The following is a 72,089-nucleotide window of genomic DNA, read 5'->3' on the forward strand; positions in this document are numbered from 1 at the left end:
TGTAAATGTGCGCTATATACTGTGTTCCATGGTTAAAATATTTTTTTAAAGTATTTTGTTGTTGTAATATTTTTGTTTCAATATCAATTTTCTGCTTGTTTTATGGTAGTTCACTAAAGTTTGACTTATTTCAGGTTTATTTAACTTTTTGCTGATATTTTGAAAAAAGGAGTTTTATAGTTTACTTGTTGTTCTGGGCTTTAAGTTGAAGGTTGTTTTGAAATTTGAAGGCTGACTATGAAATGGTTCTTGAAATAGATCAGTTGTTAGTAAGAGTGTGTGATATGGGCTTTGTTTAGATTTGTGTTAAAGCCCATGTTTGATCCATTTTATGAGTTAGATCTAGTAAGTTTATGTTTGTATACTTGTTAGCCCTTGTATTGGGAAATGTCCTTTTTAACCCTTATTTTCTTCAAAATAGAATAATACCCTCCTTTTTTTTTTTTTTTTTTTTTGGTTTTACCACCGGTGCCCGGTACCCACTTTGGAGCCTGACTATATCCGGATTCGCACCGCGTAGGCCCCCATTAGAGGGAAGCGTTCCCTACCAAGGATTTTTCCATACTGGGGCTCGAACCCGAGACATCTGGTTAAGGAAAGAGTAGTCTCAGCCGCTGCACCACATCCTTTGGTGGTAATACCCTCCGTGTTGCCTTAGGAGCTGTTTAGAAATAGTTTTTTTTCTTCCTTTTTTCCGAAAAATATTTTCAAACCAGTTTTTGGTGATATATTTAACTTAATTTTTGAAGATGAGTTTCAAAAAAATTTGAAAATGAGTTTTAATTTTGAAAAAGTGATTTTTGCCTCTTTTTCAAGTAAACAATGTTTTTCTCTCACAAAACTGCATGTCCAAACACAACTTCAATTTTCAAATACTTTTTCAACTGGACTTAAAATACTATTTTTTTTCCAAATCTCACCTTTTTTTATTTTTATTTTTTATGTCCAAACGCCTACTTAGTAGGGGTATTACTAGTAGAAATAGCGTCTATTGACCACTTTTCGCCTTTTCGGCATTGTCTTAGAAAAATAGCCATTGTCTTGGAGTTTAAAATTTTATTAGTGGAACTCCATGATTACACTTGTGGAATTTGAAACTGTAGGACAGTGGATATTTTTCAATTATAGGAGCTAAAAGTTGGCTATTTGTGAAAATTTCCCAGTATTACTACTATTAAACTTTGAGTCAGCTTAGTTTAGGGACGAGTCGGGCCGGGCTGGCCCTAATGGAGTTAAGTTTGGTCCCTCCAGGTGTGCCAATGGACAGGATGAGTTCGAGCCAGGCCGGGCCTTGGAGTTAAGTTTGGTCCCTCCAAGGTGTGCCAATGGACAGTATTCTTCAGCTCTGAGGAGCTAATTTCATGCATTTTGTTGGCTAAAGTTTTGGGCCTCCTGTTCTATTAGTCCAAAGAGTGAATACTATGCCTGCTCTGCAGTGATGAAGTTGCAGCCTAGTAGTTGTAACTCCACGATGCATTCGTTAGGTGCAGGATTAAAATCTTACCAATGACCATAGGCTGCAATACCATACTGAATCTCTTGGTTGAAAGATTCAAATACTGCGTAAAGCATAATCAACGGTTAGAAATATTTACTGGGTGTACTTTAGCAAGTATAAGTGTTTACTTGGGAGTATGCTAGTTGAAGTGTCAGTTGTGTATTAAAAACGAAAAAAAGAAAAATATTTAAGTTTCCTGTTTCTCATTAATCTGAACATGCTCATAGTAAAAGTTGATTACTTTTGTAGCGCTTTTGAATGGATGTGATTGGTTCTCATTTTTTTTTTTGGTTGATATTTTTGTAGCCCTATAATGGCCACTATAAGAATTACCCTTCTTCCACAAGTTCTCAGGTGACGCACACCACATACCACAGTCAAAGAGATCTTGAATTCCATAACTAGCAATGTTATATGACCCATCAGTATATCCATATTGATTCTTCTAGTACAAACGAATCTTAGTTTCGTTAGACTTATCACAGAAAATGTACACACACATGTAACTATGCCCTTTGTAACTTTTCATCTTCTTGATGTTTTTTATAATGAAACACCTTACTTCTTCAAAAAGAAAATATATGTAGATGTACACACACGTATAGCTACCTTCAGGCTTTTTTATTTTATTTTTTTATTCGCACTTCTTTTTCTTCAGTTCTGCTATGCGTATGATTTTCTTTTTCTTTCTCCCTTTTTATCATTATATTATACAGATAATTGATAATTGTTTTGCTTCCTATAGCCTTGAGTTTCTGGTCTCTGATGGCGACACCAGAAACCCCTGTTACACCAGCAACCCCCACTGAGAATCATGAGATCGTGCTGAAAAATGAGATTGTACATGAACATAGCAATGAGATGGTGCCGGACGATGAGATGATACATGAACATAGTCATGAGATGGTGCCGGAAAATGAGATGATACATGAACATAGTCATGAGGTGGTGCCGGAAAATGAGATGATACATGGACATAATCATGAGTTGGTGCCGGTAAATGAGATGATGCATGAACATAATCATGAGATGGTGCAGGAACATGAGATGACACATGAACATCACATAGTGCTTGGCAATGAGATAGTCCCTGGTGATGAAATGGTTCCAGACAATGAGATGATCCCACTAAATGAGATGGTCCTTGCGGAACAACCCAACTATATCGAAACACCTCCAAACGATCTAGAAACACAACCCAGCAAGCGTAGGAAAAAGAAGTCAATAGTTTGGGAACACTTCACCATTGAAAACGTTGGTGCTGGAACTAGAAGGGCATGCTGTAAGCAGTGCAAGCAATCATTTGCATATAGTACAGGTTCAAAAGTAGCAGGCACTAGTCACCTGAAACGCCATATTGCAAAAGGAGCCTGTCCAGTTGTCCTACGTAACCAACAGAATAATCAATCCAGCCCATATAATACACCTTCTAAGATGAGTGGATATGGGGGTAGTAACGATGCACCAAAACGACGTTATCGGACTGCTTCTTCTCCTTACCTTGCTTTTGATCCAGACCGGTGCCGCCAGGAGATCTCTAGGATGATCATCATGCACGACTATCCTCTTCACATGGTTGAGCATCCAGGCTTTCTTACTTTTGTCCAGCATCTTCAACCTCGTTTTGATATGGTGAGCTTCAACACCGTGCAAGGAGATTGTGTGGCAACTTATCTTAGAGAGAAGCAAGCCATTCAGAAAGTGATTGGGGGAGTGCCTGGGCGAATCTGCTTAACACTTGATATGTGGTCCTCCTGCTACACTGTCGGCTATGTGTTCATAACTGGGCAGTATATTGACAGTGAGTGGAAAATTCACAGGAAAATACTCAATGTCATCATGGAACCATATCCAGATTCTGACACGGCTTTCAGCCACGCTGTTGCCGCTTGCCTTTCTGACTGGAGTATGGAGGGGAAGTTATTTTCTGTCACTATTAATCAACCAATCGGTGATGCAGCTGTTGATAATCTTAGAGCTTTACTCTCAGTGAAGAACCCTCTTGTGCTCAATGGCCAGTTGTTGGTCGGAAATTGTCTTGCTCGAACTTTGAGCAGCATTGCGCAAGATGCGTTTCATTTTTTGCATGGAACTGTTAAGAAAGTAAGAGATAGCATAAAGTATGTGAAAACATCAGAATCTCATGAGGAAAAGTTTATTGAACTCAAACAGCAGCTTCAGGTGCCAAGCACAAAGACGTTGGTGCTTGATGACCGAACACAATGGAACACAACATATGAGATGTTGTTGGCTGCGTCAGAGCTAAAGGAAGTATTTTCGTGCTTGGATACATCTGACCCTGATTACAAGGATGCCCCATCTGTTGAAGATTGGAAGCAAGTTGAGATTCTGTGTACTTACTTGAAAATCCTCTTCGACACTGCCAATCTTCTGACCGCACCAACAATTCCAACAACCAATACATTCTTCCATGAAGCGTGGAAGATTCAATTGGAACTGGCTCGTGCTGCAGCAAGTGAAGATCCATCCATCAGCAGCCTTACCAAAACGATGCAAGAGAAGTTTGATAAATACTGGAAGAGTTGTTGTCTGATGTTAGCGATTTCCGTAGTAATGGATCCACGCTTCAAAATGAAACTCGTTGAATTCAGTTTTACGAAAATATACGGGGAAGAAGCTGCTACCTATGTGAAGATTGTTGAAGAGGGAATCCACGAGCTCTTTCTTGAATATGTGGCACTTCCTCTGCCTCTGACCCCAACTTATGCTGAAGAGGCAAATGGCGGGGATATAAAGCAGGAGAACGCCCAAGACCTCGGTGCCTCTAGTAATGGGGCCGGACTTACAGATTTTGATGCCTACATTATGGAGACAACAAGCCAGCAGTCAAGGTCAGAACTTGATCAATATTTGGAAGAATCCTTATTGCCTCGTGTTCACGAGTTTGATGTTGTGGGGTGGTGGAAACTGAACAGAATGAAGTACCCTACTCTATCGAAAATGGCTCGTGATATCTTATCAGTTCCAGTTTCAACCGTAACAGCTGATTCTGTATTTTGCACGGTAGGCAAAGAGATGGATCAGTACAGGTGTTCCTTGCGACCTGAAACCGTGGAGGCCCTCATCTGTGCCAAGGACTGGCTTCAGAATGCATCAGTAGATACTTTACACGCGCCAATTAAAATGGAAGTCCCGATTTAGGTTGTTGCTGTAATGTTTGAGTAGATGTCTAGAATGGTATTTCGTAGCTGACTTCATTTTCCTTTTAGATTGTAAAATTTTTCTTTTTTCTGTCGCCTGAGGATTGACTTTCTTTTATCATCATTCGGAACCATTAAGCTCTTTATGTGAGAAATTTATTCGAGATGTTGCAATCTCCTTGTTCATTTCATTGGTATATGAATGCATGAAGCTGTACAGAAAACAGGAATGCCTTATGTTTTGTGTTGTTCTTCATTGTTAACTTGGCTGGCTGGTTTAGTTGTTCCAAATTTAATACGACACTATAAGAATATAGCCAATCTCGCCGAAAATAATGAAACAATGTGAAATATCAAGGGGTAGGAATAGTAAAATACAAGACCGGTACTAATACTACTGGGAAGACTAGACGAAACACCCTAAAGAATAAGAACTAGAGCTTCGTCTAATCAACAAAAGCCCTATGAAAGTCCAATGAATACTGCAAATCGAAATGTCAAATTAATCAATCAGCCTCCTATCTTATACTAATAGAAATACTGCAAATCGTAAAATTTTATATTCATCCCCCCTTCAACCATTTTCACAAAACAATTCTTTAACCTGCATTCAAATTAGTAAGTATTATTTTACTTGAAATACTCTTCGAACAAAGTTTTCAATATTTTATCAGTCTTTCAAAAGTGAAGTTCGAAATTCGCAAATACTAATGGTCAATATTGAGAAATATTATTTGTAGCCGAATTATGTCGTTAAATTCTGACGGATACCCGATATCATAGAGTGCATAAGTATATATATGTATAAAAATGATATCCACATCTTTGCCGTGTATGATTCTTTTGTGGGGAAAGTGCTCTTCATCAAGAGTTTTTTCACTCTTAGGTTCAAACTCGAGATATCTTATTAAAGATAGAGTAATATCATTCATCCCATCACACTCTTTATGTCAGTTTTTAATTAAATTATCAAGTAGATAAAGGAGGAGATTTACAGTTGGCTGGTTGAATAAAACTTTAGTTGAGCTTAAATAAGACAATGATGATTTATACAACCGATCTCAATTTGATTGGATTGAGCGTAATTGTTATTATACTAAATGGATATTTTTTTAATGTAGAGTATATAATTATTTATATAAAATGTTTTATTCTTTTTGTTCCAATCCTATAAAGTCTTTGTGAACCAAAAATACAAGACTTAAAGTCCATCTGCTTGGTGACAAGACCTGAGCCAGTAATAGTTGGATCAGATGAAATCCCTTTTGATTCAAAATCGAAACCTTGCCCCCGCCATAATGGGCTAATTTGAAAAGAATTTTTACCCAAATAGCTGATCGAATTAACTATTTATTTTTCTAGGCATATACATAAAATATATGATAACGATATAAGATTATACACATATTATATATAAAATATACATATAGTGCTAAAGCAAGTTTTTCTAAATGAGGATATCAAGTTTCAACATCCAATAAAGACTTGCTAACATAATAAATTGGAGATTGTTTACCTTTGTCTTCTCAAATTAACACTGCACTTACCGGCATTTATGACACAACGAGATAGATGAGTAGCCTTTCTCCATCCTTCGATTTGGCCAACAACGATGGATTTGATAAGTACGTTTTTAGATTTTTGAATGCTTGTTGGCATTCTTAGTCCACTCAAATTGGCTTTGATTTTTTAACACTGAAAAGAACTTAAAACTTTTCTCCGAAGATTTAGAAATAAACCTTCCTTATGTTGCTATCCTACCTGTCAACCTCTGCACCTTTTTTTTACTCGTGAGTATATAAGTTATTTCTTCTATGACTTTAATCTGTGCTGGATTTACTTCAATTCCTTGGTTAGAAACAAGGAAACCCAAAAACTTACCTGAAGACACGCTAAATAAACACTTTTCGGGATTTAACTTCATATTGAATTTGCAGAGAATTTGAAATGTATTTGACAAATGTTGGATGTGATCCCCCGCCTGTGTTTACTTGACTAGCATGTCATCGATATAGACTTTAATACTTTTTTCCAGATGCTCTTGAAACATCTTCGTTACTAACCTATGGTACGTTGCTCCAGCATTCTTTAAGCTAAAAGGCATGACTTTATAACAGTAAGTCCTCCTGTCTGTAATAAAGGAAGTTTTTCCTCATCTAAAGGATCCATTTTTATATGATTATATCCTGAATAGGCATCTAAAAAACTCAACAATTCATGTCCTTCAGTAGCATCAATTAGTTGATCTATGTGCGATAAAGGAAAAGAATCTTTAGGGCAAGCTTTATTCAAGTCAGTATAGTCTATACAAACTCACCATTTACCATTCCTTTTGGGGACTACTATAGTATTAGCTAGCCAATTAGGATATTTTACCTCTCGGATAGACCTGATTTTTAAAAGCTTTTGTATCTCATCCTGAATTACCTGGTTTTTTAAGGATCCTTGCTTCATTTTCTTCTGTTTAACAGGTGGATACGTTGGATATTCATTAAGCTTATGGGTCATCACCTCCGGTGGTATACTTGTCATATCTGAATGCAACCAAGCAAAGTAGTCTGCGTTAGCTTTTAAGAATTCAATTAACTTATCTTTTATCTCTGGGCTTAGGTTGGTTCCGATGTAAACTTTTCTGTCCGACCAATGTATAAACAACACTACCACTTCGAGTTCTTCAATTGTTGTTTTGATGATTTCGTTCTCTTCTGGCTCTTGAATAGTATCAGGCCTTGAGTCTACATTCGTTTTTCCATCTCCTGTTGAGGTTTGTGTTGTTAAATCCTCAACTGAATTCTGTAATTGCTATTTTTCTTCTGCGACGTCGTTTTTATGCTTGAATTCGCCACTGAGCTGATGCTTCTAGAAGCCTGTTGATCACCACGGATTTGTCTAATTCCCCATTGCGAAGGGAACTTAATAACCTGATGTAGAGTAGACGGAACAACATCTATCTCGTGAATCCAAGGTCCATCGAGAATCATATTGTATGTCATGTCCATATCTATCACTTGAAATTTCGTATCTTTGACTACTCCTTCTGCGAATATGGTGAGTACTATCTCTCCTTTTATAACAATGCTTGAATTGTCAAATCTAGATAAGGTACATGCTTTGGGTATAAATTTATCATCAGCTTGCATCTCGTTTACCACTCTTAAAAGAATGATATTTACAGAGCTACCTGGATCAATCAAAACTCGTTTCACATTAGTATCATGTACAAGTAAAGGTATTACCAGTGCATGATTATGTGGGATCATCACACCATCTGCATTTGCATCATCAAACGCTATACTGTCTTCTTCCAGAACTTGTGAACTCCCTTTCCGTGGGTAACTGTGACTTTTGCCATCTTTTTTGCAGCCGTATATGTCACACCGTTGACCTCCTCTCCTCCGCTTATCATGTTAACCGTTCTTTTTGGTAATGGAGGTTTTGGTGACTTTTGTCTATTCTTCATATATGCTTGCTTACCCTTCTCACTAACATATCGGTTAAATAGACTTGGTTTAACAAGTGCTCTACTTCACCTTGTAGCAATCTTCAATCTGCTGTTTTATGACTGTGATCATTATGAAACTCGCATCAGAAATCTGGGTTTCTTCTGCTGGGGTTCGATCTCATTTCTTTTGGTCACCGCACCTTATCTCCCATACTCCTTAAAACAGCTACCAACTCAGATGTGATAACATTGAAACTGTAATCACCAATCTTTGCCTTTGTACTAATGTTGTTGTCCCGCATATCTCGCTCCTTTCCAAACTTGGATGGCGAACCCGCATCTCTATCCCTTGATTTAGAAGCGTACCTCGGGTTCTTGTGTTTAGAACGTGAATCGCTTCCTGCTGGTCCCATGTAAGGTTTGTACCTGTTCTTATTGGACCTTTTTTCAGTTTCTGGTCGCCTCGAACTTGTTCTTTCATCTCCCCGTGACTGAGTGATAGTATCTTCTTCTATCTGCATCTTCAAGCTATATCTGTTGTAAACATCATTCCAAGTTGTTGGAGGGAATTCTCGTAAGCTTTCTTTGAGTCTCCTCGTGGCTTCTGAGCTTTATTCATTTAAGTTACTTGCAAACTCCATGACCGCCTAATTATCCGATACACGAGGTAACATCATCCTTTCACGCTGAAATCTATCAACAAATTCCCTGAGTAGCTCCATATCTCCTTGTTTTATTTTGAAGATGTCTTCCATCCTCTTTTCAACTTTTTGATCTCCCGAGTGTGCTTTTAAAAATGAATCTGCAAGCTCAGCAAAAGAATCAATAAAATTTTCTGGTAAAGAGAATACCATGTTAGTGCTCCTTTTATGAGTGTTTCGCCAAATTTTTTGACCAGCACTGACTCAATTTCTTGCTTCATCAAGTCGGTACCTTTTACGCCAGTTGTAAATGTAGTTACATGATCTCGTGGGTCGGTTGTCCCATCATACTTTGGAATATCGGGCATCTTAAACTTTTTTGGAATTGGCAAGGGAGCGACACTTGGCTTCTAGGGCTGTTGAGAATATTTAGCAATATCCACTCCTTTAATCACGGGTGGCACACCAGGTATCTGATTTATGCGATCGTTCTGCACCTTGAGTTGTTTCTGCAAAGTTAGTACTAAACTTTGTAAATAAGAATTATTTGGAGTACCTGACCTTCCATCGCAAGATTCGCTGGGAGTTCCTCTACTGCCAGAATTAGCAAGTCCCGAGCGTAGGTTCTCTATGGTTGCGGTGTTATTTGGAGGTGTTGGTAATACAGTTGGCAATCCACTAACAAAAGCTTGGAGAGCATTGTTGACGTGTTTTGCAATTAGTTGCTTCAATGCATCTTCAGTAGTTTGATCGTCCCCTTATTGGTTATTCACATATGATGTTGATCTTTTAGGTGACCCTTCTCAAGAGTGTTGAGGAGAATTTAAGGGTGAAGGGATTGTAGTTTTATCCTCTTATTGATTCTGTTGGTTCAGTTGGTTTTGTTGGTTGTTGTCGTTGACAGTCGACATGATTTTTTGACAGAAAAATGGATTTGGAAAGTGAAAAGATTATCAGATTCCCGGTAACAAAACCAATTTGTTTAACCAAAAAATGTATCTTTCGGTCAAAGCCTATTTTTGGAAGTACTCAGGTTACTGATAACCAAGAAATTTCGTACTTTCTCAATTATATGAAAAGAAAAGAACAAGAATAACAAAGGAAATAACTGATTGCAAAGTCGATATAATGTAAAGATGAAAAGTAAAGTAAATTTATTCCAATATTGTTCCAGATGATCCTTACAAATGAAGTTCTCTTCCCTTTTATAGGGATTTACAAATATAATGTTTCTTCCCTTTTGTGGCCGAATCATTATGATCATTAATGACATTAGTGGTCCGTTAGAGTTGGCTATCATAACTATTTATGGAGATTCTGTAACGGTTTCAATTCTTCTTCACCATTAATTGGAGGTTCGTAAACCTTCCCCTTCCTACTGTCTTGATTCATTCAGCCCATATTTACTGAATGATTTAGGCTCGAGCAACTACATCCCTTCATCTCGTGAGTGATTTGCCCGTGCCTCTTGTATCTCGTGCATCTTCTAATGCATATTCCAAGTGTCACCTTCTTAATGATCCACGTATCATGCCTTGTCAGCCACATACAATTCCACGTGTCATATTTTTTTTTACTAATATAGCCTTGTCCGTTACTCATTTTTTGTCATTTTAGGGCTATAAGTATAGAATTCTACCCGATTATTAGATTTTCATGTGCTATAGACCATGCCTTTTGCATAAGTCCCTGCGATCAAACCCGAATCGCTAGTCACTACCTCGCCCTGACCATTACTAGTTTTTTGGCGTTTTAGGGCCATAAAACTAGAATTCTGCCTGATTCCCAAATTTTCGTGTAATGTAGTCCACACTTTTTGCATGGGCCGGTTGACCGGACCTGGATTGCCTAAAATTTTACTGGCCAATCAAAATTGATAAAAGGAACAATAGTCACCGCCTCTCCAATACCCTTACTCGTTTATTGGCATTTTAAGGCTATACAATAAAATTTCACTCGATTCTCAAATTTCGTGTGCATGGGCCCGGGCTACCGAACCCGGATAATCTAAAATTTTACCAGACCATCAAAATAACCTAAGGAATATTAGTCACCACTTCACTATGTCCGTTACTCGTTTTTGTGTTTTAGGGATATAAAACTAGAATGCCACCCGATTCTCAGATTTTCATGTGCTATAGCCCACACCTTCTACATGGGTCCGGGCGACCAAACCAGGATCACCTAAAATTCTGCAAGCCCATAAGGAACCATAATCATCGCCTCACCATGACCGTCACTCGTTTTTTGGTGTTTTAGTGCCATAGAACTAGAATTTCGCCTGATTCTCAAATTTTCATGTGCTATAGCACACGCCTTCTGCATGAGCCCGGACAACTGGACCCGTCTCCCCTAAAAAAATTTCGGACCGTAAAAAATGACTAAGAAATAATATTCATCGACTCGCCATAACCGTTACTCATTTTTGGGCTTTTAAGGGCTATAAAACTAGAATTTCGCCCAATTCCTAGATTTTCGTATGCATGGGCCAAGGCGACCGGACACAGATAGATTATGATTTTTTCGGCCCTGAAAAAATGACCTAAGAAATAATGGTCATCGCGGCCATGATCATTACACGATTTTTTGGCATTTCAGGGCCATAAAACAGGAATTTTGCCCGAATCCCAAATTTTCGTGTCCTGTATAGCCCACGCCTTCAGCATAAACCCGGACGACCGAACTCGGATTGCCTAAAAATTTTTTAGACCAACAAAAACAACCTTAAGAACAAAAGTCACCATGTTGCCATGACCGTTATTCATTTTTTTGGAATTTTAGGGCTATAAAACTGGAATTCCGTCTGATTCTCTGATTTTCATATGCTGTAGCCCACACATTCTGCATGGGCCGAGGAGGCCAGACCTGGATCGCCTATAATTTTTTCCGACAAATAAAAAATGACCAAAGTAATAATAGTCACCGCCTCGCCATGACCCTTACTCATTTTTTGTTGTTTTAGGGCCACAAAACTAGAATTCTGCCTCATTCCCAGATTTTCGTGTGCGATAGCCCACGCCTTCTGCATGGACTGAGGCAACCGAACCCGGATCGTCTAAAATTTTACCGAACCATCAAAAACGACCTAAGGAACAATGGCCACTACCTCACCATGAACGTTACTCGTTTTTGCTGTTTTAGGGCTATAAAACTGGAATTCCGCATGATTCCTAGATTTTCATGCATAATAGCCCACGTCTTCTGTATGAGCCATAAATGCTGGGCCCGGATCATAAAATTTTTTTGGACCATAAAAAACGATCTAAGGAACAATATTCACCGTGCCATGATTATTACTTGTTTTTTTTGATGTTTTAGGGTCATAAAACTGAAACTTCACCTGATTCTTAAATTTACATGTACTATAGCCTACGCCTTATGCATGGGCCGGGGCGACTGGGCCTGGATCGCCTATATTTTGTTGGACTATCAAAAATGACCTAAGAAATAATAATCATCTACCTCTCTATGATCGTTACTCGTTTTTTGTTATTTTAGGGCCACAAAACGAGAATTTTGCCTGTTTTTAAATTTTTATGTGCTATAGTCCACGCCTTCTGCATGGGCCTGGGCGACTGGACCCATATCCCCTAAAATTTTGTTGGACCGTATAAAACGACCTAAAGAGCAATAGTCACTGCCTCACCATGACCGTTACTCATTTTTGAGCGTTTAAGGGCCATAAAACAAGAATTCTACCCGATTCCCAGATTTTCATGTGTATGGGCCAAGGCGACCAGACCCAGATAGATTAAAATTTTGTCTGCCAATAAAATGATCTAAGAAACAACGGTCACCATCTCTCCATGATCGTTACACGTTTCTTGGCATTTTTGGGGCCAAAAAAGTGGAATTTCGTCTGACTCCCAAATTTTCATGTGATGTAGCCATGCCTTCAGCATAGGCCTGGGCGATCGAACCAGATCTCCTAATATTTTGTCAGACCAACAAAAACGATCTTAGGAACAAAAGTCAACACGTCGTTGTGACCGTTACCTCTTTTTTAGCGTTTTAGGGCCATAAAATTGGATTTTCGCCAGATTCCCAATTTTTCATATGCTATAGCCGACACCTTATGTATGGATCCGGGAGACCTAACCCAGATTGACTAAAATTTTGTCAGTACATCAAAAACCACCTAAGGAACAATAGACGACACCTCCTCATGATCGTTACTTATTTTTTGGCATTTTTAGGCCATAAAATTGAAATTTCTGCCTGATACCTAGATTTTTGTGTGCTATATAGTCCACGCCTTCTGCATGTGCTCGGGCAGCCAGACCGGATTGCCTAAAATTTTGCTGGCCCATCAAAAATGACCTAAGGAACAATAGTCATCGCCTCTCCATGACCGTTACTCGTGTTTTGGCATTTTAGGGCCATAAAACTGGAATTCCACCACATTCTAAAATTTTTGGATGCTATAGCCCACACCTTCTGCATGGACTCTGGTGAAAGGACTTGGATCGCCTAAAATTTTGCCGGACCATCAAAATAGACAAATGGAACAATAATCACTGCTTTTCCAAGACCGTTACTCGTTTTTTGGTGATTTAGGGCCATAAAACTAGTATTACACTTGATTCCCAGATTTTTGTGTGCTAAAGCCCACATCTTTTGCACGGACCGGGACGACCAGACCCAGATCGCTTAATTTTTTTGGCCCATAAAAAACAATCTAAGGAATAATAGTCACCGCCTCACCATGACTGTTATTCGTATGTTTTGGGATTTTGGGCCATAAAACTGGAATTTCGCCAGATTTTCAATTTTTCATATGCACCCATGCCTTCTACATGGGGCCGAGCTACCGGACTTGAATCGTCTAAAATTTTGCCAGACCATTTACTCATTTTTAGTATTTTAGGGTCATTAAACTTAAATGCCACGCGATTTCCAGATTTTCGTGTGCCCAGCAAAAATTTTGTCGATCCGGGATCGGTCGCCCAGGCCCATGCATAAGGCGTGGGCTATTGCACACAAAAATTTAGGAATCGGACGAAATTCTAGTTTTACGGCCCTGAAATGCCAAAAAATGAGTAATGGTCATGGTGAGGAGGTGAATATTATTACTTAGGTCATTTTTTATGGTCTGGTATAATTTTAGATGATCCTGGTCTGATCGCCTAGGCTCAAGAACAAGGCATGAGCTATAGCACACGAATATTGTTCCTTAGATCGTTTTTGATGGGCCATCAAAATTTCAAGCGATCGGGGACTAGTTGCCCGGGCCCATAGAGAACAATAGTAACCACCTTTCCCTGACCGTTCCTCGTTTTTAGCATTATAGGGCCATAAAACTAAAATTCCATTTGGTTCCCAATTTTCATGTGAAATATCCTACGTTTTCTGCATGGGCCCTGACGACTGGACCTGGATCATCTAATATTTTAATAGACCATCAAAAATGACTTGAGGAACAATATTCACCCCCTCTCCATGACCGTTACTTGTTTCTTAGTGTTTTAGGGCCATAAAACTGGAATTTCATCTGATTCCTAGATTTTCATGTGCTATAACCCACGCCTTCTGTATAGGCTCGGGCGACCGAACCTGTGTCGCCTAACATTTTTAGGACCATAAAAATGACCTAAGAATTAATAGTCACCGCCTCGCCATGGTTGTTACTCATTTTTTTTAGCATTTTAGGGCCATAAAACTTGAATTCCACCTGATTCCCATATTTTCGTGTGCGATAGCCCATGCCTTCTGCATGGATCTAGGCGATCGGACTCGAATCACCTAAAATTTGCCGGATTTTCAAAAATGACCTAAGAAACAATAGTCACTACTTTTCCATGGCCGTTACTTATTTTTTTTGTGTTTTAGGGTCATCAAACTGGAATTTCACATGATTCCTAGATTTTCATGTGCTATAGCTCATGCCTTCTACATGGGTGATAACTAGGGATTCTAGTTTATTTTACACTCCTTTTTACTTGAGTTTTGATTAAAATTGTATACAAATAGTCCTAGAGGCTTACATGTTGTACTTGTCTGCAAGGTTTGGTCAAAAAGGTGACAAGTAGTCAAAACCAGCTCAAAAAGGAGTGAAACATGCACAAGTACCAAGAACAAGTCAAGGCACTGCTGCAGCATAAAATCAACTGCAGCCGCAAAAGACCCACCGCGGTCGTAGACCATTTAGTGCGGTTTATGGTGGATGAGTTCAGAGAGGTGCATTTTTGGAGCTTAAAGCAGTGCGGCCCACCGAGGATTTTTGGTGGCCGCAGAAGCTTCTCTGCAGCCGCAACCCATTTTGCGCGGTTCGCGGAGAAGGGATTTAGAGAGTTAGGAGTTTGGAGGATTGAAGCCAGCGCGGTCCGTGACCCATTTTGTGCGGACCGCAATTAAGCTACTGCGGTCGTGGAGCATTTTATGTGGCCCGCGGTGTCCATATTCAGAGAGTGAAAAGTCAAGCCAAAAAGCCTCATCGCGGCTGCGGTGCATTTTCGACGGTCTGCAGTACCTCCGTCAGGGGTATTTTTGTCCAGAAAATTCAGCCTAGTATAAATACTTTCTTTTCACATTTTTAGGGTATCTTTTGTAATCTGTTAGAATCCAGAGCACGTGAACGGCGGTTTTATTCCATTTTGAGTAATTTGTAGCTAGTTTAACAATCTTCAATTTCTTAGTTTATAATCTTAATATATGGGTTATTCTTCATCTATTTCTCTGTTTTCTTCCATTATTATGAGTAGATAGACCCATTAGCTAGGGTTGTGGCTCAACCCTAGTGTGGGTATTTGATGGGTCTTTTGATTTAAGGCTTAGATGTTTATGGGTGTTTGATATTTGGACCGATTTATATTTTCCATGTTGAATTAGTGGTTGCGAACACTAATTTGTGCCTATTTGACTTGGGCTCATCTTGAGAAAGAGAGCTTGAGTCTAGGAAAATCAGTCCAACAAGGAATTGGGGTGTAATCAAGAGATTAATAGCCCCAATTAAAGAGTTAAACCTGGAGATAGTAATACCCGATTTGAGCCTATACTGCTTACACAATTTTGACACCCAATTGGTCTTGAGAAAGTCAATTAGGGCAAAGTCACTCAAGCTACCGAGAGGTATAGAGTGAGTAGTTCCGTGCATTGGCTATATCGCAATCCCCAACATAATAACTTTGCGTTAGGATTTAGATCCTGTCAAGTATTCACCTAGGAGAAAGTCACTTCCCTAGTGCCTCGTTATCCATTTAGAAAACCTTACAAGCATTTCACTCTTAGTTTAATTTAGCATCTCATTAGTATGAAATTAGAAGTAACAAACAACAATTATGATTGGAAGTGTAATTAAGGGCACTACGCACTGCTAGTTTAGATAGGAATCCAATTCCCAATTCTAGCTCCCTGTGGATTCGATCCCGACCATCTCGGGTAACAGTTACTTCGACCGCTCTTGCCACTTACTAGTGGTGTAGGGTTGGCACTCGATCACGTTTTGGTGCCGCTACCGGGGAGCTAACGGTTTTGGCTATCTATCTAAATAGTTTTGTGTATTGTTTTTCTTTCCTTCCGTGCTACTAATTTATGTGTATCGCAAACTCAAGTACAAAATGGTGGCAAACAATGTACCTCTTGGAGGCCTTCCACCGGGGGAGGAGGTAGATGACAATATTGATGATGAGGTTCCCATAGTACCTCAAGGACAAAGGAGAGGCCGCCAGGCCAATGATAATGTTCCAGACCCGAATTGCTCAAAACAATTTCGAACCATAAAAAACAACTTAAGGAACAATAGTCACCACCTCACCATGACCGTTATTCATTTGTTGGCGATTTAGATCCATAAAACTGCAATTATGCCTGACTTGAATTTTCTTGTACTATAACCCACGCCTTCTACATGGGCCCGAGCAATCGGACCCGAATCGTCTAATATTTTTCCGGATTATCAAAAATGACCAAAGGAACAATAGTCACTGCCTCGCCATAACCGTTACTTATTTTTTGGTATTTTAGGGCCATAAAACTGGAAGTCCGTCAGGTTCCTAGATTTTTATATGCTATAGCCAATGCCTTCTACATGGGCCCAAGCGACCGGATCCGGATCGCCTAAAATTTTTTTGGACCGTCAAAAATGGCCTAAGGAACAATAGTCTACACCTCGCCATGACCATTACTCATTTTTGGCATTTTAAGACCATAAAATTGGAATTTCGCCTGATTCTTAGATTTTCACGTGTCATAACCCATGCCTTCTACATGGGCCCGAGCGACCGAACCTGGATCGCCTTATTTTTTCGGAGTATCAAAAAAGACCTAAGGAACATTAGTACCACCTCTTCATAACCGTTCCTCAGTTTTTGGCATTTTAAGGCCATAAAACTGAAATTTCGCCCGATTCCTAGATTTTTATGTGCTAGCACACGCCTTGTGCATGGGTCGGATGAGCGGAATTGAATCGCCTAAAATTTTGTTGGACAATCAAAAATGACCTAAGGAATAATTCATCGCATCTCCATGATCTGTGTTTTGTCCTTTTAAGGCCATAAAACTAGAATTCTGCCTGATTCCCAGATTTTCGTGTGCTATATAGCCCACGACTTCTGCATGGGCCCTAGCACCCGGACCTGGATCGCCTAAAATTTTGTAGGACCATAAAAAATGATATAAGGAACAATAGTCACTGCCTCTCCATGACCATTACTTAATTTTTGGTGTATTAGGCCCATAAAACTAGAATTCCTCCCGATTCCCAAATTATCATGTGCTATAGCCCACGCCCTCTGCATAGGCCCGGGCGACCAGACCCGGATCGCCAAAAATTTTGTCAGACCATCAAAAAGGACCTAATGTACAATAGTCACCACCTCGTCATAAGCGTTACTCATTTGTTTGGGATTTTAGGGCCATAAAACTAAAATTCCGTCGGATTCCCAAATTTTCGTATGCCATAGTCCACACCTTCTGCATGAGCGTGGACGATCGGATTTGGATCGTCTAAAATTTTGTTGGACCATAAAAACGACCTAAGTAACAATAGTCACCGCCTCACCATGACCTTCACTCATTTTTTGGAACTTTAGGGCCATAAAATTTGAATTCTGCCTAATTCCTAGTCGTGTGTTATAGCCCCGCCTTCTACGTGGTCCTGGGCGATCGAGCCTGGATCACCTAAAATTTTAATGACCATCAAAAAAGCCCTAAGGATTAATAGTCACCACCTCGCCTTGACCATTACCCATTTTTGGCATTTTTGGGCTACAAAACTTGAATCCCGCTCGATTCCCAGATTTTCGTGTGCGATAGCCCACACCGTCTGCATGGTCTAGCGACCGAACTAGAATCACCTAAAATATTTTCGAACCATAAAAAATGACCTAAGGAATAATAGTCACCACCTCGCTATGACTATTACTCATTTTTGATGTATTAGGACCATAAAATTTGAATTCCGCCTGAATCCTAAATCTTTTTATGCTATAGCCCCCGTCTTCAGCATGGGCCCGAGCGATCGAATATAGATTGCCTAAAATTTTGCGGAACCATAAAAAACTACCTAAGGAACAATAGTCACTGCCTCTCCATGATCATTACTCGTTTTTTTTTTGTGTTTTAGCACCATAAAACTGGAATTTCGCCAGATTTTTAGATTTTCGTGTGCGATAGCCCACGTCTTTTGCATGGGCCCGGGCGATCGGACCTGGATCACCATAAATCTAGAATTTTGCCCGATTCTCAGATTTTTGTTTGCTACGGCCCACGCCTTCTGCATAGGCATGGGCGACAGGTCCCGGATCGCCTAAAATTTTGTTAGGCCATCAAAAACTACCTAAGATACAATAGTCACTGCCTTACCATGACCGTTACTCGTTTATTGGCGTTTTAGTGCAATAAAATTGTTATTCCGTCCGATTCATAGATTTTCGTGTGTCATAGTCCATGCCTTCTGCATGGGCTCGGGAGAACGAACCAGGATCGCCTAAAATTTATTCGGACCATTAAAATCAACCTAAGGAATAATATTCACTGTCTCGCCATGATCGTTCCTTGTTTTTTGACGTTTTAGGACCATAAAACTTGAATTTCGCCCGATTCTCAAATTTTCGTATGCTATATAGCCCACGACTTCTGCATGGGCCCAGGCGACCGAACCTGGATCCCTTAAAGTTTTGTCGGACCATCAAAAATGACCTATAGAACAATAGTCACCGTCTCACCATGATCGTTACTCTTTTTTGGTGTTTTAGGGCCATAAAACTGGAATTCCGCATAATTCCCAAAAATTTTGTGTGTTATAGCGCATGCCTTCTGTATGGGCCCGGACGCCCGGATCAAGATCGCCTAAAAATTTTACGGACCTTAAAAATGACCTAAGGAAAAATAGTCACCGCTTCACCATGGCTGTTACTCGTTTTTTGGGATTTAGGGCCATAAAATTGGAATTTCACCCGATTTCCAAATTTTTGTCTACCAAGGCCCATGACTTATGCATGGCCCCGAGCGACAAGACTCGGATCGCCTAAAATTTTGCCGGACCATCAAAAATGACCTAAGGAATAATAGTCACTACCTCGCCATGAGCGTTACTCATATTTGGCATCTTAGGGCCATAAAACTTGAATCCGCTCGATTCCCAAATTTTCATGTGATATTGCCCACGCCTTCTTCATGGGCCCGGGTGACGGAACCCGAATCGCCTAAAATTTTGCCGTACCTTAAAATATGACCTAAGGAATAATAGTCACTATCTCTCCATGACCATTACACTTTTATGGTATTTAGGGCCACAAAACTAGAATTCTATCTGATTCCCAGATTATAGTGTGTTATAGCCAATACCTTCTATATAGGCTCGGGCAACTAGACTTGGATCCCCTAACATTTTGTCAGACCATCAAAACTGACCTCAGGAACAGTAGTCACTACCTCACCATGACCGTTCCTTTTTTTTTTTGCGTTTTCGGGCCGTAAAACAAGAATTCCACCCAATTCCACGCCTTTTGCATGAGCCCGAGCGACCGAACCCAGATTGCCAAATATTTTTCCAGCCTATCAAGAACAACCTTGGAACACTACATGAGCCAGACATAAGATCTGGGTGGAATTCTTGTTTTACGGCCCGAAAACGCCTAATATTTTGTCATACCATCAAAAATGACATAAGGAACAATAGTCACTGACTCGCCATGACCATTCCTCATTTTTTGGAGTTTTAGGGCCATAAAATTAGAATTCCGCTCGATTCCCAAACTCTCGTATGCAATAGCCCACGCCTTCTGCATGGCCTCAGGCTACCGGACTAGAATCACCTAAAATTTTACTGACCATCAAATACCACATGAGGAATAATGGTCACCACCTTTCCATGATCGTTACTAGTGTTTTGGCATTTTAGGTCAATAAAAACTGGAATTCTGCCTATTTCCGGATTTTCATGTGCTAGGGCCTATGCAGAGGACCTAATGTACAATAGTCTTCGCCTCGCCATGACCGTTACTCTTTTTTGGCTCTTTTAGGGCCATAAAATTGGAATTCTGCTTGATTCCCAAATTTTTGTGTGCCATAGCACACGCCTTCTGCATGGGTCGGGCGACCGGACTCGGATCGCCTAAAATTTTGCTTGACCATAAAAAACAACCTAAGGAATAATAGTCACAACCTCACCATGACCGTTACTCATTTTTTGGCATTTCAGGACCATAAAATTTGAATTCCGTCTAATTCCCAAATTTCCGTATGTAGCCCACGCCTTCTGTGTGGGCCTGGGCGATTGAACCCGGATTGCCTAAAGATTTGCCTGACCATAAAAAATGACCTAAGGATTAATAATCACCATATTTTAGGGTTATAAAACTTGAATGCCACCAGATTTCTAAATTATCGTGTGCTATAGCCTGCGTCTTCTGTATGGGACCGGGCGACCAGACCCGGATCGCCTAAAATTTTGTTGGCCCATAGAAAATGGCCTAAGAAACAATAGCCACCTTCTCGCCATTGTCGTTACTCATTTTTTGATGTTTTAGAGCCGTAAAACTGGAATTCTGCCCGATCCCCAGATTTTCGTATGCTATAGCTCACGCCTTCTGCATGGGCCTGGGCGATCGGACCCGGATCTCCTAAAAATTTTCTGGACCATCAAAATGACCTAAGGAACAATAATCACTGTCTCGCCGTGACCATTACTTATTTTTTGGCATTTTAGGGCCATAAAACTATAGTTCTACCCGATTCCCAAATTTTTGTGTGCTATAGCCGATGCTTTATGTATGGGCCTGGGCGGTAGGACTCGCATCACCTAAAAAAATTTCCGACCATCAAAAATGACCTCAGGAACATTATTCACCACCTTTCCATTGCCGTTACTCATATTTTGGTGTTTTAGGACCATAAAACTTGAATTCCGCCCAATCTTAGATTTACATGTGCTATTACCCATGCCTTCTGCATGGACCCGAGCGACCGTACCTGGGATGCCAAAAATTTTGCTGGACCATCAAAAATGATCTAAGGAATAGTCACTGCCTCGCCATGAGTGTTCCTCATTTTTTGGTATTTTAGGGCCATAAAATTAGAATTTCGCTCCCAAATTCTCGTGTGCTATCTGCATGAACTTGGGCTATCGGCTCCAAATTGCCTAAAACTTTGCGGGACCATTAGAAATAACGTAATGAACAATAGTCATCACTTTGCAATGATCATTCCACGTATTTTGGCATCTTAGGACCAAAAAATAGAAATTCAGCATGATTTCTATTTTTTGTGTGCTATAGTCCACGTCATTTGCATGAACTTAGCCGACCAGTTCTGAATCACCTAAACTTTTGCGGGCCCATCAGAAATGACTGAATGATCAATAGTCATCACTTCACCAAGTCCGTTCTCAATTTTTGGCATTTTAGGGCCATAAAACAGGAATTTAGGATGATTTCCAATTTTACATATGATATAGTCCACACCATCTGCATGAACTCTGGTGACCGGCTCATAATCGCCTAAAAATTTGAGGGCACATCAGAAATGGCCCGATGAATAATTGTCTTCTTTTTGTCATAAACATTCCTCATTTTTTGGTGTTTTAGGGTGATAAAACAAGAATTCAGCAAGATTTTCGAATTTGTTTCGTGTGATATAGTCTACACCATCTGCATGAATTTAGGCAACCAGCTTCGAATCACCTTAAATTTTGCGGGCCCATAAGAAATAGCCTAATGAATAATAGTCATTGCTTCTCCATGACTGTTCCTCATTTTTGGGATTTAGGGCCATAAAATAGGAGTTTAGGATGATTTTCAATTTTTTGTGTGCTATATTCCAGGCCATCTACATGAACTCAGGCATCTAGCTCTAAATCGCCTAAAATTTTGTGGGCCCATCAAAAATCACCTAATGAAAATTACTCATCGCTTTGCCATGACCGTTTCTAAATTATTTTACGTTTTAGGGCCATAAAACAAAAATTCAACATGATTTTCAAAGTTTCGTGTGCTATAGTCCACGCCATTTGCATGAATTCGGGCAACCAGCTCTGAATCGCCTAAAGTTTTGCGGGCCAATAAAAAATGACCTAATGAACAATAGTCATTACTTCGCCATGACCGTTCCTCATTTTATGACTTTTGAGAACCAAAAAATAGGAAATTAGGATGATTTTCGAATTTTCATGTGCTAGTCCACGCTATCTGCATGAACAGGGGCTACCGACTCCAAATCGCCTAAAATTTTGCGAGTCTATCAAAAGTGGTGTAATGAACAATAGTCATCACTTCGACATGACCGTTCCTCGTATTTTGGTATTTTAGGGCCATAAAATAGAAATTCAGCATGATTTATGATTTTTTATGTGTTACAGCTCATGCCATCTGCATGAGCTCGGGCGATTAGCTCTGAATCACCTAAAAATTTTATGGGCCCATCAAATATGACCTAATGAATAATAGTCATTTCTCCTAGACCATTCCTCGTCTGTTGGAATTTTAGGGCTATAAAATAGGAATTCAGGCGATTTCTAATTTTCCGCGTGCTATAGTCCACGCCATTTTCATGAACTCGGGCGACCAGCTCTGTATCACTTAAAATTTTGTGGTCACATCAGAAATCACCTAATGAAAATTATTCATCGCTTAGCCATGACAATTCCTCAAATTTTTGATGTTTTAGGGCCATAAAACATGAATTTAACACGATTTCCGAATTTCGTGCGCTATAGTCCACGACATTTGCATGAATTCGGGAAACCGACTCTGAATTACCTAATATTTTGCGGGACCATCAGAAATGATCTAATGAACAATACTTATGATTTTGCCATGAATGTTCCTCGTTTTTTTGGTGTTTCAGGGCCATAAAATAGAAATTCAACTAGATTTTCGAATTTTCTTGCACTATATAGTTCACGCCATCTGCATGAATTGGGCGATCAGCTCTTAATCATTTAAAATTTTACTGGCCCATAAGAATTGGTCTAATGAACAATAATCATCACTTCGCTATGACCGATACTCGTTTCTTGGTATTTTAGGGCTATAAAATAGGAATTTAGAATGATTTCTAAATTTTCGAATGCAATTGTCCACACCATCTATATGAACTCGGCAACTGGCTACGAATCACCTAAAATTTTGCAGACTCATCAGAAATCACCTAAAGAATAATACTTATCGCTATGCTATGACCGTTCCTTATTTTTTTTGACGTTTAGGGCCATAAAATGGGAGTTCAGCATGATTTTCAAATTTTCATGCGCTATAATCCATACCATCTGCATGAATTCGGGCAAACGACACCGAATTGCCTAAAATTTTGTGGGCCCATCAGAAACGACCTAACGAACAATATTCATTACTTTGTTGTGATTGTTCCTCATTTTCTGATATTTTAGGATTATAAAACAGAAATTCACTGTGATTTCTAATTTTTTGTGTGCTTTAGTCCACGCCATCTTCATGAATTCGAGAGACGGGTTCCGAATTGCCTTAAATTGTGGGCCCATCAAAAATGAACCAATAAACAGTAGTAATTGCTTCTCCATCAATGTTCCTCATTTTGTTGGTGCTTTAGGGCCATAAAACAAGAATTCTGTTATAAAATAATAAAAGAAGAAGAACAATATTGCAGAGAAAGAGAGAGTAATTCTTATTGAATTTTGGGATGATTTACAATGGGATAAGACCCCTCTATTTATAGAGGAAAAATGACTTAGCCACAAAGTAAAACTCTCTAAAAGATAGACATTTACTCTAAATAGAATTCTATTCATAACACTCCCCCTTGAATGTCTACTCGATAAGTAATGTGCCTCATTAAAACCTTAACTAAAATAAAACCCAATGGGAAAAAATTCTAGAAAAGGAAAAAGAGTACACATGTTTAATAATACGCCTTTTAGTTGCCTCGTTAAAAACCTTGCAAGAAAAACTCAGTGGGACAAAACCTTGTAAGAAAACAAGAGTGCAACGCGCATTAACTCCCCCTGATGAGAGCATCATTTCACATCCTTGAGCCTTCGCATCCCAATCTTGTGTATTAGCTTCTTGAAGATTGACGTCGGTAGAGATTTTGTGAACAAATCAGCCATATTATCACTTGAACGAATCTATTGCACATTTATATCACCATTCTTTTGAAGATCATGTGTGAAAAATAACTTTGGTGAAATGTGTTTTATTCTATCTCCTTTTATGAATCCTCCCTTCAATTGAGCTATGCATGCTGCATTATCTTCATACAAAATTGTGGGTAACTTGTCACATTTCAAACCACATTTGTCTCAAATAAGATGTATTATAGACCTCAACCACACACACTCTCGACTTGCTTCATAATAGCAATTATCTCGGCATGATTAGATGAAGTAGCCACAATTGATTGCATACTTGATCGCCAAGATATGACAGTGCCTCCACAGGTAAATACATAACCTGTTTGAGACCGAGCCTTGTGTGGGTCAGATAAATACCCAGCATCATCATAACCAATAACATGTAAATACATAGCCATAAAATAAGCCCATATCGGTAGTCCCTTTTAGATACCGCAATATGTGTTTGATTCCATTCCAATGTCTCCTTGTAGGAGCAGAGCTATATCTTGCTAAGACATTAACTGAAAAAGTTATGTCAGGCCTTGTAGTATTAGCAAGATACATTAGTGCACCAATTGCACTAAGATATGGTACTTCAGGATAGTGTAGCTCTTCATTCTCTTCTTGAGGCCCGAATAGATCCTTATTCACATCAAGTGATCGAACAACCATCGGAGTACTTAATGGATGTGCTCCATCCATGTAAAACCGTTTCAATACCTTTTCTATGTAGGCAGATTGATGAATAAAAATTCCGTTTGCCAAATGTTCAATTTGCAAACCAAGACATAATTTTGTCTTTCCGAGATCTTTCATCTCGAATTCCTTCTTTAAATAATCAATTGCCTTTTGGAGTTCTATAGGAGTTCTAATAAGGTTTATCTCATCAACATATACGGCAAGTACAACAAATTCCGATGTTGTTTTCTTTATAAAAACACATGGGCAAATGGCATCATTTGTATAACCTTCCTTTAATAAATACTCACTAAGACGATTATACCACATTCGTCCTGATTGCTTTAGACCATACAAAGATCTTTGCAATTTGATTGAAAATATTTCCCGGGACTTTGAATTATGTGCGTTTGGCATTTTAAATCCATCAGGAATTTTCATGTATATCTCATTATCAAGTGAGCCATAAAGGTAGGCGGTAACCACATCCATTAAATGCATGTCAAGCTTTTCATGGACAACAAAACTAATGAGATAACAGAATGTTATACCTCGTTTTTCTCATTTCTCTTGCGTACAAAATTCCATTTATAGTCAACAGGCTTAACACCATTAGGTGTTTGGACTACAGGCACAAAAACTTCACGTTTTGCAAGTGAATTCAACTCTGATTGGATTGCTTCTTGCCATTTTGGCCAATCAAGTCTTTGTCGACATTCTCCAACAGATTGAGGTTCAAGATCCTCACTTTCTTGCATAATGCTAGATGCAACATTATATGCAAAGACATAATCCACCACTATATCCACTCGATTCAACTTTGTCTCAATATCGATTGGATTTATTGATAGTTCCTTATTTTCTTGAGCCTCGGGCTTAGTGGATTCCTCATGAATCTCAGAATTTATTAAATCGTGCATTTCTTTATGAGGTTATTTTGTAGTGTCATTTTGATCATTTGTTTTCCTTTTTCTAGGATTTCGATCTTTGGAACCTAATGGTCTGCCACGTTTTAGGCGTGCTTTTGACTCATTAGCTATGACACTAGAAGATTGTCCAATAGGGACATCAAATACGGATTGGAACATTCTCTGCAGGGATATGTGATTTTGTTATCCTTTTCAAATCCATAAATGCGTTTGGCATTTGATTTACGATTCTTTGCAAATGAATAATCTTTTGCACCTCTTTTTCACAAATAGAGGTACATGGATCAAGATGAGATAATGATGAATTTTTCCACAAAATTTCCCGTTTGGTTTCACCAACTTCTCCCCCTAATTTTGGGAAAAGTGTCTCATCGAATCGACAGTCTGCAAATCGTGTAGTAAACAAATCCCCCGTCAATGTTTCTAGGTAGCGGATGATGGAAGGCGATTCAAACCCAACATATATTCCTAACCTTCTTTGCGGACCCATTTTGGTGCGATATGGCGGTGCTACAGGCACATATACTGTGCATCCAAAAATTCTTAAATGGGATATATTAGGTTCATGACCCAAAACTAGTTCAACGAGGAATATTTATGATAATTTGTCGGTCTGAGACGAACTAGCATTGCTGCATGCAAAATGGCATGACCCCAAACAGAAGTGGGCAGCCTTGTTTTCATGAGTAACGGTCTTGCTATCAATTGCAGACGTTTAATTAAAGACTCTGCAAGACTAGTTTGAGTGTGAACATGAGCTACAGGATGTTCCACTTTTATCCCAATTGATAAGCAATAATCATTAAATGTTTAGGATGAAAACTCAACAACATTATCAAGTCTAATAGACTTAATTGGATTATCGGGAAATTGTGCCCGTAATCGAATTATTTGTGCCATTAATTTTGCAAACACGAGGTTGCAAGATGACAATAGGAACACATGGGACCATCTAGAAGATGCGTCTATTAAGACCATAAAATATCTAAACGACCCACTAGGTGGGTGAATAGGTCCACAAATGTCCCTTTGTATACATTCCAAAAACGCAGAGGACTCAATTCCAACATTTGTTGGTGATGATCTAATAATTAACTTGCCTTGATAACAAGAAGTGCAAGAAAATTCATTATTTAAAAGAATCTTTAAATTCTTTAATGAATGCCCATTTGAGTTTTCTATAATTCGTCTCATCATAATTGATCCAGGGTGTCCCAATCGATCATGCCAAAGTAAAAGTATTTTAATCGGTAACCTTTTGGTTTACAATAGAATGTGCCTCAATTGCACTAATTCTTGTCCAATACAGGCCACAAGACAAAGATGGGAACTTCTCAATAGCCCTTTTCTGGCCAGAGACATTTTTGGTAATGATGAGATATTCAAGATGATTCTCATCTATTGTCTCAATATGATATCCATTTCGGTGGATATCTTTAAAACTCAACAAGTTCCTCTTGGACTTGGAGGAGAACATTGCATTCTCTATGATAAGTATTGTTCCCTTAGGCAGAGTTATAGTACCTCTTCCAGAGCCTACAATTAATTTACTACTACCAGAAATTGTAGTAACATCTGCCTTACACATATTTTTGAGTGAGAGAAATATTTTTTCTCTTTGAATATTGTATGTGTCGTACATGAATCAACTAAACAAATATTTTTACAATTGAATTTGATTCAAGTTTGTTTTGAGAGATATCTATATTTGCTTCACATGGTTTCACATACAAAAGAAATATACGAATAAACATTAGTATTTTCAAAGAAAAGGAAAAGAAAACAAAGTTAAGTCAATGATTCAATAATGACTTTTAAAGTAATTTCAAGCAAATTTTGATTTTGATACAAACAATTACGTAGAAAAATAATGCAGTCATATACTACTAAAATCTTGTTAAGTAAAGCTTCATTCGATCTAGATGGCTCGTAAACAGTAATACATTTTAAAAAGGTCTAATTACTGAATGTGTTTTTGTATTATCCACAGTTTAATTTTCAAAGATCATGTTAATAGATAGTAACTAAAAATTACAAATTTAATGATTGTAAAAAAGAAATAAAAACGGGTACTTCCCTGGGATATGTCACACTTCACTGCCACTCTTTCAAAAAAAATTCATTCAATTCCTTTCTAGTTACAATTCTCCCTCTATCCCAAAATTAGTAAAAGACAGTAAATGCTCGCCCTCTTAGAAACGGGATTTTATCGGAAGCAATTATTTATAAAATCGCATGAAATGTATGTGTATTTTTGCGGCGAGATTTATAAAATAAATAATATTGTTTTATACTAATGACTACTACTCATGTAAAGAATTGTAATTACATGATGTTTATTCACTAACTATTAAAAATAGGCAAACATAAAAGTTGAACTACTCAATCATCTTTAACCACGGATCCATCACCGATCAAGTGGTCTATTTTTCCATCAGGGTGCTCAAAGAAGTCTGCCATATCTAAGTGGGTGATGTCAAATTCATTGTCATAGACAAAGTTAGCTTTAGGGCCTTTGTTCTTTAGAGATGCTTGATAAAGCTCACCAAATGTCTTGGTACACAATAAATATTTATCCAATGGCATTTTCCACCGCAACGATAACATTCGGTTTCTGAACCATCTGCCTTTGGTTTCTCATCTTTCCCTTTCCACTTTTGGTGGTTATTTTTCTTTGGGAGGTGATTAACACCAAGAAAATTTCTTCCTTGTCCATGGCCACGGCCACGACCATGACCACGACCACGAATAGGCCACGGCCTTGTCCACGCTTAGCATAATGGGAATACACCTCATCCACTTCAGGCAATGGTGTAGACCCAGTGGGTCGATTTTCGTGATTTCTCATGAGCAAATCATTGTTTCGCTCAGCCACAAGGAGAAGAGAAATCAACTCAGAGTACTTTTTGAAACCTTTCTCTCTATATTGCTGTTGCAAGACCATATTGGAGTCATGAAACATTGTGAACGTTTTTTCAAGCATATCATAATCAGTGATAATATCTCCACAGAGTTTCAATTTAGAAGTAATTCTGAACATTGCAGAATTATATTCAGAAACAGACTTAAAGTCTTGGAGCCTCATATGAGCCCAATCATATCGTGCTTGTGGAAGAGTGACCAACTTTAAGTTGTCATTTCTTTCCTTTAAGCCATTCCACAAAACAAGTGGATCTTTGACGGTAAGATATTCTATTTTCAACCCTTCATCAAGGTGATGGCGCAAGAAAATCAAGGCCTTAGCACAGTTTTGGGTGGATGCTTTAGTTTTGTCTTTAATAGCGTCTCCAAGACCCATTGTATCTAAATGGATTTTAGCATCCAACACCCATGTCATATAGTTCTTACCCGAAATTTCATGGGCAACGAACTTTCTTTTCATAATATCAGTCATAATTAAAAGAGGAGAATAGTTGTACCTTAACCTTCTTGAGACGGTAGAGTCTCATGCTGATAACGTATTATAAAACAATAAAAGAAGAAGAACAATATTGCAGAGAAAGAGAGTAATTCTTATTGAATTTTGGGATGATTTACAATGGGGTAAGACCCCTCTATTTATAGAGAAAAAATGACTTAGACACAAAGTAAAACTCTCTACAAGATAGACATTCACTCTAAATAGAATTCTATTCATAACAAATTCAAGATTATTTTTAATTTTTGGTGTGCTATTGTCCACGCCTTCTTGAATTCGGGTGACAGGTTCCGAATCACCTAAAATTTTGTGGGCCAGTCAAAAATGACCTAATGAACAATAGTCACTACTTCACCATGACCATTACTCATTTTTTAGCATTTAGGTCCATAAAATAGGAACTCATAATGATTTTTATTTTTTCGTATGCTAATGTCCACGCCATCAATACGAATTTGGGCGACGGGCTCCGAATTGTCTAAAATTTTCTAGGCCCATAAAAATAACCTAATGAATAATTGTCATCACTTAGCCATGAGAGTTTCTTATTTTTTGGCATTTAATTCCATAAAGCAGGAATTCAGGACGATTTTTAATTTTTCGTGTGCTAATGTCCATGCCATCTGCATGAATTCTGTCAAGGGCTCCAAATCGCCTAAACTTTATGGGTCCATCATAAACGAGCCATTGAATAATATTTATTCATGTTCCTAGTTTTTTGGTATTTTACGGCCATAAAGCAGAATTCAGAATGATTTCTAATTTTGTATGTGCTAGTGTTCACGCCATCTTCATGAATTCGAGCGACGGGCTCCGAATCACCTAAAATTTTGTGGTCCCATCAGAAATGACCTAATGAACTATAGTCATTTCTTATCCATGACTGTTCCTTGTTTTCGGTATTTTAGGACCATAAAATAGGAATTAAGGACGATTTCCAATTTTCGTATGATAATGTCCACCCCATCTTCATGAACTACGAAGACGGGCTCCGAATCACCTAAACTTTTATAGACCGATCAGAAATGACATAATAAATAATAGTTATTGCTTTTCTATGATTGTTTCTCATTTTTTGGCGTTTTAGGGACATAAAAGAGGAATTTAGGATGATTTTTAATTTTTTGTATGCTCATGTCCATGCCATCTTCGTGAATTCAGGGGACAATCTCTAAATCGCCTAATGTTTTCTGGATCCATCAGAAACTACATAATGAAAAATAGTCATTGCTTCTCATGAATGTTCCTCATTTTTTATGGGCATAAAATAAGAATTCATGACGATTTCTAATTTTTTGTGCTAATGTCCACAACTTCTTCATGAATGTGGGCGACGAGCTCAAAATCATCTCAAATTTTATGGGCCCATCATAAACGACCTAACGAACAGTATTAATTTCTTTGCTATGAGTCTACCTTATTTTTGGCATTTTATGGCTATAAAACAAGAATTCAGGACTATTTTCAATTTTTCGTATGCTAGTAGATGCCATCTTCATAAATTTGGGCAACGAGCTCCGAATCGCCTAAATTCTTTTGGGCCCATAAAAAATGAATGAATGAACAATAGTCGTCACTTCTCCATGATCGTTCCTCATTTTTGGCGTTTTAGGGCCATAAAACAAGAATTCACGATGATTTTCGATTATTCATGTGCTAATATCCACACCATCTTCATGAATTTAGGTGACGGGCTCTGAATCACCTAAAATTTTCTAGGCTCATCAGACACGACCTAATGAACAATAGTCATAACTTCGCAATGACCATTATGTATTATTTGTCACTTTAGGGTCATAAAACAAGAATTCAAAATGATTTCCGATTTTTTGTGTGCTAATGTCCACGCCATCTTCATAAATTCGGTTGACGGGCTCCGAATCACCTAAAATTTCTAGGCTCATAAAAAATTGCCTAATGAACAATAGTCATATCTTCGCAATGACCCTTCCTCGTTATGTATCGTTTTGAGGCTATAAAACAGGACTTCAGAAGGATTTCCTATTTTTTGTGTGCTAGTGTCCACGCCATCTTCATAAATTCGGGCGACGGTCTTCAAATCACCTAAAATTTGGTGGACCCATCAGAAACGGCCTAGTGAACAGCAGTCATAACTTATCCATGGGTCTTCCTAATTTTTTGGTGTGGCAGGGCTCTCAAACAGGAATACAAGATGATTTCTAATTTTTTTATGTGCTAATGTCTACGCCATTTTTATGAATTTAGGCAATGGACTCTAGATCGGCAAAGATTTTGTGAGACATCAGAAACTACCAAATGAACAATATTAATTGCTTCTTCATGAATGTTTCTCATTTTTGATATTTTAGGGCCATAAAACAGGAATTCGGGATGATTTTTTATTTTTCATTTTTCATCTAATAATTTTTCAGGAATTTAGGATGCTCGTTCCTCATTTTTTAGCGTTTTAGGGCATTAAAACAAGAATTCAGAATGATTCTTAATTTTTTGTGTGCTAATGTCCATGCAATCTTTATGAATTTCGGCGACGGGCTTCGGATCTCCTAAATTTTATTGGCCCATTTGAAAAGACATAATGAATAATGGTCATTGCTTCACCATAACCGTTCCTCATTTTTGGCATTTTAGGGCATTAAAATAGGAATGCAGGATGATTTCCAATTTTCGTCTGCTAATGTCCATGCCATCTTCATGAATTCGGGCGATGGTCTTCGAATTGCCTATAATTTTGCGGGCCCATTGAAAAAAGCCTAGTGAATAATAGTCATTGCTTCGGCATGACAGCTCCTCATTTTTTGGTATTTTACGGCCATTAAATGGGAATTTAGCACATTTTTAAATTTTTCGTATGCTAATATCCACGCCATTTTTATGAATTCGGGTGACGGGCTCTGAAGAGCAAAATTTTTGTCATCCCATCAGAAATAACCTAATAAACAATAGTCATTGATTTACCATGGTCGTTCCTCATTTTTCGGCATTTTAGGTATAAAATAAGAATTTAGGATGATTTTCGTGTTTTGGTATGATAATATCCACGCCATCTTAATGAATACGGGAGATGGGCTTTGAATCGCCTAAAGTTTTTAGGCCCATAAGAAACAACCTAATTAACAATAGTCATCGCTTCGCCATGATCGTTCCTCAATTTTTGGTAATTTAGGGCCATAAAATAGGAAATCAGAACGATTTTAAATTTTCCATGTGCTAATATCCACACTATCTTCATGAATTCTGGCGTTGGTCTCCGATTTGCCAAATTTTTGTTCATCGATCAGAAACGATCTAATAAAATATAGTCATCACTTTTCCATGATTGTTCCTCGTTTGTTGGCATTTTAGGACCATAAAACATGAATTTAGGAGGATTTCTTATTTTTCGTGTGCTAATGTCCATGTCATCTTATGAATTCGGGCAACGAGCTCCAAATCACATAAAAAAAATCGGACCCACTAGAAACGGCCTAATGAATAATGGTCATCACTTCACCATGCGTGTTTCTCATTTCTTGGCATTTTATGGCCAAAAACTAGGAATTCAAGATGATTTCTAATTTTTCATGTGCATCCTCATGAATTCGAAAAACGGATTGTGAATCGCCTAAAATTTTGTGGGCCCATCATAAATGACCTAATGAACAATTTTCATTGCTTTGCCATGACTGTTCCTCGTTTGTTGGAATTTTAGGGATATAAAATTAGAATTCAGGATTATTTTCAACTTTTCGTGTGCTAATGTCCACGTCATCTTCAACTAGGCGATGGGATCCGAAATACCTAAAAGATTATGGGTCCATCAGAAATGACCCGATGAACAATAGTCATTGTTTCTACATGAATGTTTCTTATTTTTTGTCGTTTTAGGGCCATAAAATAAGAATTCTTGATGATTTCTAATTTTCGTATGCTAATGTCCACACCATCTTCATGAATTAGGGCAGCAGACTGTGAATCGTCTAAAATTTTATGAGCCCATAAGAAACAACCTAATGAATAATAGCCACTGTTCGTCATGACCATTCCTTGTTTATTTGCATTTTAGAGCCATAAAATTGGAATTCATGATGATTTCCAACTTTTCATGTGCTTATGTTTAATTCATCTTTATGAATTCGGGTGAGGGGCTCAGAATTGCCTAAACTTTTGTGGGCCAATCAAAAACGATCTAATAAATAATAGTCATCGCTTGGCCATGTACTAATACACACGAAAAACGTAAATATAATCATAAATTTGTTTTGCATGACCCTAAAATACTAAAAAATGAACCCGAAAGTCGTGGAGAAATATTGGTCACTAGTTCTTTTCCTATTGACCTACGAAATTTCAGGCCAATTGGAGTTCGTTAAAAAATAATTACAGAATCATGCACTAATACACATGAAAAAATAGTTATAGTTTGTGTTGCACGACCCTAAAATGCCATAAAATGAACCCGAAAGTCATGGTAAAGCAATCACTATTGCTCACTAGGTCATTTATTATGGACTTACAAAGTTCCAAGCTAACCGGATTCCATCAAAAATAATTTTACTAAATTATTACGTAATAATATACACGAAAAAGTGATTATAATCACATATTTGTGTTGCATGACCTTAAAACACCAATAAAATGAACCCAAAAGTCATGGATAAGCGATAAGTATTGGTCACTAGGCCGTTTTTTATGGACCTACGGAATTTCAGGCTAATTAGAGTTTGTCAAAAAAATTCTACAGAATCAACATGTATTAAAATACATACAAAAAAGTTGATATAATCATAAATTTGTGTTGTAAGACCCTGAAACGCCATAAAATGAACCTGAAAGTCATTGTATAGCAATTAATATTGGTCACTAGGACGTTTCTTATAGACTTACGAAATATCAGGACAATCGGAGTCCGTCAAAAAAATTCTGCAGAATTAACATCTATTGATAAACATGAAAAAAATCGATATAATAAATTTGTATTGCATGATCCTAAAACATCATAAAATAAACCTGAAAGTCATGGGAAGCAATTAGTATCGGTCATGAAACCATTTCCTATGGACCTACAAAATTTCAAACCAATCGGAATCCGTTAAATATTTTATATAGAATCATTATGTATTAATATACATGAAAAAGTAGATATAATCATAAATATGTATTACATGACCCCAAAATACCAAAAACTAAACCGGAAAGTCATGGCGAAGTGATAGGTATTAGTCACTAGGACTTTTCATATGGACCTATGAAATTTTAGGCTAGTCGGATTGCGTCAATTTTTTTTTTACAAAATTAGCATTTACTAATACACACGAAATAGTGGTTTTAGTCACAAATTTGTGTTGCATGACCCTGAAACGCCATAAAATAAATCTGAAAGTTATAGCGAAACAATATTGGTCACTAGGTTGTTCCACATGGACCTACAAAATTTTAGGCTAATCGAAATTCGTAAAAAAATCGACAGAATCAGCATGTACTATAATATATATATATATATATATATATATATATATATATATATATATATTTAAAATCAAAAATTTGTGTACCCTAGCTCTAAAATTTCAAAAAAAAATAAACCCAAAAGTCATGGTGAGGCGATAATTATTGTTCACTAGGGTGTTTCCTATGGACCTATAAAATTTAAGGCCAATCAGAGTTCGCCAAAAAAAATCTACAGAATCAGCATGTATTAATACATAAAAAAAAGTGGTTATAATCACAAACTTATGTTGCATGACCCTAAAACGCCAAAAAATAAACCCGAAAGTTATGGCGAAGCAATTGCTATTAGTCACTAGCTCATTTTCTATGAACATACAAAATTCAGGCCAATCAGATTTCGTCAATTTTTTTTACAAAATCAGCATGTCCTATTATACATGAAAAAGTGATTATAATCACAAATTTGTGTGCATGACCTTGAAACACCACAAAGTAAACCCGAAAATTATGGGGAAGCAATTAGTATTGGTCACTAGGCCATTTTTTATGGACCTACAAAATTTTAGGCTAATTGGAGTCTGTTAATAAATTTTACAGAATCGGCATGTACTAATACACAAGAAAAAATGAATTAATCACAAATTTATGTTACAAGACCTTGAAACGCCATAAAATGAATCCAAAAGTCAAGGTGTAGCAATTAATATTGATCACTAGGTCATTTTCTATGGACATACGAAATTTCAGGTCAATCGGAGTCCGTCAAAAAAAAATTCGTAATGTACTAATATACACGAAAATAAATAGTCACAAATTTGTATTGTATGACCCTGAAATACCATAAAATGAACCCGAAAGTCATGAAGAAGCGATAAGTATTGGTCACTATGCCGTTTCTTATGGACCTACGAAATTTCAGGCTAATCGGAGCCCGTCAAAAAAATTCTACAGAATCAGCATATACTAATACACACCAAAAGGTGAATATAATCACAAATTTGTGTTGCATGATCCTGAAACACCATAAAATGAACCTTAAAGTCATGAAGAATCAATTTGTATTGGTCACTAGGTCGTTTCCTTTGGACCTACAAAATTTTAGACTAATCGGAGTCCATCAAATTTTTTTTACAGAATCAACACATACTAATATATAGAAAAAAGTGGATATAGTCATAGATTTGTGTTTCATGACCCTGAAACATCATAAAATGAACCCAAAATTCATGGCGAAACAATTATTGTTATTCACTAGGCCTTTTCCTATGATCCTATAAAATTTCAGGCTAATTCAGAATCCGTTAAAATAATCTACAGAATCAGAATATACTAATACACATGAAAAATGGATATCACAAATTTATATTGCATAATCCCGAGGCAACATAAAATGAATCTGGAAGTCATGGAAAAGCAATTAGTATTGGACATTATGTCGTTTCCTATGGACCTATAGAATTTCAAGCCAATCGAAGTTCATTAAATTTTTTTAGAAAGTGAGCATGTGCTAATATACACGTAAAAGTAAATATAATAAAAAATATGTGTTGTATGACCTTGAAACACCATAAAATGAAACCGAAAGTCATGGCGAAGCAATTAGTACTGATCATTAGGTCGTTTGCTATGGACCTACGAATTTCAGGTAAATCAGAGTCTGTCAAAAAATATTCTACAAAATCAATATGTAGTATACATATACAAAAATTTGGATATAATCATAAATTTGTATTTCTTGATCGTGAAACACCATAAAATGAACCCGAAATTCATGGAGAATTAATTCGTATTGGTCATTACGCCATTTCCTATGGACCTATGAAATTTCAAGACAATCGGAATGCGTCAATTTTTTTTTTTACAAAATCTGCATGTACTGTGACAAACAAAAAAATGGACATAATCACAAATTTGTGTTGCATGACGCTGTAATATCATAAAATGAACCTGAAAGTCATGGCTTAGAAATTAGTATTGGTCTAGGCCATTTCCTATGAACGTACAAAATTTCAGGCCAATTGGAATCCGTCAAAAAATTCTATAGAATCAACATATATTAATACACATTAAAAATAGATATAATCATAAATTTGTGTTGTATGACCTTAAAACACAAAAAAATAAATTTAAAAGTCATTGTGAAGCAATAAATATCGGTCACTAGCCTATTTTCTATGTACCTACGAAATTTCAGGCCAATCAGAATCCGTGAAAAATTTCTAAAATCAGCATGTACTAATATATACGAAAAAAGCGAATATAACCATAAATTCGTATTGCATGACTCCAAAACACCATAAAATGAACCCGAAAGTCATGGTGAAGTATTGAGTATTGGTCACTAAGTTGTTTTCTATGGACCTACTAAAGTTCAGGCCAATTCGTCAAAAAACTTCTACTAAATTAGCATGTACTAATACACACTAAAAATTGGATATAATCATAAATTCGTATTGCACGATCCCAAATTATCATTAAATGAACCCAAAACGCCAAAAATCGATATTAGTTATGGCGAAGCGATAAGTATTTGTCACTAGGCCGATTTCTATTAACCTACAAAATTTCAGGCTAATCGAAGTCCGTCAAAAAGAATTCTACAAAATCAGCATATACTAATATACATAAAAAAGTGAATAATTATAAATTTGTATTGCATGACCCCAAAAATCTTGGGAAAGCAAGGAGTATTGCTCACTAGGTCATTTCCTATGGATGTACAAAAGCCAATCGCAGTCCAACAAAAAGTTTCTACAAAATCAACATGTTACTCATACATATAAAAAAGTGGATATAATTAAAAATTCATGTTTCATGACCCCAAAGCGTCATTAAATGAACCCGAAGCGCTAAAGAAATGATGTTAGTCGTGGTGAAGCGATGATTATTATTGTTCATTAGGCCGTTTTCTATGGACCTACAAAATTTCAGGCCAATCGAAGTCCGTCAAAAATTCTACAGAATCAGCATCTACTAATACACACAAAAAAGTGGGTATAATAATCAATTTCTTTTGCTAGAATCCAAAATACCAAAAAAAAAAAAAAAATCCGAATGTTTTGGCGAACCGATAAGTATTAGTCACTAGGCCATTTCCTATGGACCTACGAAGTTTCAGGCCAATCGTCCATGAAAACAATCATACAGAATTAGTATGTACTAATACACACGAAAAGTGGATATACTTATAATTTTTTACAGCAACTAAGAAGAAAAAGAAGAAAAAGCCTGAAATTGTCTGTACTAATTAAACATTTTTTAAAAAGTGGATACAAGTTATAGGTCCTAGAAACATCCTCTTTACCTTCTTTAAGTAGGGTTAAGGTTTCCATATATTTTACCTTCCCAAGACCTTATTACTGATATTGCACTTTATTGTTAGGTACAAATTAAATAGAGCGACCAAATAAGATATCCCGTCAATTTTTTACGGTACTTTTTATGACTAGTAACTCCGTCCTCGATGAGATTTGTGAATATTGTATGGACTAGATTGTTCGGTTCAATCAACAATGTGTCCAAAATTCCATGGTCCTACTTATCTCATTTTGACGATTTTTCTCTTGTTTGATATCTACATCTAAAGTTACAATCTTCAAATTTTACTGTCTACCTCCTAAATATCTTACTTGGGTTAATATACGATAGCATCTTTCGAGGCGGAACTAGACGATTACCTATGTGTTCGGTAAAATTTAATAACTTTAGTTTAAATTTAATATTTGTATTAAAAAGTTCTTTAAATATGTACAAAAATATTTCCATAAAGTTTCTCTTATAACACACACAAACAAACGATTTCAATAAAGTAAATTAGACAAGATTAATAAAGATTGAAAAATAAGTCCACTTAAAGATAAAAATTTACTTGGTTCTTCACTTCTTTGCAACAAATGACATTGATACAATAATACACTGAAATAATTTCATAAATAAATCGCTATTCAAAAATAGCACAATCCACAAAGATACAATTTTGAGGGAAGGGGAAGAGAAAATAAATCAAGAAGCTCGACATCCTCTCATGTCGATCCATGCAATTACTCCTTCAAATCTTAGCTTGAAACCTGTAATTTAGACATAATTTATGATTAATGAGTTTAAGTTCCTTATCTAAAAATTTTATTTAAAAAAAAACAACAAAAAAAGAATATTGCCGACAATTACTTCACAAAAAATCTTAAAATTATAAGGTTACTACTACTCAGACCTCTACATTATTAATGGGAAAATGATACTGTATAGCCACTCTCAAAATAATAGCCAAACAAATGTATAGTTTTTGTATATATATATATATACATTCTATATGTTATATACAAAAATTATACAAATTTTATACACTTTATCAGCTACTGAATATAAATAATTTTTGGCACGGATTAAAGTGATAATACCCCTACGTTAATTCACCCTAATATTAAGATCCACTTGACCGAAAAATCTAGCTTCTAATCTAGTTATAAATGAAGAAAATAATAACTATCCTAGTCCCAATGGTCTTGGTTTTGTAAATTGACCTACAATACAATAATAGGTAATAACTATTATATAAACTATAATGTCAGAGTAAAAATCTACTACCCCTCCGTTCACTTTTATTTGGCATGTATACTAAAAATAAATTTTCATTTTTACTTGTCACCTTTACGCATATCAAGAGAAGACAAATTTTTTTCCTGTTATACCCACAGTATTTATTACTCATTTCAAATCATTTTCTCAAATCCAATAAAATATGCATCAATTAATATGGGTATCATAGTAAATTATGCATTTCATTTATTATTTCTTAAGGGGCGTGAAAAATCAAAATATGCCAAGTAAAAGTGAACGGAAGAAGTACTAATCAATCAATATGCATTAATAGTGTAATTCTTTTACACTGTCAAGGCATAAATAAGTTAAAACCTTGTACTATATCGAATAGTACTAACGTACAACAATCATTCTACATGATTTTCTTTTTTCTTTTTTTTTTGGCCAAAATGTTTTTCCACTGGCATTACCAATTTTTTATTAAAAAGTCGAGTTATGCAATCAACTTTTTCCTCAAAATAGGAACAAAAGCAAACTAGCATACAATGCAGCCAGAAGTTTTTAAGGTGAGGTTATGGGAAAATTAAAGGATTTCACTTACGAGTTTAACTTATATACTAATAATGTAATCATGATTTTCTATACTATTAATGTATTTTAACTTGTCATAATAGGTCATTACTTTGTTATATAGATAATTTTAACCCGATAATGTTAAAACGTTATATACTGTCAACGTAGATAAGTTAAGCTTTATGAAAAAAAGGTATATATACTTAACTTAAATCTAGAGAGAGCAAGTGTAGCCAGGTGGTGGAGTCTTTCCACAGGTAACAAGGAGCTGAAGAGCAAGAGGGACAAAGATTTTTAGGTTAAGAAGCTTGACTTTAAGTGTTGTACAAAGGCAAGCAGCAGCTTCAAGTTCAACAAGTCCATGTAAAATTGGACAACATTCATTGACAGCAGGGTCACCAATTCCAATATGAACTAGACCACCAAGAAGATCTACACAAGCTCCAAGTTTTAGTGTGTCAATTGGGCATGTTGCCTTTGTTGTTGGTGGTGGAGGGCATGGTTTTCCTTTAGGGGATGGTGTAATAACTGGTGGAACTGTCACGGGTGGAATTCCGATAGGTGGCAAGTTAATAGGAGGTTTTACAATAGGTGGTAAACCAATTGGTGGCTTCAGAACTGGTGGAACTGTCACTGGTGGAATTCCGATAGGTGGCTTAATAACGGGTGGAACGACGGGCGGCAAGTTGATGGGAGGTTTTACAACTGGTGGAACTGTAACTGGTGGAATTCCGATAGGTGGCTTAATAACTGGTGGAACAACTGGTGGCAAGTTGATGGGAGGTTTTACAACTGGTGGAACTGTCACTGGTGGAATTCCGATGGGCGGCTTAATAACTGGTGGAACAACAGGTGGCAAGTTGATAGGTGGTTTTACAATCGGTGGAATTCCAATGGGTGGCAAGTTGATAGGGGGTTTAATACTTGGAGAGGGAGTTTTGGGTTTTTTGGGTTTGTGAGAGGGTTTTCCACAATATCCACAACCAAGAATGGGAGTGAATGAAGAAAGGAAAAGCATGGAAATGAAAAGAAGACATGTTATTTTAGATGACTCCATTTTCCTATGAGGAAAGAGGGAATAGGTTGAGATTTTGGTACAAAGAGTATGGTGTTATATAGATATGAAAGTGAATTGATGATTGGTGAATGCAAACAAAATAAACCCTAAAACCAATGCACGTGAACAAGGGGTCTATATGGCCAATTTTTGCTAGTTGGCAACTCAATTGTCTTGCATGTGCATGAATCTGTATTAGTACTTTTACTTAATCTTGATTATTATGTCTAATCATGATTACTCATGTCAACTTAACAAGGAAGCTCAATAGCTTCACTTGCCATCTATGGGAGGCTCGCTCTGGGAAAGTTCGAATCATTTAGAGCAGGGGCGGATGCACGTATAACGAAGCGGTCTCACGTGATATCGCTTCGTCGGAAATTTTTACTAAATATATGTATTAATATAGTGAGGAAATGACTAAGTAGGATAAAATGACACTCTTGATATAAATTATCTCTTTGTGTGTTGGTTATGTGCTTGATTTTGTTTTAAGAGGGTCAAAGGTTCGAACCTCAACAAGTATATATTTTTTTTGTTATAAATATTTGAGATAGCCTCTAGTTAAAAGTTATGATAATGAAGTAGAATTGAACTCGGGGACCTTTTCTAACTTAAGACTCAAGAAAACAAATAGATTAAGGCTATTTCTTGTTTAGAAATATGATAATACAAGTTATTATTCCCGTTCTTCTATAAATTGTCAACCGCTTATAAAATTTTCTACGTACGCCCCTGATTTAGAGTACATGCAAAGAGAGATTCTGAATTTAAAGTTTATCAGTTTTTTTAGCGATTTCAAGTTTATATTATAATAAAATATGATTACACAGTCAAATATTTATAGGTACTTAGTGAACTTATGTATACAATTTAAGCAAAAATTATCGAGTTCACGTGAATCCATAACTTGCACATTGAATCTGCCCCTGAATACATGGGCAACTCCATGAAGGAAGGAATTGAGTTATGAACGTTTTCATATGAGTCTTTTAATTTCCTGTATTTATTCGATAAAAAATGCAGCCAATGAATGTTAATCTTTGATCTAAGTCAATTTTAATACAATATCTCTGTGGACAATATTAAGTATATAAATTATGTAAAAATTGGAGCGTTATACATATAGTTGATACAAAAACCAGACAAATGAACTTCCTGGCTAGAGCTATCCCATAACTTATGCTTCAAAAAAATTTATTGACAGGAAATCCATGTTACAAGTTGCAGGATAGAACAAATCTTCCATTTGCACACAACAAAAGAAGGTATTTTTAATAAAATAGTACTCCTAGACCCTAGTAAGAATTATGGAAAAGTGACAAAATCCAATTAATACTAGCCAATTTACAAGTGAGAACTATGGCGTTGCATGCAGAGGCGAAGCCATAATTTGAACCTTATGGGTTTGGGATTATAATCCTTTTAAGTTATTGGGTTCTAAATTAATAATGTATATATATTCAATTAATTTCTTAAGATAAATACATGGTTTGAATAAAAGTTATTGGGTTCGATTGAACCCGCATCCCACGCTCTGGCTCCATTGCTGCTTGCATGAAAAGGAAAAACTTTTATTTTCCTTGTATATATTTAAGTTTTGACGGATAAAGTTACTATCAGTATTTATGCTGATAGGAAATCATCATAGGCGGATTCAATATTTAAACTTGATGGTTACGGCCCGCAAAATTTCACCTTTGGCCTATTGCAATTTTGAAATTATGTATTCAAATTTTAATATTTTTTGAAATATTAGTAATTCTGAATAATATATTTACTCAATGTCGAAAATGTTAGTTTTGGATTCGCCTCTAGAGAGGTAGCTGGATTATATTCGATAAATCAATCAAGATACACGCAAGCGAATCTGGACACCACTATTATCTTATTTATAAATAAGTATTTATCCCTTGTGATCTTTTTACTTGACTCCCCCAATATCCCCACTTAGCTCCATGGGTATAGCTAGGGATATTGGTATAGTATGGGAATTCATTTGTAGTAAAATTATTGAGTCTGACGTACGTGCATAGGTTGATATGTCTGTCAATTTCTCTGTGTAATCCTATACCTAGGCTGATCAGAAATTCCCACAATCATTTTCACCTTTGGTCAAAAGTTATAATTGTCACCTTTGACAGAAGCCTATTGATATGAAATATCAAGCCTACCTAAATTACCCTTGACCAAGGTTTTCGGGTTCGAATTTTGGATATAAATTCACCTCTGTTTAGAGAGCTTTACCCTTTAATATAGGACTTTCTGATACGAATTCTGTTGTGGAAGATCAAGGGCTAACTAGCACACAATCACACACAAAGCAAATAGAGAACAAAAAGCAACACAAGGATTTAACGATGTTTGGCTAAGCCTAATCATCGGGGCAGAAGCAGAGAGAGTTTTTCATTATGAATGAGAAGAAAAGAACAATACAATCTATAGAATCCCCAACTACAACCCCTATAGATAGATCCCAAATAGTCCCAAACCTATAAGAGAAAGATTTCCCAATTTAATAAGAACAATAGCTTTTCTTTCCCAAATCTATTAGGACAATGGGTTTTCTTAAACCTATAGGGATTATGAGTTTCCTAAAAATATAAGGAAATAATTCAATCCATAAATAACAAATCTTCTCCTTGGCTTGAATTCTCTTCATCAATAGGAACAATGTCTCTCTACCTTGCCTTCATCCCTTGCAAGGGCTCTACTCATTGCCGCACACATCAACCAAGTCTAGGCAACGCCTAAACTTATTAAAAGACTCAATCTCTTTAGCCATAGCACTAATCCGTCTATTTGGTTCTGTACTCGGAATAGCTTCTGGATAGCTATAACACTCAAACGCATCAACGGCCTCTACAACTGCCAAAGCAAATCCCACAAGATTTGTGTATCCAAGAAGATTCCCATCAACTATGTTTGCAAACCTTTGCGGTCGGTTGATCACTCTCTTCTCTCTGCCTGTTGCAATGCTATATGGTTGTTGTTGTGCAGGTGCATCAACATTATCATCTTGATCAATATTTTGCACCTCCTCCACTTCCTCTACTTTAAAACTATTGGGCTGAGCTAGTGGAGATTCCATTTCTAGCTCTATGCGATCACTGACACCGATATGTTTCTGCTATTACCTTCTCCCTCTGACTATCCAGTGAGGCAAATTCATTGAATCTTACATCCCTACTAATAATTAGCCCTGGAGTCTTTTGATTTGTGCACCACAATCTATAACCTTTCACTCCAGTTGCATACCCTAGAAATATGTACTTTTTTGCCCTCGGCTCAAGTTTTTCATCCCTCACATGAGCATAAGCAGAACAACTAAATATCCTTAAATTTGAATAATTAGCAGGCGAACCGGATCATACCTCAAAAGGAGTTTTGAAATTAATTACTGTGGATGGAGAGTTGTTGACCAAATAACAAGTTGTATTGATTTCTTCAGCACAAAAATCCTTGCTAACGCATGAGTGTGAATACATGCTTCGCGCCCTATCACAAAGAGTTATGTTCATATTTTTTGCAATACCATTTTGTGGTGGTGTTCCGACACAAGTGCGGTGTCTCACTATGCCCTCTGTGCTACAAAAATTATCGAACTCAGAATTGCAAAACTCTATCCCATTGTCAGTTCGAAGACGCTTAACTTTTCTTTCCGTCTGCCTCTTAACCATTGTCTTCTATTTAACAAATGTTGGAAATGTCTCTGTGACGACCCGGTCAGTCGTCTCATGAGTTACCGCTTTGTTTCCCCTATTTCTGCTTCATATTGCTTTGTTTATCAGTTCTATATGTGATCAGGTTGGTTGACTCGGGTTCGAAAAGGGTTTGAGAAGGTTTGAGGCACTTAGTCTCTTTTGAGGAAGTTTAAGTTGGAAAAGTCAAACGGATGTTGACTTATGTGTTAGAAGGCTCGGATGTGAGTTCCAATGGTTCGGATAGCTTCGGGAGGTGATTAGGGACTTAGGAACGTGATCGGAATGTGTTTTGGAGGTTCGGAGTAGATTTAGGTTTGAATTGGCGATATTGAATTTTTGGCATTTTCTGGTTGGTAGGTGAGATTTTGATATAGGGGTCGGAATGGAATTCCGAGAGTTGCAGTAGTTTTGTTGGGTCATTTGGGATGTGTTTGCAAAATTTCAGGTCATTCGGACGTGGTTTGGTTGGGTTTTTTTATCAAAAGCGTAATTTAGAAGATTTTGGAATTCTTAGGCTTGAATCTGATACAAATTTGGTGTTTTTATGTTGATTTGAGCGTTTCGAAGGTTAGGACGAGTTTGAATAAGGTTATAGGATAGGTTTGTGTTTTTGGTTGAGGTCCCGGGGGCCTCAAGGTGATTTCGGATGATTGACGGAGAGATTGAGAGTTTGGTGAAGCTACAGATTTTGCTTTTCTGTTGTTTCTGCACCTGCGGATTGGGGACCACTTCTCCGCCTCTCACCCTCGTTCTCTCCATCCCCGTCGTTTCTCTCACTCTTTTCTCAGTCACTGTCGTGCGCCATACCCACCTCAAGAACACCACCACCAACCTCCCTTCACCCTCGTTCTCTTCAGAATATTATTGTTTCGGAACTTTGCTTTTGTTTTACATATTTCAAGGTCCGTTTCTGCTTCGCTTACTTCTCCAATCCGCAATTTAATTAGTTCATGTGAATGTTGCATTGGTTGATTTGTTTGTCTAATTTTAATGAATATGCATATATCCTATTGAAGTATTCTCTGTGTTCGATCTCAAAATTGAAGTTGCTGGCTTGGAGTTTGATTGTAAATCAAAGAACCATTGAATTAGGCATCTAGAACGGTGCTATTTAATAGGTCGCGGGATTGATCTCTAAAAAGAGAACAAGCATGGGTTTGGGGTAGAACGTTGAACTGTTAGGTTATAGATAATTTTCTAACTTTAATTTCTATTTATCTATTTGGGGTCGCTAGTAACATGCTTAGGCCGTCATCATTTGGGTAGGCAAACTTTTAGGACGTTCGTATTTTAATTTCTTTTGAGGCGAAAGGTCGCACTCTTTAGTTAAATTTATCCGGGGAATGCCCCGAAGTATTTATACATATTTTATTCCGAGGAATGCCCCGTAGTATTCTGTAATTGGAGAGGCCGTGGGAATATCGTAGCAGAAATAGCGTAGGATAATTCGAAACTTTAATTTTCCTTTTAATCTTCTTTCATTTAGGTGGGGACGACCTCGAGCCTCTTTTGTATTTATTTTTCTTTTATGTGATTTTACCTCAATTTGAATATTTTAAAAGACAACTAGGTTAAGTACGCAACCGTACTAGTTACGGAACTCGAGGAATGTCTAACACCTTCTCCCCGAGTCAAATTAATCCCCTTACCCGAATCTCTGGTGCAGACTTAGTTTTGGAGTCTCAAGTGTTTTCAAAGGAAAAAATTATTTTTATAAAAAACGGTAACTTCGCACACCGAAACCAATGTTAGGTGACGACTCTGAGTTATTTCCTTTTGAATATAATTTTATCACTTTTATATTAAAAACCCTTTTGAGCTTTACAAATCCTTTTTATTATTTAAAGAGGGTTTAGTGAAGTTTGTAAAAAAATGGGTGTGACAGCTCTGGCGACTCTGCTGGGGAGTTGCAGGTTCGAGCTGGTACTTGATCTTGTTGGCTTTTAGGATTTTCGGTTGAGGTGTTTGTTTTCTTTATTTGCTTTGTTTGTCTTATTTCCTTGTTTTGTTAGTTATTTGTTTATCGCTTTTCTTAAGGTGTTACTGCTTTATAAACTGTCTTCATTTGCATAACCATGGGTATTCTTTCTGCAACAAGTCTCGGAGTACGCGTCGCGTGCACAAACTATTTGTTGAGTCAACGTTAGTTTAGGAGGGGGGCCGTCGGACGTATGGACTGGGTGGAAAGATTGAGCAGCCATCATCGACCATACGCTCCCCCCGAATTGCATTGTTAGTGAACCCCAAACTTAGGTCAGCCTTTTGGTCATTTTTATTTGCATCATGTTATTTAGATCTAGCAGGGCTCGGTCCCAGGTACCGTGCCCTTTGTAGGAGGCCTATCCAAATTTTGTCAAAATGGGCTTGTGGCCCAAAAAGACATTCAATCATCCCTATGTGATACATGTTGCATCTTTGACGGTAAGAAGGTCATTTGGCGGACCGATGTTTGGGAAAGAAGGGTGAAAAATGAAGCAAGTAGGGCCTAGTTATATTTTTCTTTCACAACTTTTTCAAAAAAAGGACCAAAAAAATTGATGAAAATGAAAAAAAATCCAAAAAAAAAAGATTTTACACTTTCCCATCATTTTCCAAAAAAAATCAAAAAAAAAAGAAAAGAAAAAGAGAATCCAAAAAGATTTTATATTTTCCATCATTTTTCAAAAAGACAAAAAAAAATATTTTTTCCAAATTAGTGTCATTTTTTAAGTTTTCTCCCATATCCAATCTTCTCGAACTACGTATACCTTATTCTCGTCTTTCGGTGCAGGTTAGGCATCGTAGATGCGGAGTCTGAGTGGCTTAAGTGAAAATCGTAGAAGCGGTTCAAGGACCGCAAAAACGATACCGCAGAAGCGGTAGAAGGGGCCGCAGATGCGAAATGCATGGGCCAGAAGGTATAAATTATTTCCTTCGCGATTTTTTAGTTATTCCACCTTTCTAAGTCGGCTTTTGCAGCTTTTTGGGCGATTCGAAGAAGGAGTTCAAGGAGATTTCATTGAGGTAAGGATTTTGGACCTAAAACTCATTCCTATGGTATCATTTCATGGATTACAGTCGTAATCATGGAAATTAAGGGTTAAAATTTGGAAAACTAGGCTTGGTATTAAAGACCTAGACTTGAGGATTTGAGGGGTCATTTGTGGTCGGATTCTAGGACTTTTTATATGTATGAACTCATGGGGAGATAAGGAATCTATTGATTTAAATTTTATCGAATTTCGAGACGTGATCCCGGGGTTGGGTTTTGGTTAATTTCGAGATTTATGTTGTAAATTGATTATTTTCGATGGGCTTCGTTCCCTTAGCATATTTTGACGTCGTGATTCTGATTTTGGATAGATTCGACGTGAGTGGAGGCCGATTCGAGGGGCAAAGGCATTGCGTGTTAGATTTGGGCCGGATTGAGGTGAGTAATGATTGTAAATGTTGTCCTGAGGGTATGAAACCCCGGATTGTACATTGTTATGCTATATTGAGGTGGTGCACATGCTAGATGACGAGCGTGGAATCGTGCACTGTTGGGTACTGTGACTTAGTCCGTCCCGAATGACTATTTTACCGCATATTTGATTGAGAAACGATTTGCTATCATCATGTTTCGGGCTGAATGCCATATTTGGGCCGTGTGCCAACTATTTGAACCCTTAAGGGATTTTTACTGATATTTCCTCATTATTTTGACTTTATACTTGTACTCAATCATGTTATATTCTACTATTTTCATAACTCGGCCATGTCTACTCTGCTTTAACACTTAAAATGATATTTTAAATGATATTTTGGGCTGAGCATCATGTTTTACTATTGCCCGAGTGGCTTGTGAGAATTTTGACTAAGTAAGGCCGAGGGCCTATGTTGTGAGGAAACACTTGATTATGATTACGAGGCCGAGGGCCTGAGATTTGTACGCCACGAGGTGGCTTGTTGATATGAGGCCAAGAGCCTATGTGATTATGACACGAGATGGCTTGATATTGTGCTTGGGCCATAAGGAGCCCCTCCAGGAGTCTGCACACCCCAGTGAGCGCGGGTACCCATTGTGATTTGAGATATAGCCCGAGGGGCTGATGTTGTTCCATGTGTTGCCCGAGGGGCTGATTATATTGGTATTGTGCCCGAGGGGCGGTTCTTTATATGTTTATCTTTCCTAATTGATCGTCATTTACTTGTTTAACTATTAAAAAGGCATTCCAAAGAAGTTTTAACTGAACTAAAGTGATTTTTTCTATTTTTCACTATTTCATTGTTTTTATTGATTTTTACTGCTTCTTTATAGTCTATTGATGTGTCTTTACGTGGTTTCTTATTACTCAGTCTGCATTTATTATTATTACTCACTGAGTTGGAGTACTCACTTTACTCCTGCATCCCGTGTGCAGATTCAGGTGCATCAGGTCCTGCTGGCGAGGGTTGAGAGCTTCCAGCAGAATCCGGAGTTCACGAGGTAGTTGCTCAACGTTCGCAGCCCCGTGTCTCTCCCCCTTTCTCATTTTTTTTCTCTTATTAGTATTCTGTAATAATTTGAGTAGAACCTTTCAGACTTGTAGTATTATTATAGATGCTTATGACTGGTGACACCCTGATGTCAGGCTGTGTTGGTTTTAATTCCGCAAATTGTACTGTTCACTACTTATTTGGGGATTTTATCATGTTTAAAGACTTAATACTTATTACTTTAATTGCTTAAAATGAAGTGGGAATGTGTCGGTAGGCCTTATCTTCACGAGAGGCGCCATCACGATTGGGTCCGAGTTTAGGGTCGTGATAGTCTCATCTTTTTTTTTAGAAAATACACTCACATCATCCTTGAGTAATCATCAATCAAAGTCATAAAATATCTGGCATCACTCTGGGAGGGAACTTTGTTTGGACCCCACAAGTATGAATATATATAATCTAACTTGTCTCTGGTCTTATGCCACTACTAGAAATTTAGCAAAAACCGACCAACAAAAATCGACCAACTTTGGTCGGTCAAAAACCGGCCAAACCAAAAACCGACCAAAGTTAGTCAGTTTTTTAAAATTTTTTAATTTTTAATTTTTTTTTATGAAACCGACCAACTTTGGTCGGTTTTTTTTGGCCAAAAAATGCGAGAAACTATTTTTGAGTCCCGCAAAATTTATTTTTTAAGAAATTGACCAACTTTGATTGGTTTTTTCAATTAAAATAAATAAAAATAAATATTAAAAACCCGACCAACTTTGGTCGTTTATTTTCGTGCGAAAATATAATTAAAGAGTATAAATAAAAAATAAGACAATATTAAAACAAAATGCACCAATGGTCTAGTGGTAGAATAGGATTTTGTCACAGTATACACCCCGGTTCGATTCCTAGATGGTGAAACTTTTGATTACATAATTAAAATACCGACCAACTTTGGTCGGAAAATATCGATCAACTTTGGTCGATTTTTTTTGCAATATTATTTTTCTAAATTTAATTGACCGACCAACGTTGGTCGGTATATTAAAACGACCATCAAAATACCGTCCAAGCGCATTTGATCGCGTTTTGATCGGTAATTGGCCATAACCGACCAAAGTTGGTCGGTTTTTTTGGTCGGTATTTACCGGATTTCTAGTAGTGCTCGGTCTTCTTGTTGAATTTTACTCTTGTATGTTTACCAAACACACAATGCTCACAAAAACTTAAAACTTATTTTTTGTACCCATTTAGCAAATTCTACTTACTCAACAAAGACAATCTCTTATCACACATATGACCAAGTCACAAGTGCTACAATTGAGACTAATTCAGATCACTTTTCCCAAAAGGTACAGTAGCTTCCCCTTCAACTACACTGGTCTGAAGATGATACAATTTATAATGTAGTTTACCCTTCATGAATACCATGGAGCTCTTTACACACTTTAAGTATTCCATTCTCGGAGTAAAACTTATACCCTTGATAATCAAATGTCGAAAGAGAGATCAAATTTCTCTTTATCTGAGGAACATGCCAACACTCAATCTTTCTGATAATTCCATCAAACATTCTCAATTTGATGTTACCAATACCCTGTACGGGTAATGGATTATCATCTCCCATGTAGACAGTTCCACTCATTTGCTTGTAAGTTGCAAGCCAATTCTTGTGTGGACACATGTAAAAAGTAGCACCAGAATCAAGAACCCAAAAATTCTACCTATGTCTAGAACTCACAGTACAGACTTCCCCTACATAGTCACTATCATCAGAATTATTTCCAGTGTCAATAATATTTGCCAAATTATCTATTTTCTGCTTCTCTCTTTTCTCCTTCAGCTTAGGACAATGTCTCTTGTAGTGACCTTGCTCCCTGCACTCATAACAGTTCTGCTTCCTTGCCCTAGACTTCGATTTGGCGGTTGACGTTTTCCTGTTAAAGTCATTTTGTTGTTTTCTTCCTCTACTCATAAGACTTTCACCCTTAATTCTGCTATCTAGAAAGCTCTTTTTCAACTCTTTAGATTCTAATGCATTACTAACATCTTTCAGTGAAATACTGTCTTTCCCATATAGCAGATTATCAGCAAAAGTATCATAAGACGGTGGTAAAGAACATAAGACTATCAATGCCTGATCCTCACTCTCAATTTTGATATCCACGTTCTTCAGGTCCATTATAATTGAATTAAACTCATCAATGTGAGTTTTAACAGGTGTGCCTTCATTCATACGAAGATTGTATAACCTCTTTTTAGGTAGAAGCAATTTGTCAACGATTTCTTAAAATACAAATCTTCCAGCTTCTTCCATGCCATTGCTGCAGAAGTTTCTTCAGCAATTTCCCGAGGAACGCTACCTGTAACGCTCATGAAGATCGCACTCAAAGCCCTCTCCTTCAGGTCTGCCTTCTCTGTCTCTTTCATCTCTTCAGAAAAATCTTCATCAATTGCCTTCAATAACCCTTGTAATACCAAGGACGATTTCATCCTAATCTTCCATAGACTGAAACTAGAACCCCGGTCAAATTTCTCTCTTCGTACTTTTTTAAAGATAATGAAGACATATTAACTCTAGATTATATGTAGAAACCTGAACCTTGCTCTGATACTAATTGTTGCAGAAGATCGTGGGTTAACTAGCATACATGACACACAAAGCAAATAGAGAAGAAAAATCAACACAATTGATTTAACGAGGTTCGGCTAAGCCTAATCCTCGGGGCAGAAGCAGAGAGAGTTTTCCACTATGAATGAGAAGAAAAAAAATATAATCTACAGAATCCTCAACTACAATAGTCTCAAACCTATAAGAGAAAGGTATTCCAATTTGACGAAGACAATAGCTTTTCCTTTTCCAAATCTATTAGGACAATGGGTTTTCCTGAACCTATGAAGATTATGGATTTTCTAAAAATACAAGAAAATAATTCAAGTCACAAATAACAATCTGAATTTAGTCGAACCCCAATATGATTCTGAACACTAAAACCAAACAAAAAGAGCGTACACAAGCTTTTACAGGGTTAGCTGTTAAATAGAAAGTGGTATGTAAGCTTGAGGCTCTATTAACCACCAAAAAAAAAGAATAATTAATTTATTAATGGATATTCCTAAATTAACAACTTAATTAATGATTAACTACACAAAAACTATGCAATCATCACGTTTGAAGTTATTTAGGGGAGATCGGTTTTATGACGCATTACAAATGTTATTCAATTTTACTTTTATAGCCATTTTATAGGAGATCAATAAAATAAAATATTATATGAGATCAATAAATGACGCACATAAGATTTTTGTACGATCATTTTATTATATTCAAATTATAACCGGTCATGGGAGATAATGAGTCACAAGAAAGTTAAACAACTAAAAGTGGAACACAAGAAAGATAAGAAAGAAGGAAGATCAGCTTTATTATGGATTTTTATGTTTCTTTTTGTCACTTTTTTGGTTAAATACTTTTGGTACCACCACTACGTTGGAATTCATGCAAATCCATGCAATATTATTAAGTTATAATATCCTGCAAATTGCCTGTAAATTTCTCCATATCATAAATTATATTTTTATTCTTGCTTCTTCTATGTGAAGTATTTCTACTAATTAATTAATTCAAACAATGACCATAAAATGAATTTATTCTCCAAATAATTATCATTTAATGACATTAATCTCACAATGTACATTCAAATCCTATTATGAGGTACATAATACAAACAAATTATTATTACATTTCAAATTAGACTCCAATGACATTTTGTTTATATTTCCATCCAATCCAAAAGGTAGTAGTTATAGCAATCATACAATGAAAATATAGGTGAATTCAAGATATACGTTATGTTTGGATCATTGTTATCTATCATTTTATAATGTATTGTATTGTACTGTATTGTATTGTATTGTATTGTATCGTTTTATGGATATAATGTTTAAATAGATTGTATCGTTTGCTGTTGTTAAATAATGTTTTTGTTGTTTAGTTTGACTGTATCGTACTGTACTATAACTGATAAGTTCACTAAAATACCCCCAATTATTTTAAAATAAAATCTATCAAGAACTACACATAAAAATAATTTAATAAAATATCTTTCTACTAATTTATCATTAATTACGTAGATTGGAAACAAGAGAAAAAACCTGAAAAAAGGTTAACTAATATTAGCAGCAACAAGAAAAAAAAATTAAAATGATGGAAAGAGACGAAGAATCGAATGGAGACTTGGATAAAAAGAACGGGGCAAACCGGCTCTAGAAAAGATGGAAGAAGACAAAGTAGATCAATAGGTTGGAGATTTGGAGTTAAAATAAAAAAAAAAGTTAAATGATAAACTAGAATTATGGAGTAATAAGTAAGGACGTAATTGGAAAAGAAAATAAGAAACTATTCCACCACACCAAATTGGTTGTTTCATAAAATGGGGGTTTTAATTGTTCCGGAACAATGCATTTAACAATACGATACAATCAATTTTAAATAAACAATCAAAACAAACATTGTTTTGAAATACCAATACAATACGATACAATGGGTAACAACCATCCGTACAAGCTGTTAAAGTCACTGACTTTACAATGAATGTGATAATACTATTATTATTATAAGTATTAAATTGGTATATGTATGCATAATTCGAGTCAAAAATAAGTTGAATTAAACTCACAAAACCTGCCTTAAATCTATCTTTCATTGAAAAGGATTTGTACCAAAAAAGGGCAAAAATTGGATGGGAAAAGGAAGGGAGTGGGACACTACTGTAGTAAGCCAAAAAAATACAGCAAAGAGTAACATGGTGAGAAGTTGGATCAAAAGAGAGAGTACTTAAGCTCAAAGGGCCACTAAAATATCCAAATACATATAGAATTAGTAACGTTAAGAGATTCAGAATTTAAACTTTATGAGCTCTAAATTCAAGAACAACAAATACATATAGAATTATTAGCGTTAGAGATTCAGAATTTAAACTTTATGAGCTCTAAATTCAAGAACAACAAATACATATAGAATTATTAGCGTTAGAGATTCAGAATTTAAACTTTATGAGTTCTAAATTCAAGGACAACAAATACATATAGAATTAGTAGCGTTAGAGATTCAGAATTTAAACTTTATGAGCTCTAAATTTAAGGACAACGATATTTAATATCAGTAATTAGATTCTGAATTTGAACTTTTTTTATATATTAAATGGATTTCTTAGTACAAATATATTGTTTAAGTAAAAATTACTGAATTCGATCGAACGAGCTGAACCAAAAAGTGTGATAGGGAAATCCATTAACTCAACATATGAGGTTTTTGTTTCAATGTTGGGAGATATTTGTGTCAACCCGTGATGGGAGTGATAGTGCATGTTATCTTTGAGGCTGGATTATTTTGTTACCTTCTGCATCTGCTTTCCTCATCTTGATGTGATTGGTCGGCTACCCCCCCCCCCCCACCCACCCACCCCTACAAAAAAAATAAAAAAAATAAAGGGCAAAAGAAAAAAAAAAATTTGTCACATTAAAGTGCAAGTAATTGAATATTACTCACTACTATAATAAAGTCATAAATATTAACAGCTTCGTTTGGATGATTGTTATGTATCGTTTCGTAATATATCATACCGTATTGTATTATACTGTATCGTTTTGATATCTATAATATTTGGATAAATTGTATTGTTTATCGTCGTTTCATGATATCATGTACCACAATATGAAGAATAAACTTTCATTATTACAAAAAAAAAAAAAGTAAGGTACGAAATAGAATTATTACTCTATCCGTACACTTTTACTTGTACACTATTATTATTAATGTGTTTTTGTCACATTAAAGTACAAGTAACTGAATATTACTCACGACCGATAGTAAAGTCACAAATTTTAAAATAACTAAAGTATACATGTGTAAATTGCTCAGTAAATATTAATGACCGGAAAGTCAAATTTATTGCATCTAGTAGTTATTTCTTCTCCCTTAATTTTTTTATTTTTGGTTTCATTTAGATGCCTTTTAACTGTCTTTTGTTTTATGAAATACAGGTAGTCAAAATTCTACATAATAATTTTCTCTCCTTTGTATTTTCTGAGCAAACGCACATAATTTAGTTACTTTACTGTTAACGAGTAAAGTTCATTTATATCAATGAGATAAAAAAAAATAGTTTTATAATTTTATTATAATAGTGAGTAAAAGTTCATTTATTTTAATAAACTATTTGTGTGTTTACTTCTTTATATTTTGAATCACCTTAATAAAATTTCTAGCTCCGCCATTTTTTGGGTGCACGCAATATGCAGGTGCAATTTCATCGATCTACTAGTTAACTTGACTAAAATATGAACCTTGAATATAAAGTCACACTATTGTTTTACTACAATTTGAGAATGTTATCATAGGCTATAAGTTGAGAAGATTTCTTCCTACTTCTTAAAGGGCATTTGAGAATGTGAGGATACTTATAATGGGCGGGGCATCCCGGTGCACGAAGCATCTCGTATTCATGCAAGGATCGGAAAACGGCCGCACGGCCAAGGAGTGTGATGTAGGCAGCCTACCCTGATGTAAGCATCAGCGGTTGATTCTACAGCTCGAACCCGTGACCTATAGGTCACACAAAGATAACTTTACTGTAATTCTAAGGATAGTCATAATAGATGAAATATGAACCATTCAATATTCAATAGATAGTAAACCATTGGGTTCTCATTTGGACCACCAAAAATTTTCTTGAGCATATGACAATAAGCACATTAAATAGATTTTGTCTTGTATTATGTCCCCATATGGTAAGAGTTTGTGGAGGTTTTTGTAACTGCAGTAAAATACAGTGGCTTAGATTTCCTCTTTGTAAATGCTTGGCTCAAATTGTCTTCCTTTTTAACAATGGTCCATATGGTAAAATCAAGAGGCTGTGATTCCTCTAAATACTATAAAATGTCAGATCAAAGTACATCCACAGGATTTGGATTGACCTAAAGAATATAAGAATCTTTATCATAGTCCTTTAGGTACCTGCAATGTCACATGACTACACAATCATGGAGAAATAAAGTAAGAGATGTGGAAGGTAGACATTGTGGTTCCATAATTTACACCTCCTTGGAGTGCGGCCCTTTATCTGATCCTGCATGAACGCATAATACTTTATGCACCGGATTACCCTTTTCTTGGTTATGAATCGAGAAAGTGAGGTCTGAAATAGTGAAATATATATATCTTACTCTAACTTTATCTACCTTGTTACGTTTTTCACACTTAAATATACAACAACCCAGTATAATCCGACTAGTGGGGTTTGGGGAGGGTAGTGTGTACACAGATCTTACCCTTATCCTGGGGTAGAGAGGATGTTTCCGATAGATCCTCGGCATCCCCTGACTCGAACTCTCACAACCTCTTGGTTGGAAGTGGAGGGTGTTCACCACTAGAGCAACTTACTCTTGTCGTTTTTCACACTTATATATGAGGTTCAAAAAGTACTGGGTTCTGTCGAACTCCCAAACCCATGGTGAATAATGTAGTAGCAATATCTTTATACCCTAGATTTGGTTTGTATCTCTTCCACTTAACCTGCAAAAGAGAGATGAGAAACTTAGCATGTTCCTTTTAGGGCTCCAGTAAACAGGTTATATGAACCTATCTTTTTGTAACTTAATCATAACTTAAATATTCTATTAACTACTTCTGATAAGCTATGAAATTACACTTTTCTTTTAAGCTGTAAAACTTGTAATGTAGTAGCAACCAAATACATGATATGGACCAAAGTTACTGAGTTCTGTCGAACCTGTATCGTAAATGGTACATCCGCCTCTGGCTATAGTCACTTTCTTTAGCCGCTTTAAACCATCTCCTCTCAAATACTATCTAGTTTGAGACCTTTGACAAGATAAAAGGCCTTCGCCTTATTCAAACGTTATTTGCAGAATATCTTCAATCTAGTCATGTTTGAAGCAAGGAACCAAACGTCACGCTTAACTCAATATAGACGTAGTGTAAGAATTTATGCACTCCTCTCTTTAAGTAGAATCAGGATGGAACTTCCACAACCAAACGGTAGTTTGAAGGTTTGAATCATGTGAAGAATATGCAGGAACATGTGGAATGCAGGGTGAAGAACAGAAAAGCCCAATTCTCTCATTGTAAAGCCTCGTATGCTGTGTTTATGATACATTATTGCGCTCTAAAAATGATAAATTATACGTCGAGGATAGATTATTTGCTCCTAGCTAGGTACATACTGCACTGTTGGATTTGACAAAAAAAAAGATAAATATAAAGAACCAGAAATGGAAAACAACGCAAAAAAATGGCAGAGTAGAAACATCTCATGGCAGTGGCAAAGAAAGATTTGTGATTGAATTCAAATTGAACCTTGGTCATTAGAGATTTTCTGCTCCTTAGCTCCTTTGCAATTCTCTTGAGAATCCTTGAAGTAGTTGTATGTATAGCTACAATCTGCACAATAAAAGCTGGTTACAAGATTCATAAAACTCAAAATAGAAACTAGAAATGCAAATAGTGGCGGGGGCAGGATCTCCACGAAGAGGGTTCAAATTTTTTTTTTGTAGCTAGTGGAATTGAACTCATGACCTTATGTAGATTTTGAACCCCCTTGACCACTAAACTACACTTTTGGATTGTATTAAGGGTGTTCAAAACTTAATATATAGAGATAAAAAATAGATTTTGCCTTATATATACAATGTAATTTTTCGGCGAAGGGTGTTTGGATGAACACCCTTGCGCCCCCCTAAATCCGCCCCTGAATGCAATTTGCCAACTCCAACAAAGACTCACAGATAAGCGAGCACGAGTTGTTATCTCCTTGTATGAACAGTACGGGACATGATGGGGCGGGCAAGCTTTTGAAAGCAACAAAAATACTGGAAAAACCTCTGGTAAAAAATTATAACATTAGTGAAAAATTAATATACATATATGCTTTAACTCCTTAAAATAGCAACAACAACAACAACAAAGTAAAATCTCACGAGTGGGGTATGGGGAGAGTAGTGTATATGCAGACCTTACCCCTACCCCGAAGGAGTAGAGAGGCTGTTTCCGAAAGACCCTCGGCTCAAGTAAACAAAAAGACAAAAGCATGTAAATCAAATCAGTGTCAAGCGCCAATATGAGAACCAATCTTTCTTAGAAGTCACAGATCAACTGGTAAATACAACAACAAACAACGCTTCAGTCTCAAACAATACTGGTAAATGTAACCAAAAAAATCTGCTTTATGCAATGTTAAGAAGACACTAAAACCACACAAGAGGACAATTTCTGCAGGCTGTCGATGAGATAAAAGCAATATGAACAATAGCTACGTACCATTGTAACATCTTCAACTGGATATATATTGCGCTGGAGAAACAAGACAGCAGGTTGAGTGAAACTTGATAATCCTTTGCTGTCTCATACAAAATCTCTTTTCTTCTTTCCTTTTCTTTTACCTGATACAAATGAAATGCTGTTACAATTTAACTCTTGGATGGTTAAAAGGAGGAGAAAACAAATCTATTTGTATTATTTTTCACAAGTCACAAGGCTATTAAACGAGTGGCGAAGGGATTCCAATAGTAAAAAGTTCTCAACATCTAGAATTTAATCAGCTGTCAAGAAGCAAGATGAAGATTATATCCCCTTAAAAAATCTAAGAAAGCCAATTACATGTCAATCTTTTTCTCCATTAAAAATGCCTTCAGCACCTGTTCTATAATTCCAGCTTAACAATTGAACACCTCAAATCTCTTGTCAGCTTTACCTGAGGATGTCACCTGTCATCTGAGTAAAAAGTATTGCTTCTTTGACAGTAGTTGATTTGATTGGCAACAAACATAAGGTCACTGGTTATTTGTTCTTCTAAGTCTGTTCTTCCCAGTGTTATCAAAGGCTAAAAGGGCAAAAAAGCTCTAAGGTTTTGTTGGGGCTTTAAGCGCAAAGCGCAAATAAAGCGTGGGCTTTAATGAAAAAAGGTGCGAAAGTAAAAATGTGCATGTAGTCCAAGACTAATCATTATAAGCATGAATAACAAATATATGAACAAAGAAATTGAAAAAGAAATTCACGATAAGGTGAAATATCAATTGTTTAAGGTCGTCTTTTCAAGATTACACTCATTGGCAAGGAAAAGTATGCCTTAGAGCTTTGATGCAACACTAAAGCGCCCACAAAGCAAGGCGAAGCGCTCAACGATTGAGCTTCGCTTCAGGGCTTAAGCACGCTTTAAGCGCGCCCTTGACAACACTGGTTCTTCCAAAACAAAAACAAAAACTACAAGAGATAATTTTGGTTAGATTCTTGTAAACAATAAAAGCAGGATAAAAAAAGCTCACCTTTAAATTATCAGTATAATGAAGATTGAAATATAACTTTTTCACACATGCATGGGTAGAAATAAACACAGATCTCCTAGAAGATACTGTTAAATTGCCAAATATGTCATAAAAAGTAGTATGCTTTAATTTTCTTTCTATAATCTTGCACACACTCAGTTACTTTTTTCATCAAGTACAGTAAATAACTAGGCAAATCTATCTGGAAGATAAGAGTTTTGCTTCAACAAGCTGAAAAAACATTCTGCAACTGGGGTTGAAGTAAATAAAAGTAACAACTCCTAGGAATGCCACAATGCATGATGGAACAAAAGTTGCCAAAAATGAATCTTTGAACAGATCATTTTCTCCTGGATTTGGATCTGATACTGCAGTGCTCCTTCTGCAGTTTTCCTCGACAGGTAATCCACAAAGGAAAGGATTGCCTTCGTAGCTGCTCGCTTCAAAGGTAGCAAACTGAGCCTTCCTATCCGGGGTACGTCCTGATAAATTGTTGTTTGCCACTGAGAAGACTGATAGAAAGTTTAACTGAACCAAATCCGAAGGAATTTCACCACTCAGCTTATTGTCGGATAAGTCCAAGCTTTGTATTTGCTTCAAGTTGGAAAACGTCCTTGGAATGGATGAATTCATTTGATTATGTGATAAATTTAGAGTATGAATATCACTTAGGAATTCAAGTTCTGGAGGAATTGGACCTGCCAACTTATTCATAGAAAGATCGATCCCAGACATGAAATACAACATGTTTCCTGTGTATGATTCAGACCTACTCTTTGACATAAATTCTATTTCTACTGCCACATCTGATGAGTAAAATCTAGCTTCAACATATTGGTTTACACCAAGTATGCTTTGATATTCGTACGACCTGAAGGGTCGATAAGCTTTCCACCCATATTCATCAGTCTCAAAGGTTTGATCATTTGTTTTCTTCTGACCAAAAGGTATATCTTTCAAACATGAAGGTAGCCGACCAGAAAGTCTATTGGAAGAGAGATCTAGTATGCTGATGTTTTTAAGCTGACACAGCTGAAAAGGAATGGAACCTACAAAGCCGTTTCCCTTCAATAAAAGATTCCTCAAATTTGATAGTACACTGATCCACTTTGGAATTTCCCCTGATAGTTCATTATCCCTCATATCCAGTGTCACAAGGGAAGATGCTCTATAGAGAGATCTCGGCAAAGATCCTGAGAGTTTATTTCCTTGAAGGTGTAAATATCTTAGTGATGACAGATTCAAACAAGGAGGTACGTTACCAGAAAGACTATTCCATGCAAGGTCTAAATTAATCAGTTGTACTACTCTGCAAAAGCCTGTAGGTATATGACCTTTGAACGAGTTTCTGGATACAACAAGGGATCCAAGGAAAGAAAATTCCCCTATCCAATCAGGTAGTTTTCCCGAGATCAAGTTATTGCTTAGATCCAACAGGCTCAATGAGGAGCTTGTAAGAAGTCCAGGTAACAACTGTCCTGAAAAGTGATTATTATCCAAATACAATAACCGGACTGATGTAAGGTTCCATTTTCTGGGAAATAATTGGCCCTGCAGATTATTATGTGAAAGCTTCAGAGCAGTCAACTCCTTGCAGCCCATAAAAAAATGTTCAGGTAATTCCCCAGTGAAATTGTTGCTCGACAGATCCAATGAATACAACTTACTCATGTTGCCGATTGAAGGAGGAATACTACCATGAAATGAGTTTCTAGACATGTTCAAATACTCCAAATTTGGGAGAATATGGCCAATAGATGCTGGAAGCAGGCCTTGAATATCATTCTTCCACATATCAAGCCAAAACAAATCAAGATTTTTAAAATCAGCAGGTAACACAAATTGACCCGTGAATGAGTTTTCTGCAAGACTAAGGAACTCCAATCTTGTGTTGTTATTCAGTAACCAAGTGGGAACCTCTCCAACCATAGCATTGTAACTGAGGTTAACAACTCTTAATTCATGCTGGGTCAAAAGAAAGCTCGGAATAGATCTAGTCGGCTCATTGATTTTGCAGTTCGATAATCTTAGGACTTTTAGCTGAAATAGAGGTTTCCAGGGTGTATTTTCTGTGTCTACATGTAACTCATTGTTAAGGCTATCAAGTTCGAGAACCTCAAGATTGGAGTTGTTAGCAAATGAGCTCAAGGAGATGGACCCTTCAAAATGGTTCAAAGAAAGAGAAAGGTATTCGAGGGACTTGAGCCTAAGGAGATCAGAAGGAATGGTTCCCCCAAGGTTATTTTCAGAAAGTTCGAGGAGACGGAGGGATGTTAAATTGCTGATACATGGAGGAATAGATCCTTTGAGGCTGTTTCGGCTAATATCCAACTCTTGAAGGCTTCGCAATTTACATAAACCTGAAAGGTGAAAAATTGCATGGTCATTGACCACAAAGATGAGAGCAAAGAAATCTTTCTTCATAAAAATAAACACAGGTAGGGGGGCATGACAAGTGATAGCTTCACCTCTATATTATTGGGAAAACTTTAACATGAAGAACAAAGATAACTCCTATAGTTTACCAATCTCACCCAATTTAAGATTCAAACAAATAATTTTTTGAAGTCCTAACTGCATGACTATTCGCCAATATCTCCTGCAAATCCACTTTAATACGCCCAGCCCCGGGAGAAAATTAACAAAAAAAGTCGCCTCTAACCGCACACTGTTAGAGCACTGATACAAAAAAAAATTAAGAAAAAACATATGAATAACTAATGCAACTTATGATGCATGTTCATTGGATAAAGATCCGGCCATTGTAAATAATCTTCAGAGCTCATATATTGGAATAACAATGTAAACTAAATTGAGTATCTAGAGCAAAGAGAGCACACCTTCCTCTGGAAAAGAGCCATTTACTTCATTGTTTCTTAACGATAAGCTCTTTAAAGATGTCAAGGCCCCAATAGATAGAGGTATCTCACCAGAAATATCATTATAACCCAAGTCAAGCATCTCCAGACCCCTCAATGTCGTCAACTCTGTGAACAAACAAGTCAATTAGGGAACTAATAGTACAACTGCACAAGGGAGAAGGGTACAAGGTACTGCTTCATTACCTTGTAATGTTGACAAATTTTTCAAATAATTGGACGTAAAGCTCAAAAACTTTAAAGATTCTAGGCCACTGAGGGATGGAATTTATGTAAGCTGGTTATAACTCAGATCCAACATCTTTAATTTGTTTAACTTCTGCACTCCATTAAAGCCTGCAAAAATCAATCAAGAAACTTGCATACTCATCTGTAAAAATCTGAGTCTTTTCAAGCTAAAACACAAGGAAAAGATAACAAAGCATCAAGACGCTAGAACAGTTGTCAAGGATGCTCTTTCACGGATGCAGATATATTACGTCCTTGGAAGTTAGCGTCAATTCTCAACTTTCAGCTGTGCTATACGTATCCGAATCAACGGTCGAACTGTTATAACATAGGAACTAAAATAAATTGAGTTGTTTCCAGATTGTAGACTCTAGACATTTACAACTATTCCAAATTCAAGTTGTCTCTTATACCCCTCTAAGTTTTATCCTTAAACCTCAAAATTAGCTTTGCTTCCTTTTTTGTTTGAAATCCCAAAAACAGCCTCTTAAAATGTGAAAAAAGAGAGAAAAATACGCTTATTTATCATCAACTTGTTAATCACTCAATGTCCTACAAGAATTCTTGTGGGAAAGTAAGCCTGCATTTTCCATTGGTAGTTTATCTTAGACTTAAGAGTTCCAGTTGTTGTTAATACTTAGCATATCCAAAGAAAAAATGCTAGTTACTGTTAGAAATAAAAAAAAAACAAAAAGAATTTCCCTTGTTCCAAGTTGAATATCATATCTACCGTTTAAGGAAATATCATATTCTTTTTCGTTCAGTGTCTTTCTGCATTATATTGCTAGTACCATCACTATGTAGTAGGAGGCAAGTTATAGTGATATTCACATATGCATTTCCAGCAAACATTTTAAGACCTACGCCAAATGAATAACATTCGGTAACAAAAGTACAGAACAAATATCCTGCAAACCAGCATCAGAAAACCAATCCAGCATGATACCAGAAAATTTTTCGGTTTCGTTATTCAAAGATGATATGTAACAAAAGCATGGACATTTTTAACTATCTCGCAATCACACCAGATAGGGTAGGCATCATATTATACTTCCTCTTTTCATTTTATGTGACAATATTACTATTTGGGAAGTAAAAGAGGTTCCTTTTATTTTTTTTAGTGACGATGGTGTCCAAGCTAACTTATGCGCTCCTCAACTATTCCACCGGATACTTGCTACGTCCCACCAGCACACCTCAGGTAAAGAGATTTTTTTATCACAATTTTTTTTTAAATTCTTTTATTTTCCTTTAAGGGACATCTGGTTAACTCATCCTAAAAGTAAACACAAAATTTCAAGTATTTTAAATTATTAAATATTGTAAAACTTATAGTAGTATTACAAGATTTTCACTATTTGGGGATTGTTATGAAACCTTTTTCTTTGAATTACGTGCCATAGAGTCGATTACCAAAAACTTATAACATTTATGTGGTATCATAGACCTTCAAAAAGCAAAGGTAAAACTTATTTGTGTTGGGTGTTTATACAAAACCATACTATTCATTAGGGGTGGCAAATGGGCGGATTGGGTTAGGTCAATAAATGGGTCATTGTCCAACCCAGCCCAAAGTGTATTTGGGCTAAGATGGGCTGGGTCAAGATGGGTCAAAATGGAAAAGCATATTAGTTGCTCTATATGAACGTAACACAAACAAGTAGCTACCTCGGGAGGATAGTCTTTTTCCAATAGGCTAGTTGTCCTCGAGTCCCCACGTCCGTTTTTCTCTACCCGCAACCCAATAAGCTGGCAAAGCCAACGCAAGGTTAGGGTCGTCCCCTTTATTCTATACTGACCCCGATCTAGGGGCTAACTTTTTGGGAAGCCCGTTCCCACCACGCTCACGGCCAGCTGACCTTCTAGCGGTAGTGAGAATTCTCTTGTTCCATGGTCAAAGACTTGGTTGGATGCAGATAGACCTTGAGCCTAACTCAACCCCAACAGATGTGGGATCTAACACATTGTTAAGAAAATGCTCATCAGGTAACCATACAAGTACACCTAATTTTATATCACCCGAACCCAGAGGCAGATCTAGAATTTGAAGGTGGCGGGTTCCATAATTCCTTTAATGTTTACCTTGTAATGACTAACACGAAATTTGTAAGGAACGTTTATTCGATTTTTTTTTGAGTTTATTCGGGTCAACCTAGTAGGTGTCTTTTATTTGAATATATAAAAATTACATCTAAAATATCAAAAAATAAACATAATTAGCATTTTAAATAAGGAATAACACCTATATTATAACAACACAAATAAAATTAACATTTTCACTAGGAAATTACATCTTTTTCTACATATTAAAAATAAATTTACACAAGTAAGATAACATCTGCAATAAGGGAATTACATCAATCAAAATAAGATTTTTTTTTAAAATGTCTTCAGTAGATAAATTATACCCACAAGTAAAATGTATAATTAAATAAACTACAAGTAATAAATCTCATTTTTAAGCAATGCTTACAAAATTTTCATCATAATTTAATACTAAAGAGATTTAAATTATATTTAATAATTATAAAATAACAAAAAAAATTGTGATATACTAAAAAGACAATTTTTTTATCTTAATCCAAAATTCCCATAAGACACAAGTTTTTCGGATTTGAAAGAAAAAAACTCATAGATTTAAGATAAAGAGGAATACTTATTGTATATAATTTTAAAGTTTTGAGTCTCTTTTTCGAGTGTTCTTACTAGAAACCATATATAAAATAATAGAATAGAGAAAAGAAAAATATAAAAAATAATAAAACGGTAAATAGAAAATTGTGTGGCATCCGAAAAGGGAAAGTGACTGGGCTAAAAGGAAATAAAAAGCACAAAGAAAAAGGGGAAGTCACACAAGGTTCAAGATAAATTCCAACTTGAATTTTACATACGAGAAAAGCTTTCAAAAAGGTCTACAAGCCATGGCACCATTGTCTAGTTTATAACTGCGGGTGGTAGGATGAGATATTTAACCTAATTTAAGAAAATTTCAACATATGTATATAAAAAAATTATCCTATTAGCGGGTGTCATGCCACCCCTTTCTAAAGGGTTATATTCGCCTTTGCCCGAACCCCTTCGCCGAAAAATTACACTATACATATAAGGTAAAATCCTTCGGAAACAGCATCTCTACCTTCATTAGGTAGGGCTAAGGTCTCATACACTTCACCTTCCTCAGACCCCACTTGTGGGATTTCACTGGATTTTTTGTTGTTGAAATCCGTTTTGTGTCTCTATATTATAATTTGAATCCCCTTGACATAGTCCAAAAGTATAGCTCAATCGTTACGGAGGTTGAAAACCTTTGTGAGGTTGCTGCTTCAATTCCGACCGGTCACAATCTCTTTTAATTTTTTAACTTTTTTCCCTTTTTAAACCTCTTAGCACGAAATCCTGCATCCGCCGCCGTTTAACTCCCCAACCAATATGGGATCTAACACACACGCACAAAAAAAGGGAGAGAGAGAAGAAGGAAGAAAGAATTGACCTGTAATTCCATTAGAATCCAATCTTAACTCCTGCAGCTCCTCAAAGGGAAGAAATAAAGAGGTTTCCAATGAGAAATCAACAATTTTCCGCAGCTCTAACGGTCTTGTGCGATTAAGAAAAAGTTTGGTCACCCTCTTTGTGGATTCACTGCATGAAACTCTTTCCCATTTACAACAATCTTTTTCTTCTTTATCACCCCAAGAAGAAAGAGCTGTCCCATTTGGATAGTTGAATGAATCTTTCAGTTTTAATAGAGCAATTCTTTCACCCTCCCAGCAACCTAAGCTTCCATTAGCCAAATGGAGCAGAACCCACAACCTTAAAATCCCAAAAAACATACCTAATGATTAATTCTAACTGTTTAACGAGTTTTTTATATTTTCTTTTAGACCCCATTATCATAATATATAGTGTAGAAGTTAAAGATAATGGCTTTGGGATTTGAGGTGAACTGAGAATAGATGAACTTTCTTCGAATTTCTGGTCATGCGAATTGGAAAATTTTGGTTTGAACTGTTTACTTTTACTTTTCAAAACAACAAGTCCTTTTGAGCCCCTCTCTTTTTTTTTTTTCCCCAAAAGTACTTTTTGCTTCATTTAAGGTGTTTGGCCAAATTTCTGGAAGTAAAAAAAGTATTTTTGAAGAGAAGTAGAAGCAGAAAAAAGTAGCTTCTTTCCAAAAGTACTTTTTTGAGAAGCACTTTTGAGAAAAATACACTTACAAACAGTTTTTTAAAGTTTGGCCAAACACTAATTGCTGCTCAGAAGTGCTTTTCAAACTAATTAGCCAAACACAAACTGCTTCTCACCAAAAGTACTTTTAAAAAAAAATCACTTCTCAAAATAAGCTGATTTTTGCAGTTTGGCCAAACGGGCTATTAGCAAGAAGTGAAAGAAAACGAGGCGTACCACAGTGAAAGGGCTTTTTAAGTTTTATATGGTGAAATGTTTGGGCCGAATTTAGAATGTTTAGTAAGTTAGTGGGCATTTTTAGTAAGTAATTTTTTTAGAATAGTTGCTCGCGTATAGAAAGCGCGACCTGCTTGTTTTTTGGAAAACATTTGAATAGTTTAATAAATTGGAATTCTTGAAGTAGTATGAAATTATTAAATATTATTTTCAGTGAAATAATATCAAAATTCCCAAAAGATTCCAAATAGAAAAAGTTTATATGAATTGAGAAGTAGAAGGTTGCAAAAAAATAATGATTAAAGGCATATTATCGGATAAATTACGCTCATCTCGACTATTTTATGGAGGTTTAAGCAAAATGGAGGGAAAAATCACAGTTTTTTTTTGGTAAAATGAAAAAGAGGAGTAATAACATAAATCTATATCTATATTTATATTATATTAAAAGCATGAAGTCCATGTCAAAATGTCATTCGCTTTTTTTACCTTTGTAAGTATATTCTACGCTGGACATAATTGTAATTATAATCAATTATAATTTTCTTAGGCAAAAAAAAAAAATTCCATTTATTTCCATTTTTGTTGGCTACAGATTTTCTTTTGTTTAGGTTTAGGCTTCTTTAGATTTTTCTTTGTTTCTTCATTCTTTCCTAGTAATTAGGATTCTTTAATTGCCCATACTGCCGCATATTAAATTAATGCTGCAAATTGTAACTAGGTTCGTATATTGTTGATATATAATTACAAATTGAAAGGTACGTTACAATGTCTTATATACGATTAAGTTCAAAACTTGACTTAGAGCCCGTTTGGCTTAGCTGATTTAAGTAGCTGATAAGCATTATGTGCTGAAAAGCACTTTTAAGTGCTGAAACTTATTTAAAAAATAAACAGTTACGTGTTTGGATAAAAGTTCTGAAATTAATAATAAGCAGCTGAAGAATTGGGTATACGAAGAGTTTTGTTTAAAAAGAATTATTTTAGGAATAGAATAATAAATATTTTGGTCAAACCTAAAGCGATTATAAGCTGAAATTCGATAAGTTGGGGGAGACCAACTTATGACTTTTGGCTTATTTTTGGCTTATAAGCACTTAACTTATAAGCACTTTTAATTTTACCAAACGCGTAGATAAGCCAAAAAGTGCTTATAAACCAGTTTGACCAGCTTATAAGTTTAGCCAAACACCCTCTTATTTATAAATTTTGCATAGGTTTTTTGGGTCATTGCATTCGTAACTTAAATTTGCTTTCCAATTTGCTTTCCAACTTTATTTTTTTGGTATTTAGATTTAGATTCTCATAGTAGGTTTACCCTTTTCTTCTATAATATCGTATCCAAGTATCAAAAACAAGGATTCATCATGAGTTTTCAATGTTAAATAGTTTAATAAAAATAGGTAGGCACTTCTTATGAACTTTCGTGAACGAAAGGTAATATAAGAGATATTTACATGAGAAATAAATCTGTTTGAATAAGTTGAATACCATAGGAAAATAGCTAACTCAATTTCGTGAATTCAAATAATTAATGGTATAATATAATTTATGTATGAGGAGTGTGCTAAAGTCAAATAATCATCGATCATGTGAAACACATACACAAATAGTAACTTTCTGAGCAAAATTGGTAGAAGTTAAACATCATATAGTTAGTTGTCTTTATACTATATATTATGTCCTACTGAAATCATAAGGGAGTTAGATTGACAATAGGTACTATAAAAAAAAATAACGAAGTATACTCTTAGTTAAGATACCTAATAAATGAGATTTTTCATGTCGTTATTATTATACAGAATTTGTGGCACTTGATATCTATACACTAGGCATATAATACATGTATGAGCGTGTGCATGGATAGAGAAAGAAAGCTCTTCAAGACGAAAATAAGAGTAGAAACAATTCATATAATGCTAAGTATTGATTAGAGAAATAGAACAATATTATATTTTGCTCATAGGAAATAACTAAATTTAAGTTGAATATATTTGAAAGATGATTGAGGACTTTTATGTGACAAAGTTTATTGTTTTATTGAGTTAGCTATATATAGAATCAATATTAATAAATATGGTAAGCTTAAAATTTTACTCTATAACTCAAATACAAACATGTTTTTAACATATATAATATTATGTGATTTTATTTTTACAAAATTACTCATCGAGATGGGGTAAAAAGCACGAAGGCCCTTAGCGAAATATCGTTCGTCTTTTTTACTCTTTAAAAATAGAGTTCACACTAGATAAAATAGTCATTTAGTTATTTTCCTAATATTTAGGACCTAAAATTTTGTTAAAATTTGAGTATTAAATCTTTCCTTATTTAAGATAGATACCTAAATTATAAGACTTTAAATTCAATAAGATTTTGTACCTTACATAAATATTGTGTGGACGTTCTTTTGAATATTTGATGATATTACAGTAGAACAATATTAGTACAAGTAGTTTCTTTATGGAAAGTGACATAACAATGGTACTCCGGTTTTATTCATGATGAATAAAATAATTATTTAACATCAATGGATAATAATTATTATTTTTTTGAAAAACAATTTTTACTTCACTTAAATTTTTAACAAATTATATTAACTTATTCTTATTATATGGTAAATAATGTGAGACTAAAATTAAAAACTACAAATATATAGAAAAATAATGTTTTACTTTTCTATTAATTTTGTCCTCTTCAGTCAATCTATCTAGACTATTATAAAAGCAGGAAACTTCAACGCAACATTGATTGATATTCTTATCATTTAAAATAAATTCATATTGGATCAAATTATCGTTTACTTAGTATTTTTATTATTACTTAAGACGTAAAAATTAATTAAAATTTTGACTATTAAATATTTTCTTATTTGAACTAAATAAAAACTGCTAATATTTAGGAATATAACCCAATAAAATTATAAGTCGAGTAAGTTAATTTCACAAGAATTTATAATTTTAGGAATTGTTATTTCACATGGAACAACAATAATCCAGGTAACATTAGAAGTCTTCCGCTTCAAGATACCGAGAAAAGAAAAGTTAAAGCAAATTATACAAAAATTGTACTCAGGAGCTTATAATTATTTTCAGATCATCCAAAACATTAAAGATTTAAGTTGTAATGTTAGCTATTTTTTCTCCTAGATTTGGTCTGGCAATTGTGTGATGGATACATGTCCATATACCAGAATTGTACAAGAGACTATGCCCAATGGCTATTTCAAGCTATTCTTATTTAGGACAATGTCAAAAACACATTCCAAAATTGTTGCCATAGTGTTTTATAGTTTCTTATAGTGTTGATAAATTTGTTAGGGATATGAGAAGCAGTGGTTCGAATCCACATCGTAAGACCAGGACAGTGTGGAGAAGCATCGATAAATGCTATTAACATTGATGATACGGCTTAGAGGAATTCCGATATTACTCATCATTATTGAGCTAAAGAAAGTAATAACATTTTTAGCATATATAATCTCTTTCATAATAATAAAGTATTTGTAGAGCAGAGACCTTCTTTTATTGAGGTAGGTAAATGTGATTATATTCATCATTTTTTTCAGGGTTTTTTTTTAGTTTTTATTTAATAAGTTAGACAATTTTGTGAATAACCTCTATGTAATTTTACTAAATTTATATTCGGTGATATCAAATACATGCGCAACGCGGTACTCTAAGACTAGTTTCACTAAAACGTCGCACAGTTTACTTTGAATTCATATTATATGTTTTTTTTGTCTTTTTCATAATTTTTAAAAGAAAAATCACAATGATTAATCCAAAAAATTTAAATCATTGCCGTAATTATTTTTCTATCTTGTAACCTTTTAATTAATTACGAAAAATAAATGAAAAATTCTTGAGCATAGGGCCAAACCAACCATAAGCCAACTTAGAGATACTTTCTCGATCAAGTAACTCTATAGTTTAGCTAATTGGAAAAGTAGAAAGCATCTTCATTGAACTAGAGAAATATTACATAGCTCAAAATGGTATCAAAGATCAACAAATCATACAATTGTTTTTATCTTGGAATAATTGAGATTGATCAATAAATAGATATTTAAGTTTTATATATACTGAAAAGTACTATTAATCTTTTATCTCAAACTAATCGAGATTAATCATATAGGCAACCTCTTCACAAATTTAAGTTTCACTCAATCCTTGTTTGTAAATGTATACCACTATACATATAGGTGAATCCACAACTAAGTTAATAGGTTCGGAATGAGTATGATCTTATTATATGTATATATTTTTAATTTCTTTTCTGCATAAGTATACATAGTTCGAACCGAAAACAATGCAGTTCAGTTGAATACCATAGTACTCGTCCTAAATCCGCCTCTGGCTATACATAATTCTTCGTACATACCAAAATATTGGTCCAATATGTATCATACATAACACATTGTAATCAAAATGCATCATTTCCCAGCAACACATCATACAATGGTTTTTATCTCTGAATTAATTGATCTTAATATATGTATATATTTTTTATTTCTTTTCTGCATATGTATACATAGTTTTAGCCAAAAACAAATGCAGTTCAGTTGAATACCATAGTACTCGCCCTATATCCACCTCTAACTATACATAGTTTTCTTACACACCGAATATTTGTCCAATATGTATCAGACATAACACATTGTATTCGAAATGCATTATTTCCGACCAGCATATCATACAATCGTCTTTATCTGAATAAATTGATCTTATTATATGCAGAGGTGGACCTATGTTGTGAAGAGAGGGGTCACGGGTACCGAAAAAGTTCGGCAAAAATTCTATGTGTACACAGTATATGTCTTTTAAAAATAGTGATATAATAGTAATGACACCCTATATGCAAATGAGATTTTGGTTGAACGCAAAAGTGCACCCGCGACCTTCAAATCATGGATCCACCTCTGATTATATTGTATATATTACGATTTTTTTCTGCATATGTATATATAGTTTGAGTAAAAAACAAGGCAGTTCAGTGAATACCATAATACTCGCTCTATATCCGCCTCCGACTATACATAGTTCTTCGTACATACCAAAATATTGGTCCAATTATGTCTCAGACATAACACATTGTATTTAAAATAAATCATTTCTCTATCTTTTGTCACATCCCAGTCGAGTCCTGTAGTCCAAGAAAATCCTCGCAGCCCCATAGTGAGCCAATGCACCAAAAATAACAAATGTATGAAATATTTGATGACTATGACC

General features: G+C 35.9%; 4 protein-coding genes across 11 annotated transcripts in view; 1 reads left to right on the forward strand and 3 right to left on the reverse strand.

The window, feature by feature from the left end:
* LOC107788808 (zinc finger BED domain-containing protein DAYSLEEPER-like) overlaps window positions 1-4,883 on the forward strand; it is a 5,624-nt gene extending 741 nt beyond the window's left edge. For both annotated transcript variants that reach the window (XM_016610532.2, XM_016610533.2), the window contains exon 2: window positions 2,244-4,883. In XM_016610532.2, coding sequence (XP_016466018.2) covers window positions 2,264-4,660 — 2,397 coding nt within the window. In that variant the 5' untranslated portion in view covers window positions 2,244-2,263 and the 3' untranslated portion in view covers window positions 4,661-4,883. The remainder of the gene's footprint in view (window positions 1-2,243) is intronic.
* Window positions 4,884-38,552: 33,669 nt separating this feature from the next.
* LOC107788809 (uncharacterized) lies at window positions 38,553-40,938 on the reverse strand. The gene is made up of 2 exons (XM_075220134.1): window positions 40,023-40,938; window positions 38,553-38,769 (listed from the first exon to the last, which is right to left on the reverse strand). Exon 1 carries the CDS (start codon window positions 40,869-40,871, stop codon window positions 40,029-40,031), a length of 843 nt encoding a protein of 280 aa, XP_075076235.1. The 5' UTR covers window positions 40,872-40,938; the 3' UTR covers window positions 38,553-38,769; window positions 40,023-40,028.
* A 14,796-nt stretch (window positions 40,939-55,734) lies between these two features.
* On the reverse strand, window positions 55,735-66,451 carry LOC107798320 (cuscuta receptor 1-like). 7 transcript variants are annotated; one of them, XM_016621297.2, is made up of 7 exons: window positions 65,948-66,451; window positions 62,416-62,565; window positions 62,191-62,337; window positions 58,780-61,710; window positions 58,347-58,468; window positions 56,800-57,470; window positions 55,735-56,582 (listed from the first exon to the last, which is right to left on the reverse strand). In XM_016621297.2, exons 3-4 carry the CDS (start codon window positions 62,309-62,311, stop codon window positions 59,549-59,551), a joined length of 2,283 nt encoding a protein of 760 aa, XP_016476783.1. In that variant the 5' UTR covers window positions 62,312-62,337; window positions 62,416-62,565; window positions 65,948-66,451; the 3' UTR covers window positions 55,735-56,582; window positions 56,800-57,470; window positions 58,347-58,468; window positions 58,780-59,548. The 7 variants fall into 7 exon arrangements, with proteins under 7 accessions (XP_016476783.1, XP_075076236.1, XP_016476781.1 ...); XM_075220135.1 differs by having other exon boundaries at window positions 58,686-61,710; XM_016621295.2 differs by having other exon boundaries at window positions 56,800-56,950; window positions 57,387-57,470; window positions 58,347-61,710.
* A 5,398-nt stretch (window positions 66,452-71,849) lies between these two features.
* The window catches only part of LOC107798319 (heptahelical transmembrane protein 1), a 5,123-nt gene continuing 4,883 nt past the window's right edge, over window positions 71,850-72,089 (reverse strand). The window contains exon 4 of the mRNA XM_016621291.2: window positions 71,850-72,089. This exon is cut by the window's right edge and continues 543 nt beyond it. Coding sequence (XP_016476777.2) covers window positions 71,976-72,089 — 114 coding nt within the window. The 3' untranslated portion in view covers window positions 71,850-71,975.

Source organism: Nicotiana tabacum, chromosome 8 (genome assembly GCF_000715075.1).
Source record: "Nicotiana tabacum cultivar K326 chromosome 8, ASM71507v2, whole genome shotgun sequence".
Lineage (NCBI taxonomy): Eukaryota > Viridiplantae > Streptophyta > Magnoliopsida > Solanales > Solanaceae > Nicotiana > Nicotiana tabacum.

Coding starts and splice junctions, on each gene's coding strand:
- LOC107798320 (XM_016621297.2), bottom strand. CDS start 62,311: ATGCTTGACTTGGGTTATAATGATATTTCTGGTGAGATACCTCTATCT. Junction 61,711..62,190: donor TGGCTCTTTTCCAGAGGAAG/GTGTGCTCTCTT, acceptor TTCACCTTTCAG/GTTTATGTAAATTGCGAAGC.
- LOC107788809 (XM_075220134.1), bottom strand. CDS start 40,871: ATGGAGTCATCTAAAATAACATGTCTTCTTTTCATTTCCATGCTTTTC.